The sequence below is a fragment of the Ranitomeya imitator genome, chromosome 5 (genome assembly GCF_032444005.1).
Source record: "Ranitomeya imitator isolate aRanImi1 chromosome 5, aRanImi1.pri, whole genome shotgun sequence".
Taxonomy (NCBI): Eukaryota; Metazoa; Chordata; class Amphibia; order Anura; family Dendrobatidae; genus Ranitomeya; species Ranitomeya imitator.
In genome coordinates this window covers 236,201,016-236,273,104 of record NC_091286.1, presented here as the reverse complement: position 1 = coordinate 236,273,104, position 72,089 = coordinate 236,201,016, and positions in this window count along the sequence as shown.

Here is a 72,089-nt window from a genome sequence, read left to right as displayed (position 1 = left end):
GTACAAGAGCCACACCTTGAACAGCATTAATGATGCACAAGTCAAAGGTTGCTCTATTTAATTTTGCTCCTTGCACACGCTGAATTAAACACGTACACTATTTAGCCCATTATACTGTCAAACAGTAGTGGAGGCGTGACTACTAGTCTTTTTAAGGTGACGCAGCACAGGTGTACAAATTTACACCTAGGTGCTGTGCGCAGATTCCTTACCGTTGTTATTTGCAGTACAGGAAACTGCGCTCTTGTGTTATCCCTTGGCAATACCCTGTTAGTGCAGGCCGTCTCATGACCTCATTTCATGTTGGCCGCTGCGGTTAACGATGGCCATAAATCCCAGACCCACAGTGGCTTTTCATAAAGTCACACTGCGGTGCTGGGATTCGTGGCCTTGTGCAGTAAATATGTTCGCCGCTCACACATGTCCTTACACCTGCTTCAGACTGGGCGGCCTCAGCTGATCCCTTATCGCATGCCGCGGCCATGAGGCCGCACAGTCAGAAGAAGGCGGAAGGAGGGGAGTGAAGACAGGGGAACATATGCACTGCTCGTGCCCATCAATCACACCCTCGCAGTCAAAATATATGAGACAACGGGGGGCGTTGTGTCGGGCAGGGGGACGCACAGGCACAGCCAGCCAACCAATGATGTCAGGAGACGGGCAGCGCTAACAATGGGGGTGCTGCGTGTCATTAAAAAGGAAAGTCACACCTCAGGGACATTGTAATGGTCTGTAATGAGACACATTTTGTACTTGTTGAGTTCCACGTGTGCAAGGAGAAAAAGTCAGCCACCTTGTACAAATGCAGCAGTACTGCTGTACAAGGTGGCTGTTATACATAGAAACACCTGGGGGGGTGGGGGGCAGGCTCCCTTCAATTTCAGTTCATGTGCCTGCGTGGCGTTTGCAGGACACGTTGCCAGCTACACAGCAGGGGAACAGCTGGCGGTGCTGAACCCCACTAACACATTGGCTGGTGTTTATCTCTGTGCAGCTAGCATGTCCGGGCAGAAACTGGCGTTGTTTGAGCCCAGGGTCAGCAGGAGGAGGAGAGGAGCAAAGTGTAGGCCGAAGCCTGCACTGGTGGCAGCTTTTGGTCAGTTGTGCCAGCGTGGCTTGTGCTGGACACGTTGCCGACTACACAGCAGGGGAACAGCTGGCGTTGCTGAACCCCACTAACACATTGGCTGGTGTTTTTCTCTGTGCAGCTAGCCGTTCCGGGCAAAAACTAGCGGTGTTTGAGCCCAGGGTCAGCAGGAGGAGTAGAGGAGCAGAGTGTAGGCCGAAGCCTAGTTGAACCAATTTCAAAGGTTACCTTTAACCCCCCCCCTCAGGTGTTGCAAGGTACAAGAGCCACACCTTGAACAGCATTAATGATGCACAAGTCAAAGGTTGCTCTATTTAATTTTGCTCCTTGCACACGCTGAATTAAACACGTACACTATTTAGCCCATTATACTGTCAAACAGTAGTGGAGGCGTGACTACTAGTCTTTTTAAGGAGACGCAGCACAGGTGTACAAATTTACACCTAGGTGCTGTGCGCAGATTCCTTACCGTTGTTATTTGCAGTACAGGAAACTGCGCTCTTGTGTTATCCCTTGGCAATACCCTGTTAGTGCAGGCCGTCTCATGACCTCATTTCATGTTGGCCGGTGCGGTTAACGATGGCCATAAATCCCAGACCCACAGTGGCTTTTCCTAAAGTCACACTGCGGTGCTGGGATTCGTGGCCTTGTGCAGTAAATATGTTCGCCGCTCACACATGTCCTTACACCTGCTTCAGACTGGGCGGCCTCAGCTGATCCCTTATCGCATGCCGCGGCCATGAGGCCGCACAGTCAGAAGAAGGCGGAAGGAGGGGAGTGAAAACAGGGGAACATATGCACTGCTCGTGCCCATCAATCACACCCTCGCAGTCAAAATATATGAGACAACGGGGGGCGTTGTGTCGGGCAGGGGGGACGCACAGGCACAGCCAGCCAACCAATGATGTCAGGAGACGGGCAGCGCTAACAATGGGGGTGCTGCGTGTCATTAAAAAGGAAAGTCACACCTCAGGGACATTGTAATGGTCTGTAATGAGACACATTTTGTACGTGTTGAGTTCCACGTGGGCAAGGAGAAAAAGTCAGCCACCTTGTACAAATGCAGCAGTACTGCTGTACAAGGTGGCTGATATACATAGAAACACCTGTGGGTGGGGGGCAGGCTCCCTTCAATTTCAGTTCATGTGCCTGCGTGGCGTTTGCAGGTCACGTTGCAAGCTACACAGCAGGGGAACAGCTGGCGTTGCTGAACCCCACTGACACATTGACTGGTGTTTTTCTCTGTGCAGATTGCATGTCCGGGCAAAAACTAGCGGTGTTAGAGCCCAGGGTCAGCAGGAGGAGGAGGAGAGGAGCAAAGTGTAGGCCGAAGCCTGCACTGGTGGCAGCTTTTGGTCGGTTGTGCCAGCGTGGCTTGTGCTGGACACGATGCCGGCTACACAGCGGGGGAACAGCAGGCGGTGCTGAACCCCACTAACACATTGGCTGGTGTTTTTCTCTGTGCAGCTAGCATGTCCGGGCAGAAACTGGCGTTGTTAGAGCCCAGGGTCAGCAGGAGGAGGAGAGGAGCAAAGTGTAGGCCGAAGCCTGCACTGGTGGCAGCTTTTGGTCGGTTGTGCCAGCGTGGCTTGTGCTGGACACGATGCCGGCTACACAGCGGGGGAACAGCAGGCGGTGCTGAACCCCACTAACACATTGGCTGGTGTTTTTCTCTGTGCAGCTAGCATGTCCGGGCAGAAACTGGCGTTGTTAGAGCCCAGGGTCAGCAGGAGGAGGAGAGGAGCAAAGTGTAGGCCGAAGCCTGCACTGGTGGCAGCTTTTGTTCTGTTGTGCCAGCGTGGCTTGTGCTGGACACGTTGCCGACTACACAGCAGGGGAACAGCTGGCGGTGCTGAACCCCACTAACACATTGGCTGGTGTTTTTCTCTGTGCAGCTAGCATTTCCTGGCAAAAACTAGCGGTGTTTGAGCCCAGGGTCAGCAGGAGGAGTAGAGGAGCAGAGTGTAGGCCGAAGCCTAGTTGAACCAATTTCAAAGGTTACCTTTAACCCCCCCCTCAGGTGTTGCAAGGTACAAGAGCCACACCTTGTGCAGCATTAATGCTGCACAAGTGAAAGGTTGCTCTATTTGTTTTGCTCCTTGCACACGCTGACTAAAACACGTACACTATTTAGCCCATTATACTGTCAAACAGTTGTGGAGGCGTGACTTGTCTTTTTAACGAGACGCAGCACAGGTGTCAAAATTTGCACCTAGGTACTGGGCGCAGATTCCTGAGCGTTGTTATTTGCTGTACAGGAGTCTGCGCTATTGTGATCCCTTGGCCATGCGCTGTGAGCGCTTCCTGTCTTCTGACCTCATTTCATGTCGGCCGTTGCGGTTAGCGATGGACATGAATCCCAGACCCACAGTGTGTTTTCAAAAAATCACACTGCGTGGCTGGGATTCGTGGCCTTGTGCAGTAAATAGGTTTGCCGCTTACACATGTCCTTACACCTGCTCCAGACTGGGCGGCCTCAGCTGATCCCTTATCGCCTACCACGGCCAGGAGGCCGCACAGTCTGAAGAAGGCGGAAGGAGATGAGTGAACACAGGCAAACATATGCACTGCACATGCCCATCAATCACACCCTCGCTGTCCAAAAAAATAAGACACCGAGGGCCGTTGTTTCGAGCAGGGGAGATGCACAGGCGCAGCCAGCTAACCAATGATGTCAAAAGACGGGCAGCGCTAACAAGGGTGGTGCTGCGTGTCATTACAAAGGAAAGTCACACCTCAGGGACATTGTAATGGTCTGTAATGAGACACATTTTGTACGTGTTGAGTTCCACGTGGGCAAGGAGAAAAAGTCAGCCACCTTGTACAAATGCAGCAGTACTGCTGTACAAGGTGGCTGATATACATAGAAACACCTGTGGGTGGGGGGCAGGCTCCCTTCAATTTCAGTTCATGTGCCTGCGTGGCGTTTGCAGGTCACGTTGCAAGCTACACAGCAGGGGAACAGCTGGCGTTGCTGAACCCCACTGACACATTGACTGGTGTTTTTCTCTGTGCAGATTGCATGTCCGGGCAAAAACTAGCGGTGTTAGAGCCCAGGGTCAGCAGGAGGAGGAGGAGAGGAGCAAAGTGTAGGCCGAAGCCTGCACTGGTGGCAGCTTTTGGTCGGTTGTGCCAGCGTGGCTTGTGCTGGACACGATGCCGGCTACACAGCGGGGGAACAGCAGGCGGTGCTGAACCCCACTAACACATTGGCTGGTGTTTTTCTCTGTGCAGCTAGCATGTCCGGGCAGAAACTGGCGTTGTTTGAGCCCAGGGTCAGCAGGAGGAGGAGAGGAGCAAAGTGTAGGCCGAAGCCTGCACTGGTGGCAGCTTTTGTTCTGTTGTGCCAGCGTGGCTTGTGCTGGACACGTTGCCGACTACACAGCAGGGGAACAGCTGGCGGTGCTGAACCCCACTAACACATTGGCTGGTGTTTTTCTCTGTGCAGCTAGCATTTCCGGGCAAAAACTAGCGGTGTTTGAGCCCAGGGTCAGCAGGAGGAGTAGAGGAGCAGAGTGTAGGCCGAAGCCTAGTTGAACCAATTTCAAAGGTTACCTTTAACCCCCCCCTCAGGTGTTGCAAGGTACAAGAGCCACACCTTGTGCAGCATTAATGCTGCACAAGTGAAAGGTTGCTCTATTTGTTTTGCTCCTTGCACACGCTGACTAAAACACGTACACTATTTAGCCCATTATACTGTCAAACAGTTGTGGAGGCGTGACTTGTCTTTTTAACGAGACGCAGCACAGGTGTCAAAATTTGCACCTAGGTACTGGGCGCAGATTCCTGAGCGTTGTTATTTGCTGTACAGGAGTCTGCGCTATTGTGATCCCTTGGCCATGCGCTGTGAGCGCTTCCTGTCTTCTGACCTCATTTCATGTCGGCCGTTGCGGTTAGCGATGGACATGAATCCCAGACCCACAGTGTGTTTTCAAAAAATCACACTGCGTGGCTTGGATTCGTGGCCTTGTGCAGTAAATAGGTTTGCCGCTTACACATGTCCTTACACCTGCTCCAGACTGGGCGGCCTCAGCTGATCCCTTATCGCCTACCACGGCCAGGAGGCCGCACAGTCTGAAGAAGGCGGAAGGAGATGAGTTAAGACAGGCGAACATATGCACTGCTCGTGCCCATAAACCACACCCTCGCTGACAAAATAAATATGACAACGAGGGGCGTTGTTTCTAGCAGGGCGGATGCACAGGCGCAGCCAGCTAACCATGATGACAAAAGACGGGAAACGCTACCAAGGGGGGTGCTGCGTATCATTACAAAGGAAAGTCACACCTCAGGGACAGTGGAATGGTCTCAATGAGACACATTTTGTACGTGTTGAGTTCCACGTGGGCAAGGAGAAAAAGTCAGCCACCTTGTACAAATGCAGCAGTACTGCTGTACTAGGTGGCTGTTATACATAGAAACACCTGGGGGGGTGGGGCCAGGTTCCCTTTTAATTTCAGTTCCTGTGCCTGCATGGCGTTTGCAGGTCACGTTGCCGGCTACACAGCAGGGGAACAGCTGGCGTTGCTGAACCCCACTAACACATTGGCTGGTGTTTTTCTCTGTGCAGCTAGCACTTCCGGGCAAAAACTAGCGGTGTTTGAGCCCAGGGTCAGCAGGAGGAGGAGAGGAGCAGAGTGTAGGCCGAAGCCTGCACTGGTGGCAGCTTTTGTTCTGTTGTGCCAGCGTGGCTTGTGCTGGACACGTTGCCGACTACACAGCAGGGGAACAGCTGGCGGTGCTGAACCCCACTGACACATCACCTAGTGTTTTTTTCTGTGTAGACAACACTTCCAGGTGGCAACTGACAGTGTTGAAACCCAGGGAATCAAAGAGGAGCAGAGTGTAGGCCGAAGCCTGCAGTGGAGCAAGTTGAAAGGGAACCTTTAACCCCCCCCCCCAGGCATTTGTTGCTGAAAGAGCCATCTTGTACAGCAGTAATACTGCACATGGAAAATGGTGGCTCCGAAAATTATGCTCCTTGCAAACGCTGAAGTACACACTCATATAATGTGTCCCCTCACACCGTCAAACCATCCCGGAAGTGGGACTTTCCTTTGTAATGTGACACAGCACAGCCGTCATTCCAACCCCCTTGGTGCCGGGCACCACCTCCTCAACGTTGTTTGGTTCTGTCACGGAGCCCGCACTGTAATGTTATCCCTTGGCCATGCACAGTTAGCGGTGCCCGTCTTCTGACATCATGTAGGTGTCAGGCTGGCAGTGCCTGTGCGTCCAAGCTGCCCGAGATCCAACCTTGCAGTGTCATCTAATGTAGTCCCACTGCGGGCCAGGGATCCATGGGCATGCGCAGTGCATATCATCGCCTCTCACTCACCTCCTTCCTGCTTCTTCAGACTGTGCGGCGTCACGGCCGTGGCATGCTATTAGGGATCAGCTGACGCCGCCTAGTCTGAAGAAGCGTGAAGAAGGGGAGTGAGAGGCTAGTATATGCACTGCGCATGGCCATGGATACCAGGCCCACTGTGGGATCACATTAGACGACACTGCGAGGTGTGATTTCGGGCAGCGTGGACGCACAGGCGCAGCCAGGACGACAACAAATGATGTCAGAGGACGGGCAGCGCAAACTGTGCATGGCCAAGGGATAACATAACAGCGCAGGGTCCATGACGGAATCAAACAACGCTAAGGAGGCAGCGCACGGTGCCAAGGGGGTAGCAATGACGGCTGTGCTGTGTCACATTACAAAGGAAAGTCCCACCTCCGGGACGGTTGGACGGTGTGAGGGGACACATTACATGAGTGTGTAGTTCAGCGTTTGCAAGGAGCATAATTTCAAGAGCGACCTTTCCCTTGTGCAGTATTAGTGCTGCACATGGTGGCTCTTTCAGTAACAAACGCCTAGGGGGGGGGGGGGGACAGGTCCCCTTACATTTTAGTTGTGCCAGCGTGGCGGTCGCATGACACGTTGCCGGATACACAGCTGGGGATCAGCTGACGTTACTGAACCCCAATAACAGAGGAGCGACTGTTGACTGTGCACACAGCACTTCCAGGCACCAACTGGCGGTGTTAGAGCCCAGGGACAGCAGGAGGAGCAGATTGGAGGTATTGCCGCACACACAGCTGGGGATCAGCTGACGTTACTGAACCCCAATAACAGAGGAGCGACTGTTGACTGTGCACACAGCACTTCCAGGCACCAACTGGCGGTGTTAGAGCCCAGGGACAGCAGGAGGAGCAGAGGAACAGAGTGTAGGCCGAAGCCTGATTGGAGCAAGTTGAAAGGAAACCTTTAACCCCCCCCCCCAAGACGTTTGTAGCTGAAAGAGCCATGTTGTGCAGCACTAAGGATGCAAAAGGAAAAGGTTGCTCTTTTAATTATGCTCCTTGCAAACACCGAAGTAAACACTAAAAATGTGTCCCTTTATACCGTTAAACCGTTCCGGAGGTGCGAATTTCCTTCGTAATGGGACACAGCACAGCTGTCATTCCTATCCCCTTGATGCCGTGCGCTGCCTCCTCAGCGTTGTTTTAAGCTGCCACGGAGCCTGCGCTGTTCTGTTAGCCCTTGGCCATGCCCAATTAGCGCTGCCTGTCTTCTGACATAATTTGGTGTCAGGCTGTCAGTGCCTGTGCGTCCACGCTGCTCCAGATCCCACCTCGCAGTCTCATCTAACGTAATCCCACTGCGGGCCTTGGAACCATGGGCATGCACAGTGCATAACCTCGACTCTCACTCCCCTCCTTCCCTCTTCTTCAGACTGTGCGGTGTCACGGCCGTGGCATGCTAGGGATCAGCTGACGGCGCACAGTCTAAAGAAGGCGGAGGGAAATGAGCGAGAGCCCGAGGGGAAGATATGCACTGCGCATGCCCATGGATCCCAGGCCCGCAGTGTGACTCAATCAGAAGACACTGCGAGGCGGGATCTCGGGCACCGCGGCCGCACAGGCGCAGCCAGCCTGACACCAAATTATGTCAGAAGACAGGCAGCGCAAATAGGGCATGCCCAAGGGATAACAGAACAGCGCAGGCTCCGTGACAGCTTAAAACAACGCTGAGGAGGCAGCGCATGGCACCAAGGGGGTAGGAATGACGGCTGTGCTGCGTCACATTACGAAGGAAAGTCCCAGCTCCGGGACGGTATAACGGTATCAGTGAACACATTTTATAAGTGTTAAGTTCTGCGTGTGCAAAGAGCTAAAAAAAAAGAGCTACCTTTTCCTTGTGCAGCATTACTGCTGCACAAGATGGCTCTTTCAGTAACAAACGACGGGGGGGGGGGGGGACAGGTTCCCTTACATTTAGGTTGTTGTGCCAGCGTGGCGGTCGCAGGACACATTGCCGGCTACACAGCTGGGGATCAGCTGACGTTACTGAAACCCAATAACACTGGGTCGTATGTTTTTACTGTGCAGCCTGCACTTCTGAGCCGCAACTGGCGGTGTTGGAGCCCAGGAATAGCAGTTCAGGTGGTAGAAAGATGAACACAGCAGGAGACCTGGATGACACCCAATTACTTAATCAGGCAGAGGAGTGGCAAATTCCTGCGAGATCCAGGCCTGGTTCATTTTCAGGAAAGTAAGCCGGTCAACGTTATTGGAGGATAGTCGCATGCGACGGTCTGTTAGTACACCACCTGCGGCACTAAAGACACGTTCCGATAAGACACTAGCCGCAGGGCAAGCCAGCACCTCCAATGCATACTGGCTTAGCTCTGGCCATGTATCCAGCTTAGAGACCCAAAACTTGAACGGGGAAGAGCCGTCTGGGAGTACAGTAAGAGGGCAAGCCATGTAGTCTGTCACCATCTGACGGAACCGTTGCCTCCTGCTGACTGGAGCCGCCGGTGATGGTGTAGACATTTGGGGCGGGCACACAAAAGTGTGCCAGAGTTGTGCCATACTGGGCTTGCCTTGGGCAGAGGCACTGCTTCTGCTCCCTCTTTGGGCAGAGCCTCCCCCACTGCCTCGACGCACTGAGCTGCTTTGTAAAGCACTAGCAGCACTCCTCTCAGTTGGACAGGAGAAGATGATGGAATTCACCAGTGTGTCGTGGTACTCCCGCAATTTACGCTCCCGGGTCAACGCAGGGATGAGGTTTTGGACGTTGTCCCGGTAGCGAGGATCGAGGAGGGTGAACACCCAATAATCAGGCATGTTGAGAATGTGGTCGATGCGGCGGTCGTTTCTCAGGCACTGCAGCATGAAATCCACCATGTGCTGCAGAGTGCCAACCGGCCCAGAAACGCTGTCCCCTGCTTGAGACATGATCTCTGCCCGCTCGTCATCACCCCACCCTCGCTGTACACACTGACCACTGGACAATTGTGTCGCTCCCTCCTCTGGACGGAGCTCTTCCTCCTCCATTGACTCCTCCTCATCCTCCTCACAAATTGGCCCCTGCGTACCCCTTTGTGAGGAACCACGTGGCGCTGACTCTCCAGAAGCTGATGGAAAAGGTGACTCCTCATCCTCCACCTCTTCCACCACATCATCCCTTAACCCTTGCAAAGTTTGCTGAAGCAGGCAGATAAGGGGGACAGTCATGCTGACTAGTGCATCATCTGCACTTGCCATCCGCGTGGAATAATCAAAAGGACGCAAAACCTGGCAGACGTCCTTCATAGTGGCCCACTCTGTGGTTGTGAAGTCTGATCGGCGCTGACTGCGACTTCTTTGCGCCTGATGCAGCTGGTACTCCATAACTGCTTGCTGCTGCTCACACAACCGCTCCAACATATGTAACGTGGAATTCCACCGGGTAGGTAGGTCACATATGATGCGGTGTTCCGGAAGGCGGAATCGGCGCTGCAGAGCAGCAATGCGGGATCTGGCCAAGCTGGAACGCCGCAAGTGAGCACACTCTAGGCGGACCTTGTGCAGCAGGGCATCAAGATCCGGATAGTCCCTCAGAAAACTCTGCACAACCAAATTGAGCACATGTGCCAGACATGGGATGTGAGTGAGGTTGCCAAGGGCCAAAGCTGCCACCAGATTTCGGCCATTGTCACACACTACCATGCCTGGCTGGAGATTCGCTGGCAGTAACCACACATCGCTCTCCTGCTTGATGGCATTCCAGAGCTCCTGCGCTGTGTGGCTTCGATGCCCCAATGAAACTAGTTTCAAGACGGCCTGCTGACGTTTGGCCACGGCTGTGCTCATGTCGGTCATAGGTAAACGTTCACGGGTCCATGTGGGGGTGGACTGTGACGGATCCTGCAGAGAGGAATCAGAGGAACTGGTGTAAGAGGAGGAGTCGATGCGTACAGACTGGATTCCTGCAATCCTTGGAGTGGGCAGGACACGTCCTGCGCCACTCGCACGATCTGTACCTGGCTCAACAACATTAACCCAATGGGCAGTGAGGGAAACATATCGCCCCTGTCCATGCTGACTGGTCCACGCATCGGTGGTGAGGTGGACCTTGCTACTGACGGCGTTCAGTAGCGCATGTTTTATGTTTGCCTCAACATGCCTGTGCAGGGCAGGGACAGCCTGCCTGCTGAAGTAAAAGCGGCTGGGCACCTTGTACTGTGGGACTGCCAATGCCATCAAGTCACGGAAGCTGTCAGTCTCCACCAGCCTGAACGAGAGCATTTCCAGGGACAACAGTTTGGCAATGCCTGCATTCAGAGCCTGTGCTCGGGGGTGGTTGGCCGAGAATGCCCGCCTTTTCTCCCATGCCTGTACTACCGATGGCTGTAGAGTAGACTGGGAGTGTGAGGATGACTGGGAAGGTGGTGCTGTGGGTGGAATTACACAAGGTCTCTGGGAGGAAGCCAAACCAGCTGTGCGTGAGCTGGAGGAAGAGGCAACACGAGCTGAAGAGGTGGTAGCTGCCGCTGTTGGTTGGCCTACATCTTCAGTGTGTTTCTGTAACTCCACCGCGTGCCTGGTCCGCACATGTTTCCACATATTTGTGGTATTGAGGTTGCTGACATTTTTCCCTCTTTTTACTTTATGATGACACAGCTTGCATTTGACAAAACAAATGTCATCTGCAACTGTGTCAAAAAAGGACCAGGCACTGCAAGTCTTGGGAGCGCCCTTTTTGGCTTTGGAAAGAGACAGGCTCCTAACGGGTGCCAAAGTGGAGGCTACAGGCTCCGCAGTCTTCCCCCTCCCTCTCCCTCTTTGGCCCGTAAGAGGAAGCTCTTCCTCTGAGCTGCTCCCACCACCTTCCTGTTCCTCACGCCACGATGGGTCAAGGACCTCATCATCTCCACTACCCTCTGCCACCAACTGCTCCTCCTGGGTAGTCTCAGCAGCACAGTACGCACGAGAAAGCGGCACCTGAGTTTCATCATCAGATGCGTACTGCGCTGTGGTCACCGGAGGCACTGGCCCACCTGCCTCTTCAGAGTCAGAGAGAAAAAGGTGTTGGGCATCACTGCACACTGCCTCTTCTTCCATTTCTCCAATGCTGCTTGGCTGGCCCCCTGTTTCCAAGCCAAGAGATTCAGAGAACAGAAGTAGAGACGGCTCCTGTCCTGGGCTCTCTGACTGCCTGGCCAATTTGGCAGGTGGTGAAGAGACAGATGGCTGCTCTCCAGTGCTCTGTGCCTGAGAGGATGTGGCACTAACTGAAGTCGATGCCGAGGCGTTAGCTGCCATCCACCCGACAACGGCTTCAATTTGGTCTTCACGCAGCAGCGGTGCACGGCGCTCTCCGACAAAGCTGCGCATGAAGGACTGTTCCCTGCTGAAACTGAGTGACGACGAGTCACCGGCGCCCGCAGCAGGCACAGAATCACCACGTCCTCTCCCTGCTCCTCTCCCTGCTCCGCGCCCACGCCCACGTGCCTTACTCCCTGCCCTCTTCATCTTGGTTGACAGATAAAGATAAGCAGAAAAGTACTAAGGCCTTAGTGTGCTTATTCCTGTAATGCTCCTCCTAACAGGTGTAAGAAACACTAATGTTGTAAATTGTGGACTAAACTTTATTATTTTTCAAATGTGGCCTACACAAGTGTAAGTTGTGTTTGGTGAACTTAACCTTTTTTTTGGTGCAGATCGGGCTACAGAGCTAGTTTAAATCACACGGAGACCGTGCAGACAGCCGTAAACGGCGCTGCAAGGCCAAGAAACCCTCCTCTAGGTTATCCTATATAGTGTTTTTCCACTATTTAGCTGGATACAAGTGGAAAGACACTAATAGGAATTTTTTTTTTCAAATTTTAAACTGGCTGCACTATTTGAAAAAAAGGAAATTGTTTTTCAAGGTATGAGGCAGTAACGCACCCTGAGCTGAATCCAACCGGCTATGGCTGCACACAGACTACAGGGCGAGCTGGGCTCACACGGAGACCGTGCAGACAGCCGTAAACGGCGCTGCAAGGCCAAAAAACCCTCCTCTAGGTTATCCTATATAGTGTTTTTCCACTATTTAGCTGGATACGAGTGGAAAGACACTAATAGGAATTTTTTTTTTTAAATTTTAAACAGGCTGCACTATTTGAAAAAAAGGAAAATTTTTCTCAAGGTATGAGCCAGTAACGAACCCTGAGCTGAATCCAACCGGCTATGGCTGCACACAGACTACAGGGCGAGCTGGGCTCACACGGAGACCGTGCAGACAGCCGTAAACGGCGCTGCAAGGCCAAAAAACCCTCCTCTAGGTTATCCTATATAGTGTTTTTCCACTATTTAGCTGGATACGAGTGGAAAGACACTAATAGGAATTTTTTTTTTCAAATTTTAAACAGGCTGCACTATTTGAAAAAAAGGAAAATTTTTCTCAAGGTATGAGCCAGTAACGAACCCTGAGCTGAATCCAACCGGCTATGGCTGCACACAGACTACAGGGCGAGCTGGGCTCACACGGAGACCGTGCAGACAGCCGTAAACGGCGCTGCAAGGCCCAAAAACCCCCCTCTAGGTTATCCTATGTAGTGTTTTTCCACAATAGAGCTGGAGACTGGTGGAAAAACACTAATAGGAAATTTGAGAAAAAATGTGCAGCAGGCTGCACTAAGAGCAAAAAAGAACAACTGTGTGAGGCAGTGTGAACCCCCCCTGAGCTGAATACAACCGGGTATATGGCTGCACACAGACTACAGAGTGAGCTGCACACACACACACACAGAGACCTTGCAGAACGCTGTTAAAACAGCGCTGCAAGGCAAGAGCAAGGTGAACAGTGAAGAACACACAGCGTTTTGCTAAATTAGCCTTTGGAAAGGAAAATAAAGCAATTAGCTAGCTCAACTGGCCCTCAGTTAGAACACAGCGTCCTGTCCCTAACTGAAATCACAGCAGAGTGAGCGCAAAATGGCGGCAGCGCTTTTTTATAGTGCAGAGTGACATCATTTCAGCAGCCAATCCAAGCCTTGCCAGTACTTACATGCCCACCATGCTAAACAGGATGTGCCCACACTTTCATTCATTCCTCATTGGCTGCTGCGTTCAATTTGAATTCTGGGAACTTCCGATTCCGGTATCCGATACGCGGGAAGTATCGGAATTCAGTATCGGAATTCCGATACCGCAAATATCGGCCGATACCCGATACTTGCGGTATCGGAATGCTCAACACTAGTCATGAACAGATGTCTGGACCTTCTCCTTCAGGATTTTTTGGTTTGAAAGACAGCAGAACTCATGGTTCCATTTACCATAGCAAGTCTTCCAGGTCCTGAAGCAGCAAAACAGCCCCAGATCATCACACTACCACTACCATCACTGTATTTTACTGTTGGTATGATTTTCCTTTTCTTGAATGCTGTGTTACTTCTACACCAGATGTTATGGGACACATGCTTTCCAAAAAGTTAAACTTTTGTCTTGTCAGTCCAGTATTCTCCCAAAAGTGTTGGGGATAATCAAGATGTTTTCTGGCAAAACTGAGATGAGCTTTTATGTTCTTACTGATCAGCAGTGCTTTTCGTCTTGGAACTCTGCCATGCAGGTCATTTTTGCCCATTCTCTTTCTAATGGTGGAGTTATAAACACTAACCTTATCTGAGTCAAGTGAGGCCTGCAGTTCTTTGGATGTTGTTGTTGGGTTTTTTTGTGACCTCTGGGATGAGTCATTGCTGTGCTCTTGGGGTAATTTTGGTCGGCTGGCCACTCTTGGGAAGGTTCACCACTGTTCGATATTTTTGCCATTTGTGGATAATAGGTCTCACTGTGGTTTGCTGGCATCCCAAAGCTTGAGAAATGGCTTTATAACCTTTTCCAGACTGATATATCTCACTTACTTTGTTTCTCATTTGTTTCTGAATTTCTTTGGATCATGGGATGAGGCTCTTTTGGTCTACCTTACTTTGTCAGGCAGGCCCTATTTAAGTGATTTCTGAATTGAGAACAGGTATGGCAGTAATCTGGCTTGCGTGTGCCTGGGGAATTCAAACTCAGCTTCCCAAACATGTGATAAACCTGTCATGACCCTGGACAGGTTGGTTCAGCTTCGAACCTAGTCAGGTAAGGGTTAACTTTAGTTTGCCTCTCTTTGGTTCTGGGGTGGCTATTTAATGTTGGCAATGCCCAGGTTTGGTGTCAATGATACGTCCATATACTCGGCTAGTGGTTGCTGACAAAGGTTACTTCCATAATTGTTGTGCCACTGTGCTTGTGTGCCTTGCTGAGTATGACCCAGTTCGTCCCCTGACTTTCACCTCTGTATCCTGCTCTGTACTGCCCTGTCTCTCCTGGTTATCGGACCCCCTTGGCTTTTCTCCGTTTACTTTGTTTTATCCCAGGGTACTACGCTCTCGTCTGGCTTTTCACCCTCGGCTTTCCTTGATCACGTGTACTGTCTTTGCCTTGCACTCTGTGCATTCAGTTGCCTTCCCTGAACTCACGCTTGGTGGCTCCGTCCCTGGTCACTTGACTGCTCAGTGCCAGGTCCTGTGCGCTGCTCACTGCTTAGTGTCAGGTCCTTGTGCATGGCGTGCCTTGTCTGTGCACTTCCTGTACGCCAGTGACACCACCGGTGTCATCACATTATCACTGACCTTATACAATTTTTCAGGGGGGGTCTTGTGTGTTGTTATGGACCCGATCCGTGCTCGGTCACAACAGGTATCTAACCTCACTAAGATGATGCAGAACATCTCTGTAGAGCAAAGAACGTTGGTTGCTTCGCACCAACAGGTACTGAGGGAGTTACTGTAGCAGATACAGGTAATACTGTTCAATATGCCTCTTCATCGGCTGACAATGGGAAGGGAACTGTGTCTGATGTTTCCCTATCCTCTCCTGAACCCGCTGTCAACTTCCGGATACCTTTTCTGGGGATAAGGAAAAATTCCGGGTGTTTAAGGAAAGTTGTAAATTACTTTTTTCACTGAGTCCTCGGTCCTCGGGTAATGAGAGTCAAAGGGTGGGGATAGTTATTTCCCTGTTATGTGAGAGGCCGCAATCCTGGGCTTTCTCCCTTTCCCCTACCTACCTGGAGAGAATGTCTGTTGATCGGTTCTTCGAGGCCTTGGGTCTTATGTATGATGAACCGGATCATGTGAGAATGGCAGAGGACACAATTATGAGTCTCACCCAGGGAAAGCGCTCTGCTGAGTGGTACTTTTCCGAGTACAGGCGGCGGGCGTCCGAGGTTTTCTGGAATGACTCAGCACTCAGGGGGGCTATTCTGAGGGGGGTCTCTCTGAGCATTTGAAGCATGATTTGGCCCTGCAGCCACCACCCGATTCCCTGGAGGATGCCATGACCCAGGCCATCCGTATGGACCACAGAGAGAGAGAGGTGTTGTGCTATGAGATGCTCCTTTGTTGCCAGTGAAACTGGAGTCTTTGTCGTCGGTTGAGCCTATGGAGGTGGGGGCTGTCTCCATGAGGGAGAAGGAGAGGAGACATCTCAGAGAGAAAAAACTCTGTTTCTATTGTGGAGCACCCGGTCATTGGCTAAAGGACTGTCCCTCTTGCCCCCCAGATTCCAAGGTCTTGGGAAATGACTAGATCTGGGTAACTGCCGAGGAGGTTATCCAGACCCATAGGTACTTTTTTCCTCAGCCTTCAAACTATTGTTGAAAGTGGAAGTTGGTGTAAACAATTTTTTTTCCCTCCTCTGCTTTTGTGGATTGAGGGTCGTCAGAAAACTTGATTGACTCGAGGCTTTTGTCCCACTGTGAGATAGGGACAGTTAGATTGGACAAACCCATGAGAGGGGTGGCTATTGACTCAACCTCGTTCACAAAGGAGGGGATCCGTTCTAATACTAAACAATTTGCCCTTAAAGGGAACCTGTCACCTGAATTTGGCGGGACCGGTTTTCGGTCATATGGGCGGAGTTTTTGGGTGTTTGATTCATCCTTTCCTTACCCGCTTGCTGCATGCTGGCCGGAATATTGGATTGAAGTTCATTCTCTGTCCTCCATAGTAGATTGCCTTGCGCAGGCGTGTACTACGGAGGACAGAGAATGAGCTTCAATCCAATATTGTGGCCAGCATGCAGCCAGCGGGTAAGGAAAGGGTGAATCAAACACCTGAAAACTCCGCCCATTTGACAGAAAACTGGTCCTGCCAAATTCAGGTGACAGGTTCCCTTTAAGGTGGGGTCTGTGCATCTGGAGCATATAGCTTGTTACGTTCTGGACAATCTCCCTGCTGGTTTGGTTTTAGGGTTTCCTTGGCTGCAATGTCATAATGCAGTCATTGACTGGGAAGCCCGGGAGATTATTAAATGGGGATCTAACTTTGAAAACAAATGTCTGAATTCTGTGTCTGTGCCGTCCATCGGTCTGGAGGCTATTCCCGAGTACCTGAAGGACTTCGAGGACGTGTTCTCCAAAAGTCAGGCCGAGGGGTTACCACCACCACATCGTCCTTTTGATTGTGCCATTGACCTGGTTCCTGAGGCTAAGCTGCCTAAAGGCCAATTATTTAAGTTGTCTGCTCCGGATCGCCATGAAGGAGTACATATCTGAAAGTCTCCGCAAAGGGCATATCCATTCCTCCATATTTTCTGCTGCTGCAGGGGGCATATACTGTAACCTCATCAGGGTGCAGGAGGGGGATGTGTGGAAGACTGCGTTTCTCACCTCAGAGTGGCGGTTCGAAAATTTAGTGATGCCGTTTAGTCTAACCAATGCCCCTGCGGTTTTCCAAAACTTCATCAATTATGTGTTCTCTGATTTTCTTGTGCGGTTTGTGGTGAATTACTTAGATGACATTCTGGTTTATTCACTTGATAAGCAGACACATATGGGTCATCTTAGGGCGGATCTCCAAAGACTCAGGGAGAACCGACTTTTCGCCAAGCTAGAGAAATGCTAGATTTTTGTCCACGAACTACATTTCTTGGGGTTCATTGTCTCTAGTGAGGGGTCTTGTATGGATCCCAGAAAGGTGCCGGGGATTGTAGATTGGGTTCAGCCCCGGGACCTGAAAGGTCATCAACGCTTTTTGGGATCCGCCAATTATTATCGGCGGTTTATTAAAGGGTTCTCTCAGGTGGTCAAGCCCCTCACCGACTTGACATAGAAGAAGGCTGATGTTAAGAATTAGTCTGCCTCAGTAGTAGCGGCGTTTCTCACTCTTAAAGAATGCTTTATGTCTGCCCCGGTTCTGGTTCAACCTGATCCATCAGAACCTTTTGTGGTGGAGCTTAATGCCTCAGAGATGCGGGTGGTATTGTCTCAAGGACCTACCACCTCGACCGATCTGAGACCATGCGCCTTCTTCTCCAAGAAGTTCTCTCCAGCGGAAAGAAATTATCATGTGGGTAATTGGGAACTTCTTTCGATCAAGTTGGCTTTTGACGAATGCAGGCATTTTTTGGAGGGGGCGGTTCATCCCATTACTATAGTTACTGATCACAAGAACCTAGCATATATTGAGTCTGCTAAAAGGTTGACCCATAGGAAAGCTATATAGTCACTTTTTTTCCCGATTCCAGTTCTCTATCACCTTTCGTCCGGGATCTAAAAATGTGAATGCTGATGCTTTGTCCTGCAATCTGGATCCAGTTTCTCCTCCCGAGCCTCCATCCTCCATTCTCCAACCTGGGGTGGTGGTGGCTCATGTGTCTGCAGGTTTGGAACGGGAGATTCAGGAAGCCCAGTCTCAGGCTTCTCTGTCCAAGCCGGTGGGAAAATTGTTTGTTCCGGTTCAGCTTCGACTCAGAGTCCTCCAAGATTTGGCACTGAGTGGACATACTGGGATTTTGGCCACTCGTGGGGAAATCACGAGAGGTTTTTGGTGAGTCTTGCTTACTTCTGATGTGAGGAAATTTGTGTTTGTATCTGCTTGTGAAGTTTGCGCCCGCATTAAGAGATATCATAACCGGACGGCCAGGGAAATGGTACCTTTGCCAGTGCCTGATAGACCATGGACACATTTGTCCATGGATTTTATGATCTATCTTCCTCCCTCCAAGGGTAATACTGCCATCTGGGTGGTGGTGGACAGGTTTTCAAAGCAAGCACACTTTATGCCCTTAGCGTCACTACTGTCTGCTGAGTCCTTGTCTAGGTTGTTCGTTAAACAAGTGGTTCGCTATCATGGTGTGCCCTTGAATGTGGTGTTGGATTATGGTGTGCAGTTTGTGTCGAAGTTTTGGAGGATGATTTGTAAGAGGTTGGGGTTGAGTTATTCTTTTCGTCTGCATACCATCCGAAGACCAATGGTTAGACCAAACGGACCAATCAGTCCTTGGGACAGATTTTGCGCTGTCTTGCCACATCCAGTCAAGAGGACTGGTCCTATACTCTGCCATTAGCAGAATTTGCATTCAAAAACCGCATTAACCACTCTACAGGTACCTCCCCTTTCTATTGTAATTACGCGTTTAATCCACACTTTGGGGAGTTTTCTCATCTGGATTCTGGATGCCCAGGGGCTGATATTGCCGTACAGCAGTTGAGGAAGTCATGGAGGGAGGTCCATAAGAATATTGGGGAGGCTCAGAGGAAGTTTAAGCTTTTTGCGGACAAGAGACGAACCCTTCAGGTTTGGATAAAGTGTGGCTGTCGACCAGAAACATTAAGCTTAAGATTCCTTTGGCAAAATTGGGTCCTAAGTTTATTGGCCCTTATGAGATCACAGAGGTGATTAACCCAGTGGCATTTCGTTTGCGCCTTCCAGCATCTTTTAAGATCCCCAATGTATTCTTCAGGGCCCTGCTGAAGATATGGGGGGCTGTGGAAGAAGCATCATTGGTTCCCCAGCCACCAATATTGGTGGATAGTCAGAAGGAGTACGAGGTTGAGCGCATCGTGGATTCCCAGTTGGTTCTCGTTCCCTCCAGTATCTTGTGCACTGGAAGGTGCATGGTCCTGAGGATCGATCCTGGGTTCCTCTCTTTGGTTCTGGGGCGGCTTTTTAATGCTGGCTGTTCCTGGGTTTCGTGTCAGTGATACTTCCATATACTCGGCTAGTGGTTGCTGACCCAGGTTACCACCATAATTCTTGTACGTCTGTGCTTGTGTGCCTTGCTCTGTATTACCCAGTTCATCCCCTGACTCTCGCCTCTGTATCCTGCTTTGTACTGCTCTATCTCTCCTGGCTATCTGACCCCCTTGGCTTGTCTCCGTTTACTCTTTTTCTTATCCCTAGATACTAAACTCTCATCTGGCTTTTGACCTTCAGCTTTCCTTGACCACGTGTACTGTCTTTGCCTTGCACTCTGGGCATTCAGTTGATTTCCCTGCACTCACGCGCGGTGGTTCCGCCCCCTGGTCACGTGACTGCTCAGTGCCAGGTCCTGTGCGCAGCTCACTGCTTAGTCTCAGGTCCTTGTGCATGGCGTGCCTTGTCCCTGCACTCCCTGTGCTAGTTCACATGACCTCCTGATAGCGCCCCCTAGGCAGCGCCAGTGACACCACCGGTGTCATCACAAAACCACAGGTAATTTATGTTTTATCGGTGAGGGGCAATTACTTTTTCACACAGGGCCCTGTAGGTTTGGATTTATTTTTCCCTTAATAATAAAGACCTTCATTTAAAAACTGTGTTTTGTGTTTACTTGTTTTATATTTGTCTAATATATAAATTTGTTTGGTGACCTGAAACATTTAAGTGTGATAAACATGCAAATGAATAGGAAATCAGAAGGGGCAAGCAAACACTTTTACACTACTGTAGTATTTTGGCAACCATTTCATAGAGTGGGGAATGTGAGTGATTCTCTATCTTAATGCATCATTCTCTCAACATCAACATGCCCTAATAGGTTATATGGACAGAAGTTATTTATCCATTCAAAAAGGAGATCCAATTTGATCAATTCCTTATTAGAGGGAGCTCACATAAATGGTGGCTCAGTGATTAGCAACCGCTGGGGTCATAGGTTCAAATCCCACCAAGGACAACACCTGCAAGGAGTTTGCATGTTCTCCCCATGTTTGCGTAAATTTCTTCCAGGTTCTCCGGTTTCCTCACACACTCCAAAGACATAATGATAGGGAGTTAAGATTGTGAGCCCCATTAGGGACAGTGAGGATAATGTATGCATGTAAAGCACTGTGGAATATGATGGTGCTATATAAGTAAAGCATAATAAGCAAATAATTAAATAACCTATTTGAGCTGTTTAGAATCCCACACATTTTTGTGTCATCTTTGGGGGAAGCTTAAGGGTTGTTGAGATGTTCTTTGTAGTCATTTGATTTTCTGACTTATGGAATCTGCTGAACTGGGACCCTGAAATATCATCACTGAATTTCCTAATGGGGTATGCCAAAAAAGTTTTTCTACACCCCATTAAGATAAACAAATAGATATGTACCTAACAGATACTGTAGGACAAAAGTCAATTACAACAACCTGAAAGAAGCAATAATCTTTATTTCAGTAAATATTGTCTCATGAAACATGACCTCATTTTCAGATGTGAATGTTTATGCACCCCACAAAGATGCAGGTGTTATTACATTACGCTTCTGCCATCCTTTTGTTCCACCTGTTTTCTTGTGGTTTAAGGCCAAGTACATTGCATACCAGAATTCTCTGCAAAATTATAAAATGACACGAAAAAAGGAAATAATGGCACATTAGTTTTTGTATAAAATGGTATACATTATGTAAGTAATAATTATAATTATGGTATACCTCTTATAGTCTAGATAAATCACAAACAATAGCATCTTTTTTGGAAGCAACTTGCCTCCGCATCATACTTACATGCTATATATGCATACTTACATAGTGCCAAATATCAAATGCCAGGCTGTTATGCCACACTGTTCACTACGTTCCAACAAACCTTCAACAAGCATTTCACGATTAATCCATGGAATTAAATTATAGCCCTCAGTATTGTTAGCCTTGCTTGTTCTAACATTGGAATTGCCTAACAGCATCATCGATTGCATAAGTCTGCAATTTCTTTTTAATGTAAAAGTAAAAAATGGAAGCATTTACTATGCATATATGGCTGTACGCTTTCAGAACTTTTGGAAGTTTGTCTTCCAGGATTAAATAAAACGTCCTCAATTGTTGGATTGTCAGTGCCATGAATACATCAAGAGTTTTTCAAAATTCTCTAAAGAATTACTGTTCTTTCAGTGTCTTTCCCCTTATCAGATGGATCTGCTTCTTTCATTCTCGAAATTCTCAATTCACAGGTTAAATCTGTCTTCAGTGAATAGAGATTCTCTTATTATTGAGATAAGAGATTACAGTTGGTGCTCATAAAGTTCTATGGAGAACTGTAAAGGTCATGCTGCAGATTGTGTGCATCTACCTCCTGCTCCTCCCTACTGCTGCCACCTTCCTTTTCTAAAATGTGATTAAAGCCCCATCAGTCATCTCATATCTCAGTAATAGGAAAATCTGCCTTCGTTTAATTCAGATGTCACAGATTTTAGCCATTAGTTGTAAATCCAGGAGTAGAAAGACACATATTTCTCTGATAAGACAATTGCTTATTTTCAAATCTATTGTTAATTTATGAAATAAAAATTAAAACCACGGTTATTCTTTAACCCCTTCCCAACATGCACAGTATATGTAAAATGCTGTGGGAGCTGCTTTCCCGCAATCTGCCGTACAGATACTGGGTGACAGTACCAAGCGCCACCGCTATATGAGAGCTGACAAGCTGCAGCAATGGCCGCAATCAGTGACTGCACTGATCGCGGGCATTTAACCCCTTTGATGCCGCTGTCAATAGTGACAGTGACATTAATGTGCATTTGAAAGGGAGCTCCCTCTCTGCTCCCATCGACAATCACGTTGTCCCAATGGTCTCCATGATGACCCTGGGCCGAAAGATGGCCACAGGGTAACCCAGCAATGTCAGTCTATAAGGTCTTGCTCAGAGAAGGTGCTGACATGCCTCCTTCCTGCCTGTGAGATGCTGATCTGATGCTCTGCAATGCAAAAGCAATGCCGAGTATAAGGCCGGGGTCACACTAGAGAGAAATACGGACGAGTGCTATGCGATAAAAAAATCGCATAGCACTCAGACCAATGTTAATCTATGGGGCAGCTTGCATCATGCGTACTTTTCTGCGATTGTCGCCGTATTACGCCCGAAATACACCAATGCAAGTCTATGGGTGCGTGAAAAATACGGACCATTCGTGTGACTTGTGAGAAATACGGAAGACTTCTCCAGGTGACAGGAAACTGAATCCTACATTATCAGGAAGCTTTGACATGCTAATTAGCTTAGAAAGCTCTCCAAACATCCCAGAAGAATGCCATGGATTCCAGTATTAATCAAATTAGTAAGTACTATCGTTTCTTAATATTATTGAGCAAACTAACACGTGTTACCATTAGACCATAAAATCATAATATGTTAATGATTATTACGAATATGTATAATATTTCTTATGTTCAAATTAAAAAACATTATCAGGCCACATGATACATATGATATCTTTAAATACAAAAATTGAATTAAATAATTAATTATTATGTTACGTTGCAATGGATGATGTCATGAGACGCTGGCGCAGCATCAGGGATCAGTACCGGCAAAACAATGTCATTGAAACAGAACACACATTTCAATACCAAACATATTTTACAGTAAAAAAAATCACCTGTCTCCCCCGGTGCTCCTCGTGGCTCCCAATGGGCGCCGCCATCTTGTTCCGGCAAAAAATGGCAGGCGCATGCGCAGTGCGCCCGCCGGCCAGCACCCGGAAAATCTTTGGGGTCTCGGCTGCCGGGGGTAGCCGAGACCCCAAAGAACATGATCGGGGTCGGTTTTTACCCCTGTTTTGCGATCGCCGGTAATTACTGTTTACTGTTTCGCAAAAAAAAAGCGATCTTTCATTCTCTGTCCTCTGATGTGATCGCACATCAGAGGACAGAGAAATAGGGGGACTCGGGGACCCTGCCATACTTACCGGTGTCCCTAGGTCCTCCTGCGTCCTCTCCTGCCCGCCGGCTTCTTCATCTGGTAAAAAAATGACAGGCGCATGCGCAGTGTGCCCACCATATTCTGCCGGCCAGCAGGTGGAGTAGTTGGGGCTAAATTTAGGGTAAGGGTTAGGGTTGTGGCTAAATTTAGGGTTAGGGTTAGGATTGGGGCTAAATTTAGGGTTAGGATTGGGGCTAAATTTAGAGTTAGGCTTCTTTCACACTTGCGTCGGTGCGGGGCCGTCGCAATGCGTCGGCCCGATGTACCGACGCATGTTGTGAAAATTGTGCACAATGTGGGCAGCGGATTCAGTTTTTCAACACATCCGCTGCCCAGTCTATGTCCTGGGGAGGAGGGGGCAGAGAAATGGCGGACGCAACGTACAAAAAAAGTTACATTGAACTTTTTTTGTGCCGACGGTCCGCCAAAACACAACTGATCCAGTGCACGACAGACGCGACGTGTGGCCATCCGTCGCGATCCGTCGGCAATACAAGTCTATGGGCAAAAATCGCATCCTGCGGGCACATTTGCAGGATCCGTTTTTTGTCCAAAATGACAGATTGCGATGGATGCCACACGACGCAAGTGTGAAAGTAGCCTTAGGGCTAAAGTTAGGGCTGGGGTTAGGTTTGGGGCTAAATTTAGGGTTAGGGTTAGGGCTAGAGTTGGGGCTAAAGTTAGGGCTAGAGTTAGGGTTGGAGCTAAATTTAGGGTTAGGGCTAGGGTTGGGGCTAAAGTTAGGGCTAGGGTTGCGGCTAAAGTTAGGGTTAGAGTTGGGATTAGGGTTAGGGTTTGGATTAGGGTTGGTATTAGGGTTAGGGTTGGCATTAGGGTTACGCTTGGAATTAGGGTTAAGGTTAGGGTTGGGATTAGGGGTGTATTGGGATTAGGGTTAGGCTTGAGGTTAGGGTTGAGATTAGGATTAGGGGTGTGTTGGATTTAGGGTTTTGATTAGGGTTATGGTTAGGGTTGACATTAGGGTTGTTTTGGGGATAGGGCTGTGATTATCGTTAGGGTTGTGATTAGGATTATGGATCGGGTATGGATTAGGGTTAGGGGTGTGTTGGGGTTAGGGTTGGAGTTAGAATTGGGGGGTTTCCACTGTTTAGGTACATCAGGGGGTCTCCAAACACGACAGCAATTTTGCGCTCAAAAAGTCAAATGGTGCTCCCTCCCTTCTGAGCTCTGCAGTGCGCCCAAACAGTGGTTTACCCCCACATATGGGGCATCAGCGTGCTAGGGATAAATTGGACAACAACTTTTGCAGTCCAATTTCTCCTGTTACCTTTGTGAAAATAAAAACTTGGGGGCTACAAAATCTTTTTTGTGGAAAAATTTTTTTTTTTTATTTTCACGACTCTGCATTATAAACTACTGTGAAGCACTTTGGGCATTCAAAGTTCTCACCACACATCTAGATAAGTTCCTTGGGGGGGTCTAGTTTCCAAAATGGGGTCACTTGTGGGGAGTTTCTACTGTTTAGGTACTTCAGGGCCAATTTTGCTCTCAAAAAGTCAAATGGTGCTCCCTTCCTTCTGAGCTCTGCCGTGCGCCCAAACAGTGGTTTACCCCCACATATGGAGTCCCAGCATACTCAGAACAAATTGGACAACAACTTTTGTCGTCTAATATCTCCTGTTACCCTTGTGAAAATAAGAATTTGTGGGCGAAAAGATCATTTTTGTGTAAACAAATGCAATTTTTTATTTTCACAGCTCTACGTTATAAACCTCTGTGAAGCACTTGGGGGTTCAAAGTGCTCACCACACATCTAGATAAGTTCCTTAAGGGGTCTAGTTTCCAAAATGGTGTCACTTGTGGGCGGTTTCCACTGTTTAGGCACATCAGGGGCTCTCTAAACGTGACATGGTATCCAATCTCAATTCCAGCCAATTCTGCATTGAAAAAGTCAAACGGAGCTCCTTCACTTCCAAGCTCTGCGGTGTGCCCAATAAGTGGTTTACCCCCACATATCTGGTATCGGCGTATTCAAGAGAAATTGCACAACAAAATTTTTGGTTACATTTCTGTTTTTACACTTGTGAAAATAAAAAAAATGGTTCTGAAGTAAAATGTTTGCAAAAAAATGTTAAATGTTCATTTTTTCCTTCCACATTGTTTTGGTTCCTGTGAAGCGCGTAAAGGGTTAATAAACTTCTTGAATGTGGTTTTGAGAACCTTGAGGGGTGCAGTTTTTAGAATGGTGTCACACTTGGTTATTTTCTATCATATAGACTCCTCAAAATGACTTCAAATGTGATGTGGTCCCTAAAAAAAAATGGTGTTGTAAAAATGAGAAATTGCTGGTCAACTTTTAACCCTTATAACTCCCTAACAAAAAAAATGTTGTATCCAAAATTGTGCTGTTGTAAAGTAGACATATGGGAAACGTTATTTATTATCTATTTTTCGTGACATATCTCTCTGATTTAAGGGCATAAAAATACAAAATTTGAAAATTGTAAATTTTACAAATTTTCGCCATATTTCCGTTTTTTCATAAATAATCGCAAGTAATATCGAAGAAATGTTACCACTAACATGAAGAACAATATGTCACGATAAAACAATCTCAGAATCAGTGGGATCCGTTAAAGTTTTCCAGAGTTATAACCTCATAAATTGACAGTGGTCAGAATTGTAAAAATTGGCTCGGTCATTAAGTACCAAATTGGCTCTGTCACTAAGGGGTTAAAAGAGCTTTTTGGAATGAATAATGGTCACTATAAGCTCCTATCACTCTCCCTACGCTCACAGTAAGCTCCCCCTACGCTGTTTCCGGCTGCCAGCCAATCACAGTAATGCCACACCAAAGATGGCACCGGCATTACTGTGATTGGCAAGCCAGCCCAGCATGGCTGCAAATAAAGCACCAAACATGCTGGGCAGGTCCCTCGAATATACCGAGGCGAATACTAAATTACTCGCCGAGTAACGAATAGCTCGAATAGCGTACTATCCGTGCAAGTAACAAATAGTGCCGAATGTATTCGCTCATCACTAGTAACCTATTATTAGCAATGTTATTTCTGTAATAAAATATACTACCAGGGAATGAATTATCGCAAATACATGCTATACTTAGAACTGATTCTAGTCATAAATCTACATGGAAAGTAGAAAAGATCTATTTAATGCACATTTCTATAAATTTACCTGAGTTTATAATAAGTATTTCCTTATGTGACAAACATAAGACAATTGTACCAGAGGCAAAATCTTTTATGAAGTGGAACATTTTCAGATGCTGATAATTATCAGGATTATCAAACATCTAGAGAACAATCACAAAGTGTTTTTTTTCTAACAAGATTTAATGTTTATTTTATCTTTATATCACATGAAAACCACATGAAAAGGGCAAATAAGCAGTGTGGGAGTGTTTATGGGATCCCTTATAAATAGGTACAGGAAGCGGTAACTGTCACTATGCGGGTGCAGACAGGGTACATCAATATGAGGGAAGCCCTAACTTTCATAATATTGGCACTTAAAAACAAACGTTTTCATGTTCGAAGCCCACAGTTTGACTTACATAAATCAGTTTTCCTTTATGGTACATATGAATCACCAGGTACATGACCTAACTGTAAACCAATTTTTCCAGCAAGATATTTTTTGCAGGACGACTTTGTAGTTTTGAATAACATTGCTCACTTTACCATACAACAGGGGTCCCCAACTCCAGGCCTCGAGGGCAGCCAACAGTGCAGGTTTTCAGGATTTCTTTAGTATTGCATCGGTAGTAATGTGATCATCTGCACAGGTGATGATTCCAACCCCTGTGCAATACTAAGGAAATCCTGAAAACCTGCAAGTGTTGGCGGCCCTCGAGGCCTGGAGTTGGGGACCACTGCCATACAATGTACTGAAAAAATGCTAAGTAGGGTGACATGGTGAAAACACAATTATGCCATCTTTATTCTGTAGTACAGAATAGTAATAACGGTCCTAGGAGCGCTGGAAATCAGACCAAAACAAGGATTTTAGTGTTGAACCACAACCCGTTTCAACGGTTAGACCGTCTTCATCAGGTGGAAGTTTATTAACCCCTTCCCGACCCATGACGCCATGTAGGCGTCATGAAAGTCGGTGCCAATCCGACCCATGACGCCTATGTGGCGTCATGGAAAGATCGCGTCCCTGCAGATCGGGTGAAAGGGTTAACTCCCATTTCACCCGATCTGCAGGGACAGGGGGAGTGGTAGTTTAGCCCAGGGGGTGGTGGCTTCACCCCCCCGTGGCTACGATCGCTCTGATTGGCTGTTGAAAGTGAAACTGCCAATCAGAGCGATTTGTAATATTTCACCTATTATAACGGGTGAAATATTACAATCCAGCCATGGCCGATGCTGCAATGGCTGGAAATACTAATGTGCCCCCACCCCACCCCACCGACCGCCCCCCAGCCCTCCGATCTGTCCGGTACACTGCCCCGCTCCCCTCCGTCTTGTGCTCCGCTCCCCCCTGTGCTCTTGTCCGCTCACCCCCGTGCTCCAATCACCCCCCCTGCACTCCGATCCACCCCCCCATGCTCCGTTCCACCCCCCCGTGCTCCGTTCCACCCCCCCGTGCTCCGTTCCACCCCCCCATGCTCCGTTCCACCCCTCCCGCGTTCCGATCCACCCCCATGCTCCGATCCCCCCCCCCCGTGCTCCCCCCCACCCCATCATACTTATCGATCCTGCCGGGGTCCGTCCGTCTTCTCCCTGGGCGCCGCCATCTTCCAAAATGGCAGGCGCATGCGCAGTGCGCCCGCCGAATCTGCCGGCCGGCAGATTCGTTCAAAGTGCATTTTGATCACTGAGATATAATCTATCCCAGTGATCAAAATAAAAAAATGATAAATGACCCCCCCCCCTTTGTCACCCCCATAGGTAGGGACAATAAAAAAATAAAGAATTTTTTTTTTCCACTAATGTTAGAATAGGGCTAGGGTTAGGGGTAGGGTTAGGGCTAGGGTTAGGGCTAGGGTTAGGGTTAGGGTTAGGGCTAGGGTTAGGGGTAGGGTTAGGGTTAGGGCTAGGGTTAGGGCTAGGGTTAGGGTTAGAGCTAGGGTTAGGGTTAGGGCTAGGGTTAGGGTTAGGGCTAGGGTTAGGGTTAGAGCTAGGGTTAGGGCTAGGGTTAGGGCTAGGGTTAGGGTTTTGGTATGTGCACACGTATTCTGGTCCTCTGCGGATTTTTCCGCTGCGGATTTGATAAATCCGCAGTGCTAAACCGCTGCGGATTTATGGCGGATTTACCGTGTTTTTTCTGTGCATTTCACTGCGGTTTTACAACTGCGGTTTTCTATTGGAGCAGTTGTAAAACCGCTGCGGAATCCGCAGAAAGAAGAGACATGCTGCGGAATGTAAACCGCTGCGTTTCCGTGCAGTTTTTCTGCAGCATGTGTACAGCGATTTTTGTTTCCCATAGGTTTACATTGCACTGTAAACTCATGGGAAACTGCTGCGGATCCGCAGCGTTTTCCGCAGCGTGTGCACATACCTTTAGAATTAGGCTATGTGCACACGGTGCGGATTTGGCTGCGGATCCGCAGCGGATTGGCCGCTGCGGATTCGCAGCAGTGTTCCATCAGGTTTACAGTACCAAGTAAACCTATGGTAAACCAAATCCGCTGTGCCCATGGTGCGGAAAATACTGTGTGGAATCCGCAGATGAAATCCGCACAAAAAACACTGGAAATCCGTGGAAAATCCGCAGGTAAAACGCAGTGCCTTTTACCCGTGGATTTTTCAAAAATGATGCTGAAAAATCTCACACGAATCCGCAACGTGGGCACATAGCCTTAGGGTTAGGGTTGGAAGTAGGGTTGTGGTTAGGGTTGTGATTAGGGTTATGGCTACAGTTGGGATTAGGGTTAGGGGTGTGGGGGGTTAGTGTTGGAGGTAGAATTGAGGGGTTTCCACTGTTTAGGCACATCAGGGGTCTCCAAACGCAACATGGCGCCACCATTGATTCCAGCCAATCTTGTATTCAAAAAGTCAAATGGTGATCCCTCAATTCCGAGCCCCAAGGTGTGCCCAAACAGTGGTTTACCCCCACATATGGGGTACCAGCATACTCAGGATAAACTGCGCAACAATTACTGGGGTCCAATTTCTCCTGTTACCCTTGTGAAAATAAAAAAATGCTTGCTAAAACATCATTTTTGAGGAAAGAAAAATGATTTTTTATTTTCACGGCTCTGCGTTGTAAACGTCTGTGAAGCACTTGGGGGTTCAAAGTGCTCACCACATATCTAGATAAGTTCCTTGGGGGGTCTAGTTTCTAAAATGGGGTCACTTGTGGGGGGTTTCTACTGTTTAGGCACATCAGGGGCTCTGCAAACGCAACGTGACGCCCGCAGAGCATTCCATCAAAGTCTGCATTTCAAAACGTCACTACTTCACTTCCGAGCCCTGGCGTGTGCCCAAACAGTGGTTTACCCCCACATATGGGGTATCAGCATACTCAGGAGAAACTGGACAACAACTTTTGGGGTGAAATTGCTCCTGTTACCCTTGGGAAAATAAAAAATTGCAGGCTAAAAGATCATTTTTGAGAAAATAATTTTTATTTTTTATTTTCATGGCTCTGCGTTATAAACTTCTGTGAAGCACTTGGGGGTTCAAAGTCCTCACCACACATCTAGATAAGTTCCTTTCGGGGTCTAGTTTCCAAAATGGGGTCACTTGTGGGGGGTTTCTACTGTTTAGCCACATCAGGGGCTCTGCAAACGCAACGTGACGCCCACAGAGCATTCCATCAAAGTCTGCATTTCAAAACATCACTACTTCACTTCCGAGCCCCGGCATGTGCCCAAACAGTGGTTTACCCCCACATATGGGGTATCAGCGTACTCAGGAGAAACAGGACAACAACTTTTGGGGTCAAATTTCTCCTGTTACCCTTGGGAAAATAAAAAATTGCAGGCTAAAAGATCATTTTTGAGAAAATATTTTTTTTTTTATGGCTCTGCGTTATAAACTTCTGTGAAGCACTTGGGGGTTCAAAGTCCTCACCACACATCTAGATTAGTTCCTTTGGGGGTCTAGTTTCCAAAATGGGGTCATTTGTGGGGGATCTCCAATGTTTAGGCATACAGGGGCTCTCCAAACATGACATGGTGTCCGCTAATGATTGGAGCTAATTTTCCATTTAAAAAGCCAAATGGCGTGCCTTCCCATCCGAGCCCTGCCGTGCGCCCACACAGTGGTTTACCCCCACATATGGGGTATCAGCATACTCAGGACAAACTGGACAAGAACATTTGTGGTCCAATTTCTCCTATTACCCTTGACAAAATAGGAAATTCCAGGCTAAAAAATCATTTTTGAGGAAAGAAAATTATTTTTTATTTTCATGGCTCTGCGTTATAAACTTCTGTGAAGCACCTGGGGGTTTAAAGTGCTCAATATGCATCTAGATAAGTTCCTTGGGGGGGTCTAGTTTCCAAAATGGGGTCACTTGTGGGGGAGCTCCAATGTTTAGGCACACAGGGGCTCTCCAAACACGACATGGTGTCCGCTAACCATTGGAGCTAATTTTCCATTCAAAAAGTCAAATGGCGCGCCTTCCCTTCCGAGCCCTGCCGTGTGCCCAAACAGTGGTTTACCCCCACATATGAGGTATCGGCGTACTCGGGAGAAATTGCCCAACAAATTTTATGATCCATTTTATCCTATTGCCCATGTGAAAATGAAAAAATTGAGGCGAAAAGAATTTTTTTGTGAAAAAAAAGTACTTTTTCATTTTTACAGATCAATTTGTGAAGCACCTGGGGGTTTAAAGTGCTCACTAGGCATCTAGATAAGTTCCTTGGGGGGTCTAGTTTCCAAAATGGGATCACTTGTGGGGGAGCTCCAATGTTTAGGCACACAGGGGCTCTCCAAACGTGACATGGTGTCCGCTAAAGAGTGGAGCCAATTTTTCATTCAAAAAGTCAAATGGCGCTCCTTCCCTTCCAAGCCCTGCCGTGCACCCAAACAGTGGTTTACCCCAACATATGAGGTATTAGTGTACTCAGGACAAATTATACAACAACTTTCGTGGTTCAGTTTCTCCTTTTACCATTGGGAAAATAAAAAAATTGTTGCTAAAAGATAATTTTTGTGACTAAAAAGTTAAATGTTCATTTTTTCCTTCCATGTTGCTTCTGCTGCTGTGAAGTACCTGAAGGGTTAATAAACTTCTTGAATGTGGTTTTGAGTACCTTGAGGGGTGCATTTTTTAGAATGGTGTCACTTTTGGGTATTTTCAACCATATAGACCCCTCAAACTGACTTCAAATGTGAGGTGGTCCCTAAAAAAATGGTTTTGTAAATTTCGTTGTAAAAATGAGAAATTGCTGGTCAAATTTTAACCCTTATAACTTCCTAGCAAAAAAAAATTTTGTTTCCAAAATTGTGCTGATGTAAAGTATACATGTGAGAAATGTTATTTATTAACTATTTTGTGTCACATAACTCTCTGGTTTAACAGAATAAAAATTCAAAATGTGAAAATTGCAAAATTTTCAAAATTTTCGCCAAATTTCCGTTTTTATCACAAATAAACGCAGAATTTATTGACCTAAATTTACCACTGACATGAAGCCCAATATGTCACGAAAAAACATTCTCAGAACCGCTAGGATCCGTTGAAGTGTTCCTGAGTTATTACCTCATAAAGGGACACTGGTCAGAATTGCAAAAAACGGCAAGGTCTTTAAGGTCAAAATAGGCCGGGTCATGAAGGGGTTAAATGGAGAACAGGAAGGGGTATTTAAACAAATAGCAACCAATGAAATTCACAATCAGCAGGTCACATGATAAGAGCAAGTCACATGATAAAATAATAAGGTCACATGATAAAAACACAATAGGAACAAAACTATGTATATAAAAAAAGATTACATAAAGCCGCTAGACCTGATTAAAATATAAACATGATAAAAAGCAGAAATAAGACAACATATGATAAAATAACACTATAAAAAAACAACTTAAAAACAGAGATCACTTGTTAACCCTTTGAATGGTAAGATTTAACCCTTCAGGCGCCAGAGTCCCCAACTTAAAAATCCAAAAACTTTCCCTATTAATCCAGCTCCCATACCGATCAGATACATTGTCTGGTATAAAATCTATAATCGTTAGTTTAAGAGATTCTAAATTTTTTTGGTGCTTGGTTAAAAAATGCTTTGATAGGCTGTGCAACATAAAAAAATTCCTAATATTTTGGCGATGCTTGTTCAGTCTTGCGTGCATGGTCTGTATAGTCCGCCCAACATATTGGAGCCCACATCCGCATTCTATTAGATATACTACAAATGAGGATTGGCAGTTAACATGGTAGTTGGTTCTATAATTAGTATTAGTACTATTGGATGTGAATTCTTTAACATCATTTCTGATTGAGTTACAACACAGACATTTTGCAGATCTGCAAGCAAAACAGACGGGATTTTTTGTTAGCTGGGTCGCAGACATGACACTGGGGCTAATAACTGTATTGCTGGGTGGGACTAGGTTGCGGAGTGTGCGATTCCGCCTATAAAAAATTCTGCGGTGGGTAGGGATGTTACCTGAGAATATAGGGTCACTTTCCAATATGAGCCAATATTTTTTCAAAAGTCTTTGGATAGTAGCATTAGATTGATTAAAAGTTGTAACCAAGCTCCACTTGGCAAATTCAGAGGTCATGGATTTAGCACCCCTACTAGTTTTACTTTTAATTTTCTGAACAAATTCATATTGGGACAATATTCCTGTTTTAGAAAGGGCGTCTTAAATCAATTTTTTTAGGGTAGCCTTTTTGTAAAAAATGTTGCTCTAAGACTTTGGCCTCTTCAAAAAAATCCTTGTCCCTTGTGCAATTTTTTCTTTACAATACTGCCCATACTGGATGTTACGGATCCATTTGGGAAGGTGTCCACTATTAAAATTCAAGTAACTATTCACATCCACCTTTGTGAAGTGTGTAGTGGTGGAGAAGCAGCCCTCAGTGTCAACATGTACCATTAGATCTAAAAATTGAATTGAGGAGCATGAGAAATTAGCTGTAAAGGTAAGACCCCAAGAATTAGAATTGAGACTGTGAACAAATTCAAGGGCTTCCAATTCAGTGCCTGTCCAAATTAAAAAGAGATCGTCTATGAAGCGACGATAAAAAACAAGCTTACCAGCCGCCAGACAGGACTGCGCGATGAGGATGCGCAGTCCCGTCTGGATGCTGGTAAGCTTGTTTAATATGTAATATTAAACAAGGGTAACAGAAGAAAATGGACCCCACAACTTGTAATTTTTGCTGGAAGAAATTGCAGACACCTTGCTGCATTAAGGGGACAAAAAAGCTGAAATTCTCCTGCAAGGGACCCCATTTTGTAAAATGAACTCCTCAATTAATTTACAGTTAGGGCCAGAAATATTTGGACAGTAACACAATTTTCGCGAGTTGGGCTCTGCATGCCACCACATTGGATTTGAAATGAAACCTCTACAACAGAATTCAAGTGCAGATTGTAACGTTTAATTTGAAGGGTTGAACAAAAATATCTGATAGAAAATGTAGGAATTGTACACATTTCTTTACAAACACTCCACATTTTAGGAGGTCAAAAGTAATTGGACAAATAAACATAACCCAAACAAAATATTTTTATTTTCAATATTTTGTTGCAAATCCTTTGGATGCAATCACTGCCTTAAGTCTGGAACCCATGGACATCACCAAACGCTGGGTTTCCTCCTTCTTAATGCTTTGTCAGGCCTTTACAGCCGCAGCCTTCAGGTCTTGCTTGTTTGTGGGTCTTTCCGTCTTAAGTCTGGATTTGAGCAAGTGAAATGCATGCTCAATTGGGTTTAGATCTGGAGATTGACTTGGCCATTGCAGAATGTGCCACTTTTTGGCACTCATGAACTCCTGGGTAGCTTTGGCTGTATGCTTGGGGTCATTGTCCATCTGTACTATGAAGCGCCGTCCAATCAACTTTGCAGCATTTGGCTGAATCTGGGCTGAAAGTATATCCCAGTACACTTCAGAATTCATCCGGCTACTCTTGTCTGCTCTTATGTCATCAATAAACACAAGTGACCCAGTGCCATTGAAAGCCATGCATGCCCATGCCATCACGTTGCCTCCACCATGTTTTACAGAGGATGTGGTGTGCCTTGGATCATGTGCCGTTCCCTTTCTTCTCCAAACTTTTTTCTTCCCATCATTCTGGTACAGGTTGATCTTTGTCTCATCTGTCCATAGAATACTTTTCCAGAACTGAGCTGGCTTCTTGAGGTGTTTTTCTGCAAATTTAACTCTGGTCTGTCTATTTTTGGTATTGATGAATGGTTTGCATCTAGATGTGAACCCTTTGTATTTACTGTCATGGAGTCTTCTCTTTACTGTTGACTTAGAGACAGATACACCTACTTCACTGAGAGTGTTCTGGACTTCAGTTGATGTTGTGAACGGGTTCTTCTTCACCAAATTAAGTATGTGGCGATCATCCACCACTGTTGTCATCCGTGGACGCCCAGGCCTTTTTGAGTTCCCAAGCTCACCAGTCAATTCCTTTTTTCTCAGAATGTACCCAACTGTTGATTTTGCTACTCCAAGCATGTCTGCTATCTCTCTGATGGATTTTTTCTTTTTTTCAGCCTCAGGATGTTCTGCTTCACCTCAATTGAGAGTTCCTTTGACCGCATGTTGTCTGCTCACAGCAACAGCTTCCAAATGCAAAACCACACACCTGGAATCCACCCCTGACCTTTTAACTACTTCATTGATTACAGGTTAACGAGGGAGACGCCTTCAGAGTTAATTGCAGCCCTTAGAGTCCATTGTCCAATTACTTTTGGTCCCTTGAAAAAGAGGACGCTATGCATTACAGAGCTATGATTCCTAAACCCTTTCTCCGATTTGGATGTGGAAACTATCATATTGCAGCTGGGAGTGTGCACTTTCAGCCCATATTATATATATAATTGTATTTCTTAACATGTTTTTGTAAACAGCTAAAATAACAAAACTTGTGTCGCTGTCCAAATATTTCTGGCCCTAACTGTATATAGGTATGTAGTGAGAATTTTAAGCCACAGGTGATTTGCAGAATTTTATAACATTGAGAAAATTAAGTTTCTTTTTCACAAGAGGAAACATGAGAATATGGGCCATACAATTTGATGTGCAATTTCTACTGAAAAATTGATACCCCATATGAACCCACTGGTGCTTCACAGTCAGGGTCAGACTAGAAGCCCACCCTACAGCTACAGTGGGGAAAAAAGTATTTAGTCACCCACCAATTTTGCAAGTTCTCCCACTTAAAAAGATGAGAGAGGCCTCTAATTGACATAATAGGTAGACCACAACTATGAGAGTCAAAATGAGAAAACAAATCCAGAAAATCACCTCGTCTGATTTGGCAAGATTTATTTTGCAAATTAAGGAGGAAAATAAGTTCATCTCAATATTTTGTTATACTGTATATCCTTTGTTGGCAATGACAGAGGTCAAACGTTTTCTGTAAGTCTTGACATGGTTAGTACACATTGTTGGCCCATTCCTCCATGCAGATCTCCTCTAGAGTAATGATGTTTTGGGCCTGTCGCTGGGCAACTCGGACTTTCAACTACCTCCAAAGGTTTTCCATGGGGTTGAGATTTGGAGACTGGCTAGGCCACTCCAGGACCTTCATATGCTTCTTACGAAGACACTCCTTCGTTGTCCTGGTGGTGTGCTTGGGATCATTATCATGCTGAAAGACCCATCCATGTTTCATCTTCAATGCCCATGCTGATTGAAGGAGAGGTTTTCACTCAAAATCTCATGATACATGGCCCCATTCATGCTTTCATGTGCACGAATCAGTTGTCCTGGTCCCTTTGCAGAGAAACAGCCCCATAACATGATATTTCCACCCCCCTGCTTCACAGTAGGTATGGTGTTCTTTGGATGCAACTCAGCATTCTGTCTCCTCCAAACACGAAGAGTTTTGTTTCTACCAAACAGTTCTACTTTATTTTCATTAGACCATATGACATTCTCCCAATACTCTTCTGGATAATCCAAATGCTCTCTAGCAAACTTCAGACGGGCCTGGACACGTACTGACTTAAGCAGGGGGACACGTCTGGCACTACAGGATCTGAGTCACTGGTGGCATATTATGTTACTGATGGTAGCCTTTGTTACGGTGGTCCCAGCTCTATGCAGGTCATTCATTAGGTCCCTCCGTATGGTTGTGAGATTTTTGCTCACCGTTCTTGTGATCATTTTGACTCCATGGGTGAGATCTTGCGTGGAGTCCCAAATTGAGGGAGATTATCAGTGGTCTTGTATGTCTTCCATTTTCTTATTATTGCTCCCACAGGTAACTTCATCACACCAAGCTGCTTGCCTATTGCAGATTCATTCTTCCCAGCCTAGTGCAGGGTTACAATTTTGTTTCTGGTGTCCTTTGACAGCTCTTTGGTCTTCACCGTAGTGGAGTTTGGAGTGTGACTGTTTGAGGTTGTGGACAGTTGTCTTTCATACTGATAAAAAGTTCAAACAAGTGCCATTACTACAGGTAATGAGTGGAGGACAGAGGAGCCTTTTAAAGGGAATCTGTCACCTCATTTTTGGCATTAAAGCTGCAGCCACTGCCATTAGGGGCTTAACTACAGCATTCTGTACTGCTGTAGATAAGCCCCCAATGTAACCTGAAAGATAAGAAAAACAAGTTAGATTATACTCACCCAGGGTGGTCCAGTTCGGTCCGGGTCCGGCGCCTCCTATCTTCATGCGATGACTTCCTCTTTCTTGCTTTTGTTGCGGCTCCTGCACAGGTGTACTGATTTGCCCTGTTGAGGGCAGTGTAACGTACTGCAGTGCGCACACTGCAGTACTTTGCTCTGCCCTCAACAGGGCAGAGAATTATGCCTGTGAAGGAGCCGTGACAGATGCAAGGAAGAGGATGTCATCGCATGAAGATGGGAGGCACCGGACCCAGACCTGCGACACCCATCGGACCCGAACCGGACTGTCCCTGGGTGAGCAAAATCTAACTTGTTTTTCTTATCTTTCAGGTTACATCGGGGGCTTATCTACAGCATTACAAAATGCTGTAGATAAGCCCCTAATGGCGGTGGCCGCAGCTTATGTGCGAAAAATGAGGTGACAGATTCCCTTTAAAGTAGAAGTTACAGGTCTGTGAGAGCAAGAAATCTTTCATGTTTTTAGATGACCAAATACTTATTTTCCACCATAGTTTGCAAAATAAATCTTGCCAAATCAAACTGATTTTTCTGGATTTGTTTTCTCTTTTTGACTCTCATAGTTGTGTTCTACCTATGATGTCAATTTCAGGCCTCTCTCATCTTTTTTAGTGGGAGAACTTGCAAAATTGGTGGCTGACTAAATACTTTTTTCCCTCACTGTATATGCAAATATCTTTTAGTCGTTATTACCATTACAGTGAAACATTGACTGTAAAACACAGGCAGCTCCTACACATCTATCTTGTGCACACCATAACTGTGATGTACAATTACGGTATTTTGTATTAAAGGGCTTCTTTGGTTAAAACAAGTTATAATAATATTACATACAAGAAAGAAATACTGCCACACCATGACTGGGCTACATATTCCTCCACAAAGTGACCAAATAATACCACATACAAGGATCAAATATGGCCACACCCCATGACCAGACCACATATTACCACCACATAGTGAACAAATACTGCAACATACAAGGGAGAAATGCCACAACACCATGACCAGACCACATATTACCACCCCTTAGTGACCAAATAAGGCTACATATAAGGGAGAAATATCGCCACACATATTATCACCACATAGTGACCGAATGCTTTAATATTGATCATGAATAAAATCCACAATACTAACAACACTACCAGCAGCTTTGTAGATAGTGTATAGTATAGTGTATAGTTTCAGTGGACAAGTAATACAATGACTCACCAGTGATATAATACACAAGAGCTTGGTATATAGTATACAGCTAATACAGTGATCACCAGTGACATTACACACAGGATCTCTGTATATAGTGTCATTGTAAGGTAATACAGCGATCACCAGTGACATTATACACAGGAGCCCTGCATATAGTGTCAGTGTACAGAAAATGCAGTGATCACTGGTGACATTATACACAGGAGCTCTACAGGTCCTTCTCAAAAAATTAGCATATAGTGTTAAATTTCATTATTTACCATAATGTAATGATTACAATTAAACTTTCATATATTATAGATTCATTATCCACCAACTGAAATTTGGCAGGTCTTTTATTGTTTTAATACTGATGATTTTGGCATACAACTCCTGATAACCCAAAAAACCTGTCTCAATAAATTAGCATATTTCACCCATCCAATCAAATAAAAGTGTTTTTTAATAACAAACAAAAAACCAACAAATAATAATGTTCAGTTATGCACTCAATACTTGGTGGGGAATCCTTTGGCAGAAATGACTGCTTCTATGCGGCGTGGCATGGAGGCAATCAGCCTGTGACACTGCTGAGATGTTATGGAGGCCCAGGATGCTTCAATAGCGGCCTTAAGCTCATCCAGAGTGTTGGGTCTTGCGTCTCTCAACTTTCTCTTCACAATATCCCACAGATTCTCTATGGGGTTCAGGTCAGGAGAGTTGGCAGGCCAATTGAGCACAGTAATACCATGGTCAGTAAACCATTTACCAGTGGTTTTGGCACTGTGAGCAGGTGCCAGGTCATGCTGAAAAATGAAATCTTCATCTCCATAAAGCATTTCAGCCGATGGAAGCATGAAGTGCTCCAAAATCTCCTGATAGCTAGCTGCATTGACCCTGCCCTTGATGAAACACAGTGGACCAACACCAGCAGCTGACATGGCACCCCACACCATCACTGACTGTGGGTACTTGACACTGGACTTCAGGCATTTTGGCATTTCCTTCTCCCCAGTCTTCCTCCAGACTCTGGCACCTTGATTTCCGAATGACATGCAAAATTTGCTTTCATCAGAAAAAAGTACTTGGGACCACTTAGCAACAGTCCAGTGCTGCTTCTCTGTAGCCCATTTCGGCACCTGTAGCCCATTTCCTGCACACGCCTGTGCACGGTGGCTCTGGATGTTTCCACACCAGACTCAGTCCACTGCTTCCTCAGGTTCCCCAAGGTCTGGAATCGGTCCTTCTCCACAATCTTCCTCAGGGTCCGGTCTCCTCTTCTCGTTGTACAGCGTTTTCTGCCACATTGTTTCCTTCCAACAGACTTACCATTGAGGTGCCTTGATACAGCACTCTGGGAACAGCCTATTTGTTGAGAAATTTCTTTCTGGGTCTTACCCTCTTGCTTGAGGGTGTCAATGATGGCCTTCTTGACATCTGTCAGGTCGCTAGTCTTACCCATGATGGGGGTTTTGAGTAATGAACCAGGCAGGGAGTTTATAAAAGCCTCAGGTATCTTTTGCATGTGTTTAGAGTTAATTAGTTGATTCAGAAGATTAGGGTAATAGGTCGTTTAGAGAACCTTTTCTTGATATGCTAATTTATTGAGACAGGTTTTTTGGGTTATCAGGAGTTGTATGCCAAAATCATCAGTATTAAAACAATAAAAGACCTGACAAATTTCAGTTGGTGGATAATGAATCTATAATATATGAAAGTTTAATTGTAATCATTACATTATGGTAAATAATGAAATTTAACACTATATGCTAATTTTTTGAGAAGGACCTGTATATACAGGTCCTTCTCAAAAAATTAGCATATAGTGTTAAATTTCATTATTTACCATAATGTAATGATTACAATTAAACTTTCATATATTATAGATTCATTATCCACCAACTGAAATTTGTCAGGTCTTTTATTGTTTTAATACTGATGATTTTGGCATACAACTCCTGATAACCCAAAAAACCTGTCTCAATAAATTAGCATATCAAGAAAAGGTTCTCTAAACGACCTATTACCCTAATCTTCTGAATCAACTAATTAACTCTAAACACATGCAAAAGATACCTGAGGCTTTTATAAACTCCCTGCCTGGTTCATTACTCAAAACCCCCATCATGGGTAAGACTAGCGACCTGACAGATGTCAAGAAGGCCATCATTGACACCCTCAAGCAAGAGGGTAAGACCCAGAAAGAAATTTCTCAACAAATAGGCTGTTCCCAGAGTGCTGTATCAAGGCACCTCAATGGTAAGTCTGTTGGAAGGAAACAATGTGGCAGAAAACGCTGTACAACGAGAAGAGGAGACCGGACCCTGAGGAAGATTGTGGAGAAGTGGAAACATCCAGAGCCACCGTGCACAGGCGTGTGCAGGAAATGGGCTACAGGTGCCGCATTCCCCAGGTAAAGCCACTTTTGAACCATAAACAGCGGCAGAGGCGCCTGACCTGGGCTACAGAGAAGCAGCACTGGACTGTTGCTAAGTGGTCCCAAGTACTTTTTTCTGATGAAAGCAAATTTTGCATGTCATTCGGAAATCAAGGTGCCAGAGTCTGGAGGAAGACTGGGGAGAAGGAAATGCCAAAATGCCTGAAGTCCAGTGTCAAGTACCCACAGTCAGTGATGGTGTGGGGTGCCATGTCAGCTGCTGGTGTTGGTCCACTGTGTTTCATCAAGGGCAGGGTCAATGCAGCTAGCTATCAGGAGATTTTGGAGCACTTCATGCTTCCATCGGCTGAAATGCTTTATGGAGATGAAGATTTCATTTTTCAGCACGACCTGGCACCTGCTCACAGTGCCAAAACCACTGGTAAATGGTTTACTGACCATGGTATTACTGTGCTCAATTGGCCTGCCAACTCTCCTGACCTGAACCCCATAGAGAATCTGTGGGATATTGTGAAAAGAAAGTTGAGAGACGCAAGACCCAACACTCTGGATGAGCTTAAGGCCGCTATTGAAGCATCCTGGGCCTCCATAACATCTCAGCAGTGTCACAGGCTGATTGCCTCCATGCCACGCCGCATTGAAGCAGTCATTTCTGCCAAAGGATTCCCGACCAAGTATTGAGTGCATAACTGAACATTATTATTTGATGGTTTTTTTGTTTGTTATTAAAAAACACTTTTATTTGATTGGATGGGTGAAATATGCTAATTTATTGAGACAGGTTTTTTGGGTTATCAGGAGTTGTATGCCAAAATCATCAGTATTAAAACAATAAAAGACCTAACAAATTTCAGTTGGTGGATAATGAATCTATAATATATGAAAGTTTAATTGTAATCATTACATTATGGTAAATAATGAAATTTAACACTATATGCTAATTTTTTGAGAAGGACCTGTATAGTGTACAGGTAATACAGTATTCACCAGTAATATTATACACAGAAACTCTGTATATAGTGTCAGTGTACAGGTAATACAGTGATCACCTGTAACATTATACACAGTAACTCGGTAAATAGTATACAGATAATACAGTGATCACCGATGACATTATACAACAGGAGCTCTGTATATAATGTTAGTGTACATGTAGTACAGGGATTACCATTGAAATTATACATAGAAGCTCTGTGTATAGCGCACAGATAATAAAAGGATTACCCATGATATTACACAGGAGCCCTGTATATAGAGTAAAGTGTGTGTACTGTACATGTGATACAGTGACTCACCAGTCACGTTATTAGGTGAAGTCATTCATCTTCAATTTTCTTCTTCATCTGCACACACCACCATCACTTCTTCCTGCCAGGATTTGTCTCTGCAGAAAATAACACACTCATTTATAGCTGGTCTCTTCTGAAGCATATTTCCTCGACTTCTACACTATGCCAGATGAATAAAAAAGAGACATAGTGCTGCCCTGCACAGTAACAGGGCCTCTCCTTTGTTCCCTCCCATGGAAAACAGTCTCCTAAAAAGTAAATTATATTTCAGCAGTAATTATGTCCCCCACTTGCCACCATAAATGAATATGGTATGTTTCTCATTTTAGCCTCCTTTTTTAATAATGTGCCCCATCCTGTCCCACTATGTCCCTTGGCCTGGCTGGCCCCCTAAGTTCCTTGGCCTGTCTGGCCCCCCTGTCCCTTGGCCTGGCTCGCCCCCCTGTCTTTTGGCCTGGCTAACCGCCCCATATGTCCCTTGGCCTGGCTGCTCCGCTGTCCATTGGCCTGGTCCCAGCATCATGCCCCATCCACAGAAGAAAAAAAAACGATTCCTCTTACCTGCCTGCTTTCCCTCAGCCCCGCTGCAGAGGCCGGCGGCTGATGTGAGTGCACCCGTCGCAGGCACCGTATGACAGTTATGTCGCTGGCATTATGTCACTGTTATGCACTGCCTGTGACGGGCACACTCACATCAGATGCCAGCTTCTGCTAGGATGGCGGCATCATTAACTATTGTGGTGGAGCAGTAAATTTCAACTGAATATGCGTTTCAGCTGTCAGCTGTTTTTGACGAGCACCAGCCCTTTAATGTCTTCTTGCTCAGTGAGCATATGTTCACTACTAAATGCTGAGGCTCATGATCTGATCAGCAGTCATGTGCCCCGAATAGCTCAGGACCGGCATTCATAGGAGATGATGATTTCTGCTACACACAGCCGGGCTCGTAAGGAGAGAATTGAAGCAAGTTAGAAGTAGAAAAAAAATGTTTAAAAAAATATTAAAAAAATAAAAAATATATAAAAGTTCAAAACTTCCCCCTTTTGCCCCATTTAAAATAAAACAAAACAATAAAGAAACACATATTTGGTATCACTGGTTTCAGAAATGACCAATCTATCAAAATATAAATTACATTAATCCGATTGGTAAAATCTGTAACAAGAAAACATAAAAACACAAGAACTAGGTTTTTTTTTTTGTGTGTCGGTAACGTTGCAATAAAATACAATAACAGGCGATGAAAACATCATATCTAGCACATAAAATGTCAGCTTGGTGCGCAAAAAGTAAGCCCTCACCTAGAGCCAGATCCCGAAAAATGGAGACGCTACGGGTCTCAGAAAATGGCGCTTTTTTTTTAGTTATAAAATGTTTATTACTTTTTCACCATATAAATAAAAAGAACTTCTACATATCTGCTATTTGCAAACGCGTAATGAACTGGTGAATCTTAATAGAAGGTCAGTTTTAACATTTGAAAGAAAAAAAACAATTGTGGAATTGCACTTTTTTTTAAAATTTTATCACACTTGGAATGTTTTCCTGTTTTCCAGTACACTTTATGCTAAATTCAATGGATTTGTTAAAAAGTACAACTCGTCCCGCAAAAAACAAGCACTCACATGGCCATATTGATGAAAAAATAAAAAGTTACGGCTCTGGGAAGAAGGGAAGCAAAATACAAAAATGCAAAAATGGAAAATCGCAAGTTCCTGAAGGGGGTAAACAACGCTACAGCATGGTTAAATGATTGGTAGCAACTAAAGTAAAGGGGTTCTCCTAGTGTCCGGCCAGTCTGACGCTTTTTTCATACAACATGCTTCATCAGGGGTAAGATTATTGTTTAACCGGTATTATTCACCTTTGATTATAGCAAATTATTTATGTATAATTAATTTAGTTACTCATCATTCTTTTATGCCCATCTGCATTGTGTCATCCCTTGGGGCTTCTAACTGCCCTGACTGCCCTTTTGTCTGGTTTTTAACATTGTATGAATTCCTTGTACTTTACCTTTTTACATGTTTCTATCTATATTTCAATAAAGTTCTTTACGTTTGCATTTATGGTGTCAAAAACTCACCAAAAACTCATTGTGGGAACTTAAGCTAATTGTGATATTAGAAAACACATGAAATTCAAATTCTTACCAGAAACAAGCATCACAATATATGCTATAACATTTTTTGTATTTAATAGTACAATATAAATGCATTAATCGAGTAACTGAATTTACAAGCACTAGCTGCTGTGATGGGTGTTATTAATATTTCAGAACTACGTATGTTACCTGTCATCTGGACTGTTTTTAAGTGAGGCAGCTGGATCAGCCATAGTAACAGCTGGAATGCCAGGCTAGCACAGGTTTCTCCCATAATATCTGCCTTCAGGCAGCATTGCCCAATATTCTATTCAGTTCCATGGTGTTACTTGTTTTAGATCTTACTGGCTGTAAATTGTTATAGTACAAGGCCAGAATTCAGGCTAATAACAGAATGTAACAGATGTCACCTGGGACAGACATAAGATATGAAAAAACTGTAAACTGCGTATAAGTGATTACTGGGAATTGGAGCATGAATTTGATGCTGTACAGTGGTGTAAGAACGGGGTTGGAGAGGTTGCAAACTGACTGGGGCACAATCCTTGGATGTAAATCTTACGTGGACTTGTTTTTTTCTGGACCTAGTCGTAATTTTTATTAGAACCATTATGGATACATATAATTAGTTTATTAATGGGGCTGCTACTAGGACAACTCCTTCTTGATCTGAATGTTACCGATAAAATAAAAACACTTAGGGAACAGACAGACGGCAGTATCGCATCACAGTCCTCAGACTGGCCTGGCACCTCTCCTGATCTGAGCCTGACATCTGCACAGAAACATATCAATCTATCAGGCTCAGGTTAGAAGAGGTGCCGGGCCAGTCCGAGGATTGCAATGCGTTCCTTGCACGAGAAATACGGCCATCTGTCTGCATCCTTATACTCACGTCCCGTGTCAGCGCTGTTCCATTGGTGTTGGCACACATGTTCCTGGGGCTCGTGTGTGGTTGTTATGATACGTGAGCATTGTGCCCAATCAACACTGGCATCACTGTCTCCGCCAGAAATGGAGGCCCTCTGGGTGCCTTAACTGAAAAGTCATTGCTGACTGTGGTCACATCACATATGGCTAATAGGATGACAGAGGTCTCCAGCCTCCACAATTAATGTGACATGTAAAACTGATGCAATCGATTCTACAGTTACTATACAGCTGATACAGTCATAGTGGCTTTTAACCCCCCTGAGCCAGACTGATTTCTAATTTGTGCAATTTAGCTTTTTCCTTCCTTACTAAGAGCCACAACTTTTTTTTCTGTTAATACAACTGTATGAGGGCTTGCTTTTTTCAGGATGAATTGTAGTTTTGAAGTTTTGAGTGACAACATTTATTTTACTGCATTGTACTGAAAAATGGGAAAAAGTTCAGTATGATTACAATGATACCAAAGTTGTTTACTTTTTTTAAAATTCTGAGATTTGTAAAAAAAAGAATTTTTGTGTTTCCAATTTCTGAGACTCGTAATTTGATGGAACTGTATAATGACTGTTTTTGCATGTCAAGCTATAGTTTTTAGTGGAATCATTTGGTGTGTACATACATTGATCACTTTTTATTACAATTTTTAAGGGAATTGTGGGAACATAAAAAACACAAATCTGGTAGGAGCACGTTCTTTTTGACTTTCAATGTAAGTTTTTTTAAAAACTTTTATTTAGACTGAACGTTTATAGTCCCAGTGATGACAATTATATTTATTATTTTAAAACTTGGAAAACAGTGTGATTTAAACTTTTACATATTTTAAAAAAACAAAAACATTGTTTTTAACTTATTTTTTTGTACCCTTTGGGGACTTTAATGTGCAATCTACTTTCAAGCTAGCCCACAGATGCATTTTAGAGGAATATCAGATGTTGGCACCTGGAGCCTTTAGCAGGCCTCTGGCAACCATAGTATCCGGTTTCCATCATGTTCGTGTCATAGGTAGATTAAAAAAAAAGTTGAAGCAACACTCCATTATGGAGTGCTGATTTAACTTTTTTTAATCTATTTATAAGGTTTGGTATGTGCCTATGAGGTTTTGCACCCTAGCACCCTATTTTTTATTGGAAGGAGGAACTAGCAGTGCAGAGCATCTTGTGGTGCTGGAGTGCTTGGGTCCCCTTCAGAAGCCCATTTGAATCATCTGAGCCACGTGCCGCACTGAAACGGAGTATTCCCCTGCTGAGAGCGCAGGGGCGAGAGCGAATAAGACAGACTCGAATTTCAGATTCACTTCCATTATACTGGATGTCCGAACATCCAACATGCTTGATTAGAGTACCAAGCACTCGAGCATTTCAGTGCTCAATCATCACTAGTCATAGGTGCTTGTGCCAAGTGACCGCGCTATTTCAAGGGAACCTGTCACCCCCAAAATCGCGGGTGAGGTAAGCCCACTGGCATCAGGGGCTTATCCACAGCATTCTGGAATGCTGTAGATAAGCCCCTGATGTATCCTAAAAGATGAGAAAAAGAAGTTAGATTATACTCACCCAGGGGCGTTCCTGCTGTTGGTCCGGATCCGGCGCCTCCCATCTTCATCAGATGATGTCCTCTTCTTGGCTTCATGCTGCGGCTCCAGCGCAGGCATACTTTGTCTGCCCTGTTGAGGGCAGAGCAAAGTTTTGCAGTGAGCAGGAGCTGGGCCTCTCTGACCTTTCCCAGCGCTTGCGCACTGCAGTACTTTGCTCTGCCCTCAACAGGGCAGACAAAGTACGCCTGCGCTGGAGCTGCAGCGTGAAGACCAGAAGAGGACGTCATCTGATGAAGATGGGAGGTGCCGGACCTGGACCAACAGCGGGAACGCCCCTGGGTGAGTATAATCTAACGTCTTTTTCTCATCTTTTAGGATACATCGGGGGCTTATCTACAGCATTCCAGAATGCTGTAGATAAGCCCCTGATGCCGGTGGGCTTACCTCACCCGCGATTTTCGGTGTGTCAGGTTCCCTTTAAATATCGCTATCAATGATTGACAGCAGCATTTAAATAAACAGCAAAAATTGGCTGTATTGCTACTGTTATGGGCAGATGCTGGCTTTGTATTACTGTGACCACTTCATATACTCCCATTTTGGCCGTGGCATACTTTTATGGTAAGGTGCGCACAGGGGTTAATAGGCTATAGCTTGCCATGGAAACCCATCAGCGCCCAGCGATTATGTTTCTATGGGACATTAATGGAATAACAAAAGGAGCTGTTATTGACCATGACCTCAATTGGGTAAAGATATAGTGAACATCTAACATTGTGCTGCCAAGGCATGTTCAGAGTTGCAGTTTTGCAACAACCAGGAGCCATAGGTTGATGATGTCATCTAGACCAACAGCACAATTTTCTCAAATGGCCAAAACATCATTGCATCTATTATCTAGAAACTAGGATAATGAAAGCTGATCTGAAAATAAGTTCTAGTCATTTATAGAAATGGTGCCACTCTTGCCCATTGGTTCATTGTCCATCAGTGGTATTTCAGCTGAGCCAATTCACTTGAATGGGGCTGAGCTGCAACGTCTCACACAGCATGTGGACAAGCGTGCCACTGATTCAGGAACCAAAGCTTCTTTTAAGTTCATAGAAACTCAATTACTTGATCTCCCCAAGTAGTGGTGTTCATTTTGATTATTGTCATCCCTCATATAGTCAGCACACCCATTTTTAAGACAATCGTATGGAAATCACCTACATACAACTGACAGTAGTTTATTGGTTCACTTGAATATATTATTCCTTAGGATACAGTCAATCTATTTTATGCTGATTTCATTCCAAAGGAAAATCCCTATTTAGATCCACCCTTGTGTTTAAGCCAACTTTTTTCACAAGTTTGGAAATGGATAAGAAAGAAAGATGAATGAAACACGAATGATATGATAATATGACACGGCAAAATGATTATTACTTAAGCAAGCAACTGATAATATGGTGAATATTATAATAGGAAAGCCATGATATTCTATGGGGCTGTGCACATATCCGAATTTTACTTCGGTCTGAGAGAAGAAATCTGAGACGTGACTGATTTTAATCCGAGAGTCCGATCAAAATCGGCAAGTCTACGGGTCCATAAAAAACATCAGACCGCACTTGGACAAGTGTGGAACGACTATCACGGACTGACAAAATGGAGAGGTTGGACAAACTTTTTTTCCTCTCTCCACCTTCAAGAAAAACAGATGCCACTGATTAGCCCCTTAATCCCTGGGTCATTTTCCGTTTTTGCGTTTTCACCATCCTTCTCAGAGCCATAGCTTTTTTTATTTTTTGGTCAATATGGCCATATGAGGGCTTGTTTTTTGTGGCACAAGTTGTACTTTTGAACAACACCATTGGTTTTAACATATCGTGTACTGGAAAATGGGAAAAAAATCCAAGTTCAGTGAAATTACAAAAAAAGTGCAAATCTACATTTTTTTTTTCTTACCATGTTCACTAAATGCTAAAACTGACCTGTCAATATGATTCCCAGGTCACTACGAGTGCACAGATACCAAACATGTATAGGTTCTTTCTTATTTAAGTGGTTAAAAACATCCAAAATTAGTTTTTTTTTAAATGGCAACATTTAGCAATCGGGTTAATTATTTTTTAATATTGATAGATCGGGCAATTCTGAATGCCGCGATACCAAATATGTGTATATTTGTTTTTTTATTGTTTTATTTTGAATGGGGTGAAAGGGTGGTGATTTTAACTTTTAAAAATCTGGCAATGACAACCACAGAGGTCTGCTGCAGACCTCTTGTTGTCATGCCAACCCATCGGTGACCCGCGATCATGTGACAAGGTCACTGATGGATGGATTCAATGATGCTTCCTGTAAGCGCGAGTTAAATGCAGCTGTCAGAGATTGAAAGCGGCATTTAATGAGATAAAAGCTGTGTGTGGATTGCGATTCCACCCTTGGCTGTTGCAGACACATGTCAGTTGTATAGATCAGCTGTCATGTGCCCGGAAAGGTGCGAACTCAACTCCGGAGCCCGCACCAAACAGGGGGAATCCAACATGTGCATATAAGTACGGCAGATGTCGGAAAGGGGTTAAACTTTGATCAGTCGCAAGACAAAAAAAGCACAGTGTGAAACCAGCCTTATTGCAGCAGTGATAAATGATAAAAGTCTTGAATCTTCTATTAGAATTATCATTATAATTTATCAAATTGTTGTTGAAATACAGTCTTTTTTTTTGCACACTCAAAGGGACTCTGTCACCTGAATTTGGAGGGAACAATTTTCAGCCATAGGGGCGGGGTTTTCGGGTGTTTGATTCACCCTTTCCTTACCCGCTGGCTGCATGCTTGCTGCAATATTGGATTGAAGTTCATTCTCTGTCCTCCATAGTACACGCCTGCGCAAGGCACCATGGCTCCACGTGGTTTGAATGAAAATGTAGGATTTATGGCATTTTTGTAGAACATTGCGGGTTTTAGATCCTGCATATATTATATATTATGTATTTACTAATTTTCCCCTATTTTTCTGTATTAATTTTCTATTTTATTCTGTGTTTGTGTGTTTTGTTTTTAACATATTTTTTTTTTATCTATTATACAGTGAGGATCTATCATGTGAGGTGTTTTTATGTCTCCTGTGATATGCGTGGGATCCTTTATCCCCTGAATATATGGATCACCTGAACTCATCATACTTTGAAGTCATTCATCTACAGGGAGCTATAGGACACCTATTTCATAAAGTCACCTCATCAATTATTCTGGTTCACAGTTTGTGGGGTGGTTTTTTTTGTCCATTCATTGAGGCGTATGTATTACTGCTATACTATGTGTGATATTTTATATATTGCACTATGTTAGTAATTTATTTATTTACTAATTGTGTATGTATTGGGATGTAGTTAGTTGCACATTGTTATATCAACATTGTATATGGAAATTTGAATATATATGCATGTATATGTGTATGTATATATGTATGCATATGTGTGTATGTGTATATATATGTTTATATAAGTGTATTCTGTTCATCACTGTCTTTGCTGGTAATGCTTTTTATAGTTATTATCATACTTTGTTAGCACTTTATATCCAATCACCCTTTTTTTTTCGCTTTTTTCTCTACATTGAGGTCATCTAATTTGTAATATACTTATTATATTTGTAATTTAATATTTTATTTTAATATAATGGTCACAGGTTTTGCACATATTCATTATTACCTTTTTCACACTATGCACACTTTAATACTTTTTGTCAAATACCACCTTTTGAAAGTATGGTCCGTTCTGTTCCCTCCCTCACCTTTTCTTTTCCTTTTCATTCATCTAAGCGTGCAGCCAGCGCATGCGCGGTTTGGGGCGACTCCGTGATTTCCTGTCCAGGCCTTTGCTGGATGCAGTGCGTTCCACACCTGCGTTCCAGGTGTGCGGCAAAGGAAGTTACTTTTCCATTAGAGGAAGCCCGTAAAGCTGCGCATGCACAAAGGCACGCCGGTGACGCTGACATGTGAATCAGCTGTGAATGCGCGGGGGGTTAAATAGACGGCCACAGTGTAGCACACATACACGCCTCCATTTGAGGAACCAAGCATGGCGAAGCGGCGCTGTTGGGGTCACTGATGGTCTCATTTATGTAAGTAATAGAATTCATACGCTGGGGTATATTTTGATTTCTTCATTCACGATTGCATATTGTATCCTATTCCTATGTGAGCTGCTGCTAATTTATTAATGGTATTCATACTTGCACGGCATAATGCACTTTATATATGCACCATACTAGGATATACACAGCAGTTTCTACATAGGAGCACTGTCTAGGTTCATATTCTAATTAGTTCAGGCCACTCCCCCTTTTTTGCCCTAACATGACTTATTGCATGATGCATTTTACTTAATGGGCTGAAAGGATTTTGAGGTGTTGTGATATATATATATATATATATATATATATATATATATATACATATATATATATATATATATATGTATATATATATATATATATAAACTTTTTTTTGAACCTTGTTAGTGTCATACCCATAGTATCTCTTAATTCTTATATTTTTGTCATCATCAGTTATTTCTTTATGAAACTTCCTTGTCTTGTTTTATGAATGATTTTATGTAATTGATAATAAAAATATATATTTTATTCATATCTGCCCAAGCCTCTGTGTTTTACCAGTAATATATCTGGTAAATATGTGTTTATTATATTGATTTGAGGTGGCCATTCCACTATTGGACCTTTTTTGGTAATGTATAAATGTGGAAAGAGATATAGCAAATCGGAAAAACTATAGTACATTTCTAATTGGAAGTATTTGCTAATATTATTATTACGACACCAACTACATATCGGGATAGGATCTTGGAGATGTGAATACCCCTTTAAATAAAAAAGGGTTTGAAACAGGCACAATTCCCATAATTTGATGTTGAACACCAAAAATGATTCTATCATTTTTTTAATAAAAATAAATTGCCATGTGTTATTTTCCTTTCATACTTTCCTAACTCACAAGGTTTATTTATCATGTTGACATTTGCTTTTTCTTTTATTATTACATTAAATGCTTACGGTGAAAAAATAAATATTTTTTTTTGCTTTAGAATCCAAGAGGATACATATTGGAAGTATCATTTTCATAGCACTTTTGTCTATTAGGAATCAAAAGTTATAGGAATTCTAAATAAAATAATAAACAAATGACAGCCTATATATGTATTCATTTCGGCAATCAAACACATGGATATTTCGTGTGCTTCATTTTACTACCTTACTGAAAATATGCACAAATTTGAGCGATTTCTAAGTATTTCTAAGTATTAGCTCTTTTTTCTACATGCTGGCGCAACGTCATCAGTGTCATGCAGCAATACACATAATTGTTGTCTCTCCTTACTGACTTGAACTACAGTGGGGCAAAAAAGTATTTAGTCAGTCAGCAATAGTGCAAGTTCCACCACTTAAAAAGATGAGAGGCGTCTGTAATTTACATCATAGGTAGACCTCAACTATGGGAGACAAACTGAGAAAAAAAAATCCAGAAAATCACATTGTCTGTTTTTTTATCATTTTATTTGCATATTATGGTGGAAAATGAGTATTTGGTCAGAAACAAACAATCAAGATTTCTGGCTCTCATAGACCTGTAACTTCTTCTTTAAGAGTCTCCTCTTTCCTCCACTCATTACCTGTAGTAATGGCACCTGTCTAAACTTGTTATCAGTATAAAAAGACACCTGTGCACACCCTCAAACAGTCTGACTCCAAACTCCACTATGGTGAAGACCAAAGAGCTGTCAAAGGACACCACAAACAAAATTGTAGCCCTGCACCAGGCTGGGAAGACTGAATCTGCAATAGCCAACCAGCTTGGAGTGAAGAAATCAACAGTGGGAGCAATAATTAGAAAATGGAAGACATACAAGACCACTGATAATCTCCCTCGATCTGGGGCTCCACGCAAAATCCCACCCCGTGGGGTCAGAATGATCACAAGAACGGTGAGCAAAAATCCCAGAACCAAGCGGGGGGACCTAGTGAATGAACTGCAGAGAGCTGGGACCAATGTAACAAGGCCTACCATAAGTAACACACTACGCCACCATGGACTCAGATCCTGCAGTGCCAGACGTGTCCCACTGCTTAAGCCAGTACATGTCCGGGCCCGTCTGAAGTTTGCTAGAGAGCATTTGGATGATCCAGAGGAGTTTTGGGAGAATGTCCTATGGTCTGATGAAACCAAACTGGAACTGTTTGGTAGAAACACAACTTGTCGTGTTTGGAGGAAAAAGAATACTGAGTTGCATCCATCAAACACCATACCTACTGTAAAGCATGGTGGTGGAAACATCATGCTTTGGGGCTGTTTCTCTGCAAAGGGGCCAGGACGACTGATCCGGGTACATGAAAGAATGAATGGGGCCATGTATCGTGAGATTTTGAGTGCAAACCTCCTTCCATCAGCAAGGGCATTGAAGATGAAATGTGGCTGGGTCTTTCAACATGACAATGATCCAAAGCACACCGCCAGTGCAACGAAAAAGTGGCTTCGTAAGAAGCATTTCAAGGTCCTGGAGTGGCCTAGCCAGTCTCCAGATCTCAACCCTATAGAAAACCTTTGGAGGGAGTTGAAAGTCCGTGTTGCCAAGCGAAAAGCCAAAATCATCACTGCTCTAGAGGAGATCTGCATGGAGGAATGGGCCAACATACCAACAACAGTGTGTGGCAACCTTGTGAAGACTTACAGAAAACGTTTGACCTCTGTCATTGCCAACAAAGGATATATTACAAAGTATTGAGATGAAATTTTGTTTCTGACCAAATACTTATTTTCCACCATAATATGCAAATAAAATGTTAAAAAAACAGACAATGTGATTTTCTGGATTTTTTTTTCTCAGTTTGTCTCCCATAGTTGAGGTCTACCTATGATGTAAATTACAGACGCCTCTCATCTTTTTAAGCAGTGGAACTTGTACTATTGCTGACTGACTAAATACTTTTTTGCCCCACTGTATATGGCTATGTTCACACGTTCCTGATTTCCCTCCTTTTTTTTCAGGACTAAAAACCGCAGCTCTTGGCAGAAAACGCAGGTCCTTTTTTTGGTGCGTTTTTGGTGCTTTTTTGGTGCATTTTTTGATGCGTTTTTGATGCAGTTTTCTATGCAGAGTCTGTGTGTTTTCTAGGAAGTTTTTTAGGGTTAAAATGGCTGAAAATACCCTAACCCTACCCCTAACCCTAACCCTACCCCTAACCCTAACCCTACACCTAACCCTACCCCTAACCCTACCCCTAACCCTACCCCTAACCCTACCCCTACCCCTAACCCTACCCCTAACCCTACCCCTAACCCTAACCCTATTCTAACCTTAGTGGAAAAAAAATAAAAAAATCTTAATTTTTTTATTGTCCCTACCTATGGGGGTGACAAAGGGGGGGGGGGTATTTACTATTTTTTTTATTTTGATCACTGAGATAGGTTATATCTCAGTGATCAAAATGCACTTTGGAACGAATCTGCCGGCCGGCGGCGCCCAGGGAGAAGACGGCCGGACGGACACCGGGAGGCCGGGTAAGTATAAGGGGGGGAGATGAGGGTACGGGGGGGCGTCGGAGCACGGGGGGTGGCATCGGAGCATGGGGGGGTGGGATTGGGGCACGGGGGGGCAGCCACACTGCAGCGGTTCTGCACCACAAACCGCAGAAAACCCGCAGATATTTTTTTCATCTGCGGGTTTTACTGCGGGTTTGACCTCACAATGGAGGTCTATGGGTGCAGAACCGCTGCAGTTCCGCAAAAAGAAGTGACATGGTACTTCTTTTTTACCGCGGCTATTCAGCGCGGCTTTTTTCGCGATTTTCCGCAATGTGGGCAAAGCAGTTCCTGTTTTCCATAGGGTACATTGTAATGTACCCTGCATGGAAAACAGCTGCGGACCCGCAGCGGGAAAATCGCGGCGATTCCGCATGAAAAAAAGGATGGTGTGAACATGGCCTATATCAATTTGTATCCACATTGTTAATGGTATAAAAAATTTTTTTTTAAAAATGCCTTATTTTTTTTTGCATTTTGCCTCACAAAAAAAAGCTAAATAAAAAATCATCAAAAAGTTGTATCCGATCCCAAAATGGTACCAATGTGAAATACATCTTGTTAAACAAAAGCATGCTCTAATATAGCTCGATCAAAGACAAAGTCTGTAAAAAATTGCAAGACAAAAATGAACATATTTTTTAATGTGCTTTTAATTTGTAGAAATAGTAAAACATAAAGAAATATGATATGTTAGCTATCACCATGTTCACTCTAATGCACAATAAACACTGTAAAAAGAATCAACTAAAAAATAATTCCAGAATTGATTTTTTTTCATGTCGCCTCCCAAAAATATATAATAAAAAGGAGGAAAATGTTGTAAAAACTGGTACTGTTAAAAACTACATCTTGTCCCATAAAAAAAAAATAAAACCTCACACACCAACATTTACTGAAATCTACCAAGATGGTATCTTTGAAAACTGTAGCTCTTCCAAGCAATAAATTGAAAATGAAAAAAGTTATGGCTTTCAGAAAACAATGACACAAAATCAATTTTTAAAAAAATATATTTAATGCACAAGAATTAGCAAAACATAAAATATATATGAACTTGGTAGTGTCACAATCGTACTTACATTCAAAATGTTGGTAACATTATATTTATGCTGCATGGTGACTGTTGGAAAAAAAAAATATTATATATATATATTTATATATACACACTGCTCAAAAAAATAAAGGGAACACTAAAATTCCACATCCTAGATATCACTGAATAAAATATTCCAGTTGTAAATCTTTACTCATTGCATAGTCGAACGTGTTGACAACAATGAAACCTAAAAATTATTAAAGTAAATCACAACTAATATCCCACGGAGGTCTGAAGTTGGAATGATGCTCAAAATCAAAGTGGAAAATGAAGTTACATGCTGACCCAACTTCAGTGGAAATGCCTCAAGACAAGGAAATGATGCTCAGTAGTGTGTGTGGCCTCCATGTGCCTGTATGACCTCCATACAACGCCTGGGCATGCTCCTGATGAGGCGGCGGATGGTCTCCCGAGGGATCTCCTCCCAGACCTGGACTAAAGCATCTGCCAAATCCTGGACAGTCTGTGGTGCAACATGATGATAGTGGATGGTGCGAGACATGATGTCCCAGATGTGTTTAATTGGATTCAGGTCTTGGGAATGGGCAGGCCAGGCTATAGCTTCAATGCCTTTATCGTGCAGGAACTGCTGACACACTCCAGCCACATGAGGTCTGGCATTGTCCTGCATTAGGAGGAACCCTGGGCCAACTGCACCAGCATATGGTCTCACGAGGGGTCTGAGGATCTCATCTCGGTACCTAAATGGCAGTCAGGCTACCTCTGGCGAGCACATAGAGGGCTGTGCGGTTCTCCAAGGAAACACCACCCCACACCATTGCTGACCCACTGCCAAACCGGTTATTCTGAAGGATGTTGCAGGCAGCAGATCACTGTCCACGGTGTCTCTAGACTCTGTCACGTCTGTCCCATGTGCTCAGTGTGAGCCTGCTTTCATCTGTGAAGAGCACAGGGCGTCAGTAGCGAATTTGCCAATCCTGGTGTTCTGTGGCAAATGCCAAGCGTCCTGCACAGTGTTGGGCTGTGAGCACAACCCCCATCTGTGGACGTCGGGCACTCAGACCATCCTCATGGAGTCAGTTTCTAACCGTTTGTGCAGACACATGCACATGTGTGGCCTGCTGGAGGTCATGTTGCAAGACTCTGGCAGTGCTCCTCCTGTTCCTCCTTGCACGAAGGCTGAGGTAGTGGTCCTGCTGCTGGGTTGTTGGTCCCCCTCCACGTCTCCTGGTGTACTGGCCTGTCTCCTGGTAGCGCCTCCAGCCTCTGGACACTATGCTGACAGATACAGCAAACCTTCTTGCCACAGCTTGCATTGATGTGCCACCGTGGATGAGCTGCACTACCTGAGCCACTTGTGTGGGTTGTAGAGTCCATCTCATGCTACAACGAGTGTGAAAGTATGACCAACATTCAAAAGTGACCAAAACATCAGCCAGAAAGCATTGGTATTGAGATGTGGTCTGTGGACCCCACCTGCAGAACCACTCCTTTATTGAGTGTGTCTTGATAATTGCCAATAATTTCCATCTCTTGTTTATTCCATTTGCACAACAGCATGCAAAATTGATTGTCAAACAGTGTTGCTTCCTAAGTGGACAGTTTGATTTCACTGAAGTTTGATTTACTAGGAGTTATATTCTATTGCTTAAGTGTTCCCTTTATTTTTTTGAGCAGTGTATGTATATATATATATATATATATATATATATATATACAGTACAGACCATAAGTCTGGACACACCTTCTCATTTAAAGATTTTTCTGTATTTTCATGACTATGAAAATTGTACATTCACACTGAAGGCATCAGAACTATGAATTAACACATGTGGAATTACTGTATATACTTAACAAAAAAGTGTGAAACAACTGAAAATATGTCTTATATTCTAGGTTCTTCAAAGTAGCCACCTTTTGCTTTGATGACTGCTTTGCACACTCTTGGCATTCTCTTGATGAGCTTCAAGAGGTAGTCACCAGGAATGGTTTTCACTTCACAGGTGTGCCCTGTCAGGTTTAATAAGTGGGATTTCTTGCCTTATAAATGGGGTTGGGACCATCAGTTGTGTTGTGCAGAAGTCTGGTGGAAACACAGCTGATAGTCCTACTGAATAGACTGTTAGAAGTTGTATTATGGCAAGAAAAAAGCAGTGGCCATCATTATTTTAAGAAATGCAGGTCAGTCAGTATGAAAAATTGGGAAAACTTTGAAAGTGTAGTTGCAAAAACCATCAAGCGCTACAAAGAAACTGGCTCACATGAGGACCGCCCCAGGAAAGGAAGACCAAGAGTCACCTCTGCTTCTGAGGATAAGTTTATCCGAGTCACCAGCCTCAGAAATCGCAGGTTAACAGCAGCTCAGATTAGAGACCAGTTCAATGCCACACAGAGTTCTAGCAGCAGACACATCTCTACAACAACTGTTAAGAGGAGACTTTGTGCAGCATGCCTTCATGGTAAAATAGCTGCTAGGAAACCACTGCTAAGGACAGGCAACAAGCAGAAGAGACTTGTTTGGGCTAAAGAACACAAGGAATGGACATTAGACCAGTTGAAATCTGTGCTTTGGTCTGATGAGTCCAAATTTGAGATCTTTGGTTCCGACCACCGTGTGTTCGTGCGATGCAGAAAAGGTGAACGAATGGACTCTACATGCCTGGTTCTCACCGTGAAGCATGGAGGAGGAGGTGTGATGGTGTGGGGGTGCATTGCTGGTGACACTGTTGGGGATTTATTCAAAATTGAAGGCATACTGAACCAGCATGGCTACCACAGCATCTTGCAGCGGCATGCTATTCCTTCCAGTTTGCGTTAAGTTGGACCATCATTTATTTTTCAACAGGACAATGACCCCAAACACACCTCCAGGCTGTGTAAGGGCTATTTGACCAAGAAGGAGAGTGATGTGGTGCTACACCAGATGACCTGGTCTCCACAGTCACCAGACCTGAACCCAATCAAGATGGTTTGGGGTGAGCTGGACCACAGAGTGAATGCAAAAGGGCCAACAAGTGCTAAGCATCTCTGAGAACGCTTTCAAGATTATTGGAAGACTATTTCCGGTGACTACCTCTTGAAGCTAATCAAGAGAATGCCAAGAGTGTGCAAAGCAGTCATCAAAGCAAAAGGTGGCTACTTTGAAGAACCTAGAATATAAGACATATTTTCAGTTGTTTCACACTTTTTTGTTAAGTATATAATTCCACGTGTTATTTCATAGTTTTGATGCCTTCTGTCTGAATTTACAATTTTCATAGTCTTGAAAATACAGAAAAATCTTTAAATGAGAAGGTGTGTCCAAACTTTTGGTCTGTACCAAAATGTGTATATATACATATTTCAGTTTCCTTAATTCCTTAATACCCAAAACAACCAAATACCGTATTTCCATTGCTGCATTAAAAATTGGATATGATCTTGAAAGATGATAAATACAATTTTCTTTATTTCTGCGACATTCTGGACCATCTATTATTATTGATTTGTTCAGACAGTCTGTGTATAGTGAGCACCAACATAAAGAACCCAAATCATTACATCGAGAAATATCCAGACACACACCTAAACTATAAATATCAAAAACACAGAAAAGCACTGGGTGTCTACTGTCTCCAAAAATTCAACTTCTTTGAAAAAAAACAATGTAAAAATATTTGGCAATCTACAAGAGTAAAAAAAAAAGTGGACAACATAAGCACAAGGATTATTAATCATATGTCATCATTCATCATATTCGTATACGCCTCCTGATGAAGCAAGGGTGAAACGTACGTCGAGGCACGTGGACAACATCTTACACAAATTCTCAGCCTAATGTAAGCTATTCATTGTTCGGCCATTTTATAATATACATGTCTTTTTACACAATTGACAAAGATGGAACCAAATCTGCATTATGCAGCACACATATTAGGCCAACTAGCCTTTGTTATTATTATTATTATTATTATAAATTTTTATAGCGCCATTTTTTCCATGGCACTTTACATGTGAATACGGGGCAAATATAGACAAATACATTAAACATGAGCAAATAACAAGGCACACGGGTACATAAGGAGGGAGGACTCTGCCCGCGAGGGCTCACAGTCTGCATGGGATGGGTGATGATTATTTTGGTGTCTTCTATGTAAATAGTTTAAATGATTTTCAGATTTTTTTTTAAAACTAATGACACATGATTAATAATGCTTACACTTATGTGGTCCACCACTCTTAGTTTCCCACATTTTTTTTTAAATTGATGCTTTTCAATAAAGTTCAGTTTTAGAGACAATAGACACCCAGTGGTTTTCTGTGTTGTTGGCATTTATAGTCCATGTATAATGACGTTTTCTAGCCATATTACAGTATTATCATTGTAGATTAAATTTTACTAAATGTCATCTACCTTCATCATAAAATATCTGTATCCAACTAGTGCGAAAATTGAACCTTACTGTAGATTTTAAATGTTCGTCACACCACTCCATGCTGAAGATTTTGACTGTAGATTTCGCTCCTTGCAATACATAGGGTAAAATTATCAGCAAAATCCATCACAGATCTGCAGAAAATACCACCCGGGTAGACAGATTGGTATGCGTTACCATTATTTTCCATGAAAATTTCAAATATATCATTAGCCTGTAAAGAAACAAGAGTTTCTAAGTTATGTTTAAATAAAAAAAATTGTATGTGATGGCCGTCATAATATGGTCAAACACAAATCTAAAAAGTCAGAAAAAGTCTGAAAGGATTTAAAAAAGATCAGGCACTTGAAATAATATTTTGAGCACCTTCGCAGCACGCATGTTCTCCTAAGATTTAGCACAGTTATGAAATTAATCTGACGGTCAGTATGCTTTGCATAGTATTATTATTATTGATGCATTGTTCACTTGTTTAATCTTCTATTCTGCCATTATAATTAAGATGTAAATCTATTGTAGCATTTCTAAAGCTACTGTGTGCTGTATCTTGGCATTTATAAAGCCCTTGCAGAGCAGTAAACTATCATAACCATCAGGAAGTGTACTTGGGCAGTTATCTTGTGTTGCACAGACCCTAGATAACATTCAGTATCTGGGTATGATAGGGTGAACACAAGGAAAGGAGATTGTCATCAGGGAACTGGAAAATACTGTGGTGATGGACCAGGTGAAGAGGACAACGCTTATCTCCTTGACTTTTCTTTTTGGTCATTTTTGTCATTTAACTCATGATAACCAGGGAACACATCTACCATGACAATTTTGTGCTTCCACATAACTGTAGTTTGATATTATATGGTCTGCTTACAATAGAACCTAATATTGGAATAGAAATACATTTAGGGTCCCCTTACTTGGACCAACCGGCAACAATAACTGACCACCGATCGGTAAGAATTTCATAGCACAGGTAAACGATTCGCATTGAGCGTTCTGCAGACAAACCTCTGGTGCAGACGTGAATCACGCAGAATACTTGAGGATCAAGAATGCTGTCCCTTTAACCAAACCATCACAACAATGTCATATCAATAGGTTTTTTGTGCTAGTCATGGCTTGCACAAGTCCAAAGCCTCATCCACTCTAATAATAATAGAAAACCGGCAGGAACATAAATAAATCTGCCTACGTTTTTTCTGTTATCCCATGTAAGTGTCTTACTCTATCTGTTATTTAGCCTACTTTTAAGAGATTACAACATAAAATTATCACTTATGCACAAATCAAAGTATTTAAAGATGATGAACATGCTAGAAGGGAAACTCCACCATTGCTTTTACTTGTACTTTTAACATGAACCGGATTTCCCATCGCATGCTATGACAGGTCTCGAAGAACCAGACTGAGGTGCATTCAGTTTACTGTATATTTTTTATTGCACAATCTCTGCTGCTAGAATTTAGATCAGTTTCAACTAAAAGAAATATGAATATTGAGCAATTCAACACTGAAAATGCAGCAGGACTGGCTATGTACAGTATTTAAAGGGCTTTTTCCCTACTTTAAAACGTAGTGTGTATGGCCTATAGTGTGGAATAGAAAAAAAAACTGTACGAAACTTTGCACTTTTTTTTCCTATTCCTCATCCTGAGTCAATGCACAAAGTTGTAACCCTTTTAAAGCATAATAGTCTTTCAGATAATATTTATATAATAGTCTGTCATGTGTACTTGAGGAATAACTGTAAAACTATTTCTGACCGTATGTGACTTGCATCCTGCCTTTTTACCAGTTTTTCTCTCTAAGCCCCATTTTCAGCTGTCTCTGAGATACTGTCTAAAGACTAGCTGCTGTGATATCTCCTGAATGCAGTATACAGATAAATGGGGGATTCCTGCTCTCACGTTTCTTTGTAGTCTATTTTGAGAGCCATCTGGAATATGGAAGACATTATTCAGTAGTAAATGCAGTGCAGCTGTGAATCCAGCTTTGTCGTGAGATAAAGCATTTGCTACAAAGTAGCAGCACAAAACTGTCTATATTTCTCATTCTGCTCCCACCATATCTATAGACAGCTTTGATCTGCATAACTTGCAAAAAAGAGGGACTCAGCAGCACTCTGCAGAGACCAATATATATGCAAGCAAAATCTAACATAATTACTGAATACGCTGTATTACAAAAAAATTATAATTTCTTTAAAAAAATACAAAAATTAAGGTTTTTAGCTCATAAATTGGCCAATTCATGTGAGCCCATCTATCACGACAAGGTGACACTTCTCTGGTGGGTCCTATCATCTAAAATATGCCTCTCTTGGGCTATAGGCCTACAGTGTGAATGGACTTAATGGTGCAGAGAAATGCTTGCCCCATGAAGCGTTTCAGCTACAAGACTTTTATTTTGCTTCCTATTTCAATGTTGCCATTTTCTCTTTCAAATATTTTATTAAGTTTTATATAATTATTGTCAAGTTTAAAATCCAGTGTACAGAAATCATGTTACAACTACAAAAGCGTCAATGGCATTTAACGTCAACATTAGTAGTATTCTAGTAGTATTAAAACAGGAACAAAAATAATAATAATATAAGGGGGGTGTAAGGTGGATAAGAGGGCACATGGAAAATTAGTAAAAAAAAGAGCCAGAAGTTGATATAACTATGATATTAGCCAAAGGATAGACTAGCCCTTCACAACTGAGGGGGATTAACATTTGTTATGCATGAATCCCAGATTCTGAAAAATGTATCTTAAGTGTCATTCAGGACATTTCTAAGTTGCTTATTGGTCATAAAGTTATTTATACATTGTAAAAATGTATGTTTTTTTCGAGGCATGGACTATTGTTTAGTTTGCCACCCAGAGGAGAAAAGTGAGGAGACACCGCTAGAATGGTGTCGGCGCCGGAGCTAAGTCTTGTTTCACTGGAAGTAAACATAGTGATTCCAAAGAGTTAGTAAGAGTATTGGACAACACCTTTAATTGTTAATTAAAAAAGTTAAAAAAATAAAAATGAAATTTTTCAAAATAAGTCATTTATTCCAATAAAAAAGTCTATGCAAGATACATGTCTGGTACGACTGTATGAATGCAATACAAATCTATAATCATTTATTCTGCACGATGAGCGTTATAAAAAATATATGAAAAACTATAATCATTTTTTTTCTTTCCGACCCATATAAAATGAAATAAAAAAAGATCACAAAGTCATCTGCACCACAAATTTCTGCCAATAAAGACTAGAGCTTGTTATGCAAAAATAACAAATCTCTTTAAAATTCTGTGTTCTGAAAAATGAATTTAAAAAATGGCTCTCTGAATATGCTGCAGAAAAAAAAGAGATTAAAATAATGATTTTTAAATTGGGCTTCTCTGTAGTCTTATTAACCCCTACTATTTTCTATTCATTTACAGGTATTTACTGGTATTGCCAGAATTGTGCTGACTCACCAAATTTAATAAACACTTAATTTGTTCAGCAGATGAAAAACATAAAATATCAAATATAAAAAAACAGCAGAATTGTTTTTTTTTTCTATTTTTTTCTATTAAGAGTTAAAAACAAAGTTGTGTATTAGGTTGTGTCTAATCCAAACAGGTGCCACTAAGAAATAGAAATCATCCTGCAAAACATAAACCCTCATACAGCGACTTAAAAAAATAAAATAGAAAAGTCATTGCTCCTGGAAAGTGACAAATTATGTTTTGTCATTAAGAGGTTAATTTGTAGGTGGAACAAATTCATCCTGCTTTTTTATAATGTGGTGAAATGGGTATGATAAGCATAATGAATGAAAATCTTTGTTATTTCAATCTTTGCAGCTTCTGGGAAAGGTAGACTGGATGTGGTTTGTCTCTGGCACACTATACTAAACTCATTTTCTGTCCTCTTTTGGCAGCATTTTCACCAGCATGTAGCCAGCGCATGTGTGTAAGTTTGTGTCACATCAGGGCAGGGAGATGCCCAGAGTGCAATGCAAAGGGAAGGGGTGAGGGAGCTAATAAAGGGGAGCCCTGATGGTAGGGAGAGGGAGAAGACAGTGACCCTACAACATTCACCTTATGCTGACACCTGCGCTCCCTATGACCCTAGACGGGTCCTTCTACCCATGCGCCGTCATGTGCCTAAGCTTTGGCTGACCCTGGGTCTTAGCCATAGCTAGTGTGCTGAGCCGCAAGACACTGGTCTTACGCCTACAATAAACCAACACAGGGAAAGGAACAAACAGGGGAATATCCACAGGAATCAAAAGGAACACAAACAACTTCTCCAACAAAACTTTGGCTTAAATTTAAACAAAACAGCTATTCCAGGTAATTAAGGCTCGGGATAGTAAATCCTATTGTTGGCTTGGGAGGAAGCCAGAAGTGAGTTTAAATAGTGAAGGGGGAATGTACCAATAAGCAGCAGCTGAGACCAAAGCCTGATGGAACCTCAGCAGATTTAAACCAAGGACTCTTAACCACTTCCGTAACAAAAGAAAGAGTAAACCTGCGCCACTCATGTGAATGGTCGTGTAGACTCCAAAGAGGATCTGTGATCAACTAATCTCTGTGAACTTCTGATCCCAAGTGCACCATAGGTCCCAGCTGGGTGCGGCACACTCGTGAGAGATGGTGAAGAAAGGCAATACAGGGATGTGGCCTGGCCGTGATGATGTGAGGATGCTTATTCTAGGAGCACCGTAGCCTCAGGTGCCCTAAAGTGATTTTCTGCATAATCACTGGTTTTCCATCATGCCCTGGATGTGCAAGGGAGAGACCATATTGCATTCCGGAATTCCAGTCACATTGAGCGGTACTTCTGCCAGCCTAAAGGTACCGTCACACTGAACGATATCGTTAACGATATCGTTGCTTTTTGTGACGTAGCAACGATATCGTTAACTAAATTGTTCTGTGTGACAGCGACCAACGATCAGGCCCCTGCTGGGAGATCGTTGGTCGCTGGGGAAAGTCCAGCACTTTATTTTGTCACTGGATCTCCTGCTGACATCGCTGAATCGGCGTGTGTGATGCCGATTCAGCGATGTCGTCACTGGTAACCAGGGTAAACATCGGGTTACTAAGCGCAGGGCCGCGCTTAGTAACCCGATGTTTACCCTGGTTACTGTTGTAAATGTAAAAAAACAAACACTACATACTTACATTCCAGGTATTTAGTCATGTGCCTCGCCGTCAGCTTCCCGCACTGACTGGTGAGCGCCGGGCAGCCGTAAAGCAAAGCACAGCGGTGACGTCACCGCTGTACTTTACGGCCGGCGCTCAGTCAGTGCTGGAAGCTGAAGGCGAGGGGCCTGACCAGACACCTGGAATGTAAGTATGTAGTGTTTGTTTTCTTACATTTACAACGGTAACCAGGGTAAACATCGGGTTACTAAGCGCGGCCCTGCGCTTAGTAACCCGATGTTTACCCTGGTTACCTGGGGACTTCAGGATGGTTGGTCGCTGGAGAGCTGTCTGTGTGACAGCTCTCCAGCGACCAAACAGCGACACTGCAGCGATAGACATCGTTGTCGGTATCGCTGCAGCGTCGCTTAGTGTGACGGTACCTTAACTTACCCATGGCCTACATAGTCTCGGATCACATGGTGGCTGGCCCACCTATTCTTTTGGATGTTTGTTGCACTTAAATGTTTCAGATCAACAAACAAATTTAAACATTAGGCAAAGATAACACAAGTAAACACGAAATGCAGCTTTTAAATGAAGGTCTTTATTATTAAGGGAAAAAGAAATTCAAACCTACAGGGCCTTGTGTGAAAAAGTGATCTTTGGGAAGCTGAGTTCAAATTCCCTAGCCAATTCCAGGCCTGATTATTGCCACACCTGTTCTCAATCAAGAAATCACTTAAATAGGACCTGCCTGACAAAGCGAAGTAGACCAAAAGATCCTCAAAAGCTAGACATCATGCCACGATTCAAAGAAATTCTGTAACAAATAAGAAACAAAGTAATTGAGATCTATCAGTCTGGAATAGACTGCAGAAAACATCTTGATGATCCCCAAGACTTTTGGGAGAATACTCTGTGGACTGACAAGAAAAAAAGTTGAACTTTTTGGAAGGTGTGTGTCCCTTTACATCTGGTGTAGGACTAGCATCATTTCAGAAAAGGAATATCATATCAATAGTAAAACATGGTGTTAGTAGTGTGATGGTCTGGGGCTATTTTGTTGCTTCAGAACCTGGAAGACTTGCTGTGCTAAATGGAACTATGAAATCTGCTGTCTACCAAAAAATCCTGAAGGAGAATGTCCATCCAATGACCTCAAGCTGAAGCTCAAATGGGGTTATACAGCAGCAAAACACACCAGCAAGTTTACCTCTGAATGGCTTAAAAAAAAGCAAAAATATGACGTTGGAGTGGCAAAGCCAGAGTCCTGACCTTCAACCAATTGATACACATTGACATGTACCTAATAAACCAGTGAAGGACTTAAAGAGACAGTGTTCCCGTTTCTACCTCTGTGTACCTCTGAGTGAGCTGATCTACCACAACACCCGAAGGTTGACTTTTCCCCTCATCTATGGGTGAACATTACCATTTCTTCTATTACACTACCTCCCTTTTTTCCCTTGAATGTCTACACAGGGTTTATGATATAGAAGATGCTAAGCACAGCCTAAATAGGGGAGGTGCACAGTCATAGGTGCCCAAACCTGAACATATCTAATATATAATTGCCTAGAATACTACTTCCTGTCCGGAGCTAATGTCCGGAGCTAATGTCCGGAGCTAAGTGACGTCAACAGTGTCCAGTGTCTGATTGGTCGCTCGCAGCAGGCGGCAACCAATCAGAAACGTGCCGTACTGTGACACACTCCGCCCGCCATTTTGGTGTGATTTTTGAATTTTTACCTCACAGCAAGTTTCTACTGCGTGGAGGCGGGCCCAGTGACGTTGCTCTTCAAGCTCCTGCCGAATTTCGTCAAAAAAATGATAATACCATTTACCAAAACTATATATATTTAGTTGTGAAGTGGTTCAGTGACATTTTCACACCAATTTTGAACTTTTGTTTGGTGTTTTCTCCATATACTGCCTATTATTTTTGTTCTTTCTTACTATTATTTATTAATTGTATTATTCTTACATTTGAATAAATAAAGTATATATGGATTCTAGACTCCCGATTCTTTAGAATCGGGCTGCCATCTAGTACAATATAAAGTGACTAGCACACTCCAGGGTGTTGTGATGCAAAAAAGTGGGGATTTATTGCATACAGTAAATCACAAACGTTTCGGTCGATACTGGACCTTCATCAGTGTGCTACAAAAAAGAATTATGTACAGAACAAAAAACAATAAATGTGTTGTACATATGAAAGACAAAAACAAAACAAAAACAAAAGTATATACATCACGGAGACACAGGTCATAAAATGAGGAGAGAGAACAATGACCCTGGAGGACATTCAACTTGCGTGGATACAGGTGTATATATCTATCTATCCATACATAATTCTTTAAATCATAGGCTGCAAGTTCTAACATGGAAAAGCCGTTGGTACGCTGAGGACATAGGTCCAAGACTGAGTGTGAGAGGACTACTTTGTGGAACACGAGCGGTGAAGTGATATGCCGAGGGGAGAGTTGGTGTACAGTGAACACATACCTAGGTATAATTGTATACTTGTATGGCCCCAAAAACAATAGAATACTCGGATTTGCATCTAGAGATGAGAAAACGGGGTTACGGTCACAGACACTAATGGTGCCGAGTGTGTGTGGAGCTAAATAAGGCTGGTTCTGTTTCTTCCCGGCTTGTTGCCTTTTTTTCCAGCATGTATGATTGATAGGTAGCCTTATTTAGCTCCACACACACTCGGCACCATTAGTGTCTGTGACCGTAACCCCGATTTCTCATCTCTAGATGCAAATCCGAGTATTCTATTGTTTTTGGGGCCATACAAGTATACAATTATACCTAGGTATGTGTTCAATGTACACCAACTCTCCCCTCGGCATATCACTTCACCGCTCGTGTTCCACAAAGTAGTCTTCTCACACTCCCTCTTGGACCTATGTCCTCAGCGTACCAACGGCTTTTCCATGTTAGAACTTGCAGCCTATGATTTAAAGAATTATGTATGGATAGATAGATATATACACCTGTATCCACGCAAGTTGAATGTCCTCCAGGGTCATTGTTCTCTCTCCTCATTTTATGACCTGTGTCTCCGTGATGTATATACTTTTGTTTTTGTTTTGTTTTTGTCTTTCATATGTACAACACATTTATTGTTTTTTGTTCTGTATATAATTCTTTTTTGTAGCACACTGATGAAGGTCCAGTATCGACCGAAACGTTTGTGATTTACTGTATGTAATAAATCCCCACTTTTTTGCATCACAACACCCTGGAGTGTGCTAGTCACTTTATATTGTACACAGGGTTTATGACTCTCTTTCATGGGCAGAACACTGTGGACTGCACAGCCCTGCCCCATGGCAAAATGGGCTTCCCACTCTCCAAAATTTTTTTCTCCTATCTCTGGCTGTCTGTAGACTTGCCTAGAGCCACCTGTTCCCATGTTCCTAGGAGTTTAGCATTTAGTCTACCTTATTTCTTTTATTTCTCCCCTTCTACTCCCATCTAATGTTTTTTTTACCCCTCTTCTCTCTCTCTCTCTATCAGTTTGTACCTTTCTACCTTTCATTCCTTAAGTTTAACCATCATTTTCCCATCCCATATGTTAGTGGGGATTCAAGTCTCCAAGTCACATTTCTGACATTTTGTTGGGTTCCTAAATGTTAAAAGCTTCCATAGTCCATAGAAGCATTCTGTACATCTGGATCTCATATGCAAAAAGTGAATTTATGTGGCCTATTTACAGGAAACCCACTGTAGTGTTGATAGTCCCTAGAAATAATCAGACTGCAGCTTTCCTTATCTATGCCACAACCCCACTCTGGACCCTATTTCCCGAGGCACCAGTATTGAGTGATGTTGATAAGCATATGAGTATAGTTAAGAGCAGACTGATGTCTCGTATGGTTACTGTGAAGATGTGAGGTTGTGGATTGTAATAATCACCTAGGCAGGCTATTTTTTATTCCTTACATCCATGGCGTTACAACAACTCCTGGTAGATGGCCAAAATGCAGTGTCCCCAGTCCACAAGATCCCCTCCCCGGGGCGGGTAGTCCCACTGCCCCCATACCAGGCGATACACACTGTCTCCCAACTTTTGGATGGCCCACAGATTTCGCATCTCCTGCAAGTATAGTCTGTAGTCATAGTCAACACTCCTCCAGACGACAAATAACACAACCAAAGCTCATGTATCTAGCATCAACGGTCCTTAAGAAAGTTCCTTAAATCCAGAAGACAGATCCCTCAACCATAGCAGGGGAACCAGCCCAGCCGTCAACAGATCTCCAAACTACATAGGTCATTCATCCATGGGCTCCAGGACCTCAGCCTAGATCTTTGCCCCGCAACGTCACTCCAGTAACTGCCTCACTAGACATGTGACTTCTTGTTCTCCCTCCGTGGGATCAGCCCCCTGAATGGGTAGAAGTGTTCACACTCTCCCCTTGCTTTTAGCTCAAAGAATTAAGAATCTTCCATAAGCCCATCACCTGGGGCTGTATGTGAGACTCCTTTTGATGATGGCTTTATTTGGTCTACTATCCCCATCCATACAATGGGACTAGTGCCTGGGAGAACAATGGAATGATTGCCTTCCTTGGTTACTAATCTTGGGTCTGGCCTTATATATGCATAAGATCCAGCCTGCATGTCTTCCTCTGCTTACTGTCTCTGAATGGAAACATTAATTCTTGAGGCTGCACTGACGAGCAAATCTCTAATAAAACACAGCAAGCAAATCTCTAATGAAACACAACAATAAGATTGACGTAACTGGTGCTCAGTGCTGGAGAAAGTCTGCATCTCTTAGAGCTCTGCGTCCATTGGTCCAATAGTCTTAGAACATAGCCAGCTTCTCACCTTACATTTGTATTCCTCTACTTACAGTACCTAACTCTGGACAGTCAGGCTTTCTCAGAATAACTGTACTAAAACTGCATTTATATTGCAAAATAATCAAGAATAACCTAATGAACAAACAGAACACTCATTCATCATGTGAAATGATCTTTTGTGGAAAATAAAAGAATAATAATTCTCGGCAGTGCATCGTCCTATGTACCCAGGACTCGCACTAGCATCATTTACTTTGGTCTGCCTGTATAATCATGCATTTAAACTGCTCAACAGTTGTATCGTGCCATAGGTTGTTCATATTGTTTCCATTTTTTCATATTTTGCATATCATTAACATGTCTATGGATCCTGCGATTTCCATAATATTACAAATTTTACTTCTTGGTGTTGCTATTTCAATGTCGAGGAGTATATAAACACAACTCCACATGGAACGACAATATTCTATATTACTACCGAGTTTCGCTTGCGGTAAATAAAGTTGTACACTTACCGTATATACTCGAGTATAAGCCGAGATTTTCAGCCCATTTTTTTAGGCTGTAAGTGCCCCTCTTGGCTTATACTCGAGTCATTGTCCCTGAGGGTCGGCGGGGGAGGGAGAGCGGCGGCTGTCACATACTCACCTGCTCCTGGCGTGGTCCCTGCATCTCCGATGGTCTCCAGGTGCCGGCAGCTCTTCCAGCACTGAGCGGTCACATGGTACCGCTCATTACAGTAATGAATATGGACGCGACTCCACTCCCATAGGGGTGGAGCCGCATGTTCATTACTGTAATGAGCGGTATCGGTAACCGCTCAACACTGGAAGAAGCTGTCAGCGCCCGAAGAGTCCATCAGAGAAGCTGCCAGGGACTGCGCCGGGAGCAGGTGAATATAATAGGGAGGGGGAGCACGGAGATATTCACCTGTCCTCGTTCCACTGCCAGGCGCTGTCTTCCGCGTCATCTGCCTGTGACACTCAGGTCAGAGGGCGCGATGATGTGGTTAGTGCGAGCCATCTGCCGGAGCATCAGTGCAGAGGACGGGGAAGAAACAGCGGCGCCCGGCGGTGGAACGGGGAAAGGTGACTATAGCTAGTGTCGGGGGCCTGAGTGATGAGAGGTGAGTATGTCATTTTTTTTTAATCGCAGCAACAGCATATGGCGCAAATATCTCTATGGGGCATCTTATGGGGCCATAATCAGCATTTGTGCAGCATTATATGTTGCAAATGTCTGTATGGAGCATCTTATGGGGCCATAATCAGCATTTATGCAGCATTATATGGGGCATAATAGTCTATGGAGCATCTTATGGGGCCATAATCAACATTTGTGGAGCATTATACGGGGCAAATGTGTCTATGGAGCATCTTATAGGGCCATAATCAGCATTTGTGCAGCACTATATGAGGCAAATGTCTGTTTGGAGTATCTTATGGGTTCATAAGCAACATTTGTGCAGCATTATATGGGGTATATTTTAATATGGAGCATCGTATGGGGCCCATCATAAACTTTATGGAGCATTATATGGGGCGTATTTTGTATGGAGCATCTTATGGGGCCCATCATGAAGTGTATGGAGCATTATATGAGGCTCCTGATTCAATATGGATATTCAAAAACACTTAACCTACTGATGTCTCAATTAATTTTACTTTTATTGGTATCTATTTTTATTTTTGACATTTACCAGTAGCTGCTGCATTTTCCACCCTAGGCTTATACGCGAGGCATTAAGTTTTCCCAGTTTTTTGTGGCAAAATTAGGGGTCTCGGCTTATACTCGGGCCGACTTATACTTGAGTATATACGGTCATTTTATTTAGGAGGCGCTAGCTGTAACCCATCACATTATGTGCTAGACTGGCTTGTGGCTGGCAACAGGAAGTCTTCTTGCTTTTATTATGAAGAAAGTATTTTGGTTTAACATCAAAACACCATAGAATTGTAAACTTCACAATGTTCTACATGCACAGATTTCTTTCATTTCTGAACATAACGCTCAATGTTTTTCTTCATTATAGGTAAATGTCAAGCCACTTATAAAAACAGATCTATCAAAGACTCATGAATCATAAGAGACCCAACTAATAGTGAGTCACAAGGAACTGTGGTGTGTGTTCCCCTGAAAAGATAAACCCTGTGGTAACAGGTATTTACACTCAACACAGTATTCTATTGTTACAATGAAAATAATAAGACAATTACAACAACAGTTTATTCTGGTATACAAAATCAAACAGCTAACTTTGTGCTTTTTTTCATTTTACCTTATTAGTGAGCTGGGACAATGAGCTATTGTTTATTATTCATACGTGTGTGCATTTCCTATACAGGTATGTATTCATTTCAGCAGTCATGTGACATATAACACACTCTTCTATCATTATTGTACTATTGTTTGCCCTTCTTGTTGGCACTACGACAACATGCTGCCGACAGAAGAACTGATCTTCCTCTTTCAGACTCCTCACAAGCCAAAGGATTTTGTCACACAATGCCTTGGGACTGTGGGCACTAACCAGGTCCCTAGTTCTAGGGGCTCCCTTGTCTATTCCTGCGCCCCAGATTACTCCTGAAGGTGGAGA